The 72,089-nt window shown below is 40.3% G+C and overlaps 1 long non-coding RNA gene across 1 annotated transcript; it reads right to left on the bottom strand.

The window, feature by feature from the left end:
- Positions 1-20,873: 20,873 nt before the first annotated feature.
- LOC144577411 (uncharacterized) lies at positions 20,874-43,001 on the bottom strand. The gene is made up of 4 exons (XR_013521218.1): positions 42,784-43,001; positions 32,213-32,288; positions 30,727-30,779; positions 20,874-29,432 (listed from the first exon to the last, which is right to left on the bottom strand). It is a non-coding gene; the product is annotated as an uncharacterized LOC144577411 (long non-coding RNA).
- Positions 43,002-72,089: the final 29,088 nt, after the last annotated feature.

The following is a 72,089-nucleotide window of genomic DNA, read 5'->3' as shown; positions in this document are numbered from 1 at the left end:
AACCCACGGAATCACGAGAAATAATAAATTACTGTTTTAAGTCACTAAGTGTTGGAATCATTTGTTACTTTGCAATGAATAACAAAAACAAAAACTGGTGAGTGGAGTGCCACCATTAAGCAAAAATTAAAATACGTGCTTTGGGACCAGATGGTGGGCGGAGGCTGTAAGAGCAGAGAGGAAATTATTTTATTTTTGGAGTTTGGAAAAAGAGCAACCCATCTTTTTGAAACAATCACCAAAACCATCTCCTGTGGTAACTTGTAAGGCAAAAACCGTACCTGATAAATTTATGGGTTTTGCTAACACAATTTCTAGACAAAACGCTAAAATTTTTTTTAGCACCACCGGATAAGGTGTAGAAAAAACAGGGATGAGTTAATGAAGGAATCATTAGTTTGCAAGCAAAACCCAGAGTGGAAATGAGGAGGTCCCAGGACTTGCTGAATTGGAATGTAAGACTGTTCTTCATTTCAGTTTCTTCCGCTGGCAAAGGATTCTTAAAGTAAGAAACGGTTTTAGAGTAAAGATTAATCTAGAGTATGGCTATGAAATCCCATATTAAGGCTCTAAAGGACTTTAGGAAGTTCTGAGTAGACCCTGTTAACTGGATGAAAGAGCTTCCAAGATTCGTAGAAGCTTCATCCCAGAAAAATCTCTGGGTAACATAGAGCTGGGCTGCTCGGTAGGTTGTAACCACTAGTGATGTGTAGCTACTGGGCACCTGAAATATGGCTAGTCCAAATTGAGATGTACTGTAAGTATAAAATACATGCTGGGTTTCAAAAATGTAGTATGAAGAAGTTAAAAATATCTTAATAATTTTTATACTGATCACATGTTGAAATGATAATATTTTGGATACACTCGATCAAATAAAATATTACAATTTCATCTGTTTCTTCTTACTCTTTTAAAATATGTGGCTATTAAAATTTCAAAAGCAAACCACATATGTGACTCACACCTGTGGCTTGCATTATATTTCTACTATAACCTCAGTGTAGAGAGAGCATTAGTAGAGAGAGGCCTGTCCCAGAAAGAATTATGGGTATAAATTTTGTCTAATAGAGAGAATAATAATATGATAATTTAAAGGAGTTGTATCAGATTGAAGAACAGTTTTATATAAATAACATTTTAAACGATAAGAGACCTCTGGGATCCCAGATTTCTACAAGTAAGAAGCAGGCTGAGAAAGCGACTTGGCTGTAAACATAGGTCATTTCTTAAATAAAAAAAAAGCTATTGCAGAAGATGGAATCAAGAACCCAGAGGATTGAGTCAAGAGTAGAGCCGGATTCTAATCAAGGAATTCTACCTGGAGTGGAGGAATCTGAAAATGCATGCCCAGATACATATGTCAGAATTACCAATACTACTATTGCCTCTTATTACCCTCCTCTTTGAAAGAGGATATCTATTGGGATTACCCTGTCCCTGTTTCAACATTGTAGGGTGGGTGTATGGTTTAATTTGGAATTATGGTTTAGAGGAAACAAACAGGCCAGGAGGTGCTATGTTGTAAGGCAAATCTCACCTCTGGATGAGGAGAAACTATGTGTGAGAAATTTTATGTCTGGACCAGATGGAAGATCATAAAATCATGGACTTCGAACCTGACATAATCATTAGATGAGACTTTTAAGTGTCTTGGAGGGATGAATGTATTTTGCATATGGGAAGAATGCAAATAATTATTGCCAGAGGGTAGACTTGTGGATTAAAAGTGACCAAAAATTATTTGCAAATCTTCTCATTAAGAGGTAGAGATTATTAAGCCTAGATTATTCCCCCATCTCTTAATCTAGGCTAACTTTTTTTTACTTGTTTTGCCTAACAGAATGTGGCAGAAGTAATGCTGTGTAACTTTCAAGCCCAGATTTGAAAAGGCTTCTCAGCTTTTACTGTTACCCTCTTGGCACTCTGAGAACATTACACTGTGCTAACGCCTATAAGAAAACCATAGGCGTTAGAGTCCCAGCTATTCCAACCATCCCTATCTGAGGCCCCAGACATGGGAGTGACACCCTCTTAAATCTGTAGCTGACTGCAGTCACACGAGTAAATCTAGGAAGAAAACACCATAAGAACTACTTAATTAACTCAAAGAAGTGTGAGAAACAATAAATCATTGTTTTCAGCCACTATGTTTTGGGGTGCTTTGTTCCACAGCAATAGATGTAATCTATTATAATCTGATATAATATAGATATAATAGATATAATCTATTATAATCTGATATAATCTATTCATCTTAACAAGGAACTAGTTGAGCAGATGGTACAGGTTTTCTGTGAAGATGTGGTTTGGGATTCTGCTGCAGTTGGAGCACTGTCACCACCATGCTCTTCATGTGGGCCTCTTCACAGTGCTGCTTTCGACCTGCAGCTGGCTTCCCCCAGAGTGAGTGATCCAAGAGTGTGAGAGAGGAATGAGTGATGAAGATGGAAGCTGCTATATCTTCCATATTCTAATCCAGAAGTAACATATCATCACGTCTCTTGTATTGCAGTCACACAGAGCAACCCTTATAGAATGTGGGCAGGGACAACACAGGGTACTAATATCAGGAGGCAGTCATCATTAGGGGCCATCTTGGAGTCTGGCGACCACCTAAACCCATAAATAAATATAGTTTACATCTTGGTCTTTATTTCGAGAACCCCAAGGGGTTAATTTTACCATATCTTCCATCACGCCTCTATTTATCACGGCTTCTTCACTTATTTTTCTTTCCTTCTCAATTCATCCCATGCATTTCCTCCACCTCTCCAATTCCTTTAGGCCATGGAATACGGCATTTAACGTCTTCCTTACTCACTGGAGGAATTGCTGCTGTTAGCTGGCTTAGTGTCAGTCCTTAGTTAGAAGGCTCAGTGATGGGGAGAAAGACACTCTAAGATCAGTGCCCCCAAACTTTTTGGTGAGGAGAATTAGAAACGAGTTCAGCTTAATAAAGAATAGGGCAGCCTAAGACTGCAGGGAAACAATACTTGTGTTTGTTGCGGGCTTCTGAGGAAATCTGGCAATTTGCCAGAAGAAGCAATAAAATTTGTTGATCTATTTGACTCTATGATTTCTTCTTTGGAGGCCATTCTCCCCTGCTGTGGCCTGAGCTTTTGTGTCCTCCTAAAATAGACCTTTAAAGGTGATTCTGCTGACAACTCAGAAAGAAAAGAGAAGAGCTGTAGAGAATGCCTTCATATTCTTAGATAATATATAAGTGTTTGTTGTAACAGAATATTGGTGAAAATATGGATATGAAAGGCCATTCTGACAAGATCTCAGAGGGAAACAAGAAACATGGCATTAAGCAATGGAGGAAAGGTGATCCTTGTTACAAATAACTTAGTTAAACTGTGTTTTGTCTTAGTGTTTTGTGAGCAGTGAAATTGGATATTTGGCTGAGGAAATTTCTAAGTCAAGTGTTGAAGGCATGGTTTGCTTCTCTTGGCTGACTATACTAAAATGTGAGAAGAGAGAAATGATGTAAAGATGAAATTGCTAATCCAGATGGAAGCAGAGCTGAAAGATTTAGCAAATTATCAGCTATCCATATTGTAAAGAATGAGAAAGTATATTTGGAAGAAAACATCAAGAGTGTGCCCAAATGACAATGATAGTTGACAAGGAAATTAGTCAACTGTCTAAACAGAAATCAGGACCTATTTTCCAAGACAATGGAAAAATGCCTCTGAAGGAAATTTGGAAAATGCTAGGGCTGCCACCTTCATCATGGGCCCAGAGTACAAAAGTCCCAGCAAGCACAGACAACCATTAGGACACCAAGAGCAATGCAGAGTAGAGCCATGGGGGTGAGGCTGCCCCCATAACCCTAGATGGATGTTGCCACAGGTGTGCATCTCAGCCCTAAAGAGCCATAGGCACACAACTCCTGACTATGACAGCTGTGGTGGGCTTTGCCCAAAAAAATCTGTGCAGGTAGAACCACCACTCCAGTGGATCCAGAAGGCAGAGTCTCTGCCCCAGTGCGAGGGCACAGCATCACGCCAAAGACTGTTTTTGAGTTTTAAGGTTGTAGACTTCCTCAGAACCAGTTACTTCTTTCTTCTTCCCTATTTCTTCTTTTTAGAATAGGAGTGTCCATTCTATGACTATCCTACCACTGTATCTTAGAAGCACATAACATGTTTGGTTTCACAAGTTCACAGCTGGAAAGTAATTTGCCTCAGAACGAATCATATCTTGAATCTCATCCATATCTAATTTAGATGCTATTTAGAGGAGATCTTGGACCCTAGACTTTTGAGTTGATGCAGAAATAAGTTAAGACTCTTGGCACTATTGGGGTACAATCAATGTATTTTGCATGAAAGAAGAACACAGATTTTGGGGAGCTGGGACAGAATGATATTGTCTGCATGTTTGTGTACCCCAAGAATTCATATGTTGGAATCCTTAGGAATCCACATGATCGGGATTAGTGCCCTTATTTAAAAAGGATGCTCACCAGCTAGCACCTTCCACCAGTTAGAGTGAGAAGATGGTTATCTATGAGGAAGCAGACCCTCACCAAACACCACATCTGCTGGCACCTTGTTCTTGGACTTCCCAGCCTCTAGAACTATGAGAAATAAATTTCTATTGTTTATAAGCCACCGAAATCTATGGTATTTTGTTATAGCAGCCTGAATAGACTGACATATCCGAAAGAAAAACCCAAAGGAAAAAATTAAAAAGTTGCAGTCCTTGAACCATCTCAAATGCTCAATAATAAGGAATTGGCCTGAGTAGTAGGATAGAAAAGTATATTTATATAGTAAATGACAAGTATATTATTTCATTGATATTTGCCTGTGTATTAGTCAGTTCTCACACTGCTAATAGAGACATACCCAAGACTGGGTAATTTATAAAGAAAACAGGCTTAATTAACTCACAGATACATGGCTGGGGATGCCTCACAATCATGGCAGAAGGCAAAGGAGAAGCAAAATCACATCTTGCATGGAAGCAGGGAAGAGAGAGAGAATGCGCAGGGGAACTCCTGTTTATAAAAACATCAGATCTCATGAGACTTAATCACTATCATGAGAAGAGCAGAGGAAAGACCCACCCTCATGATTTAATTACCTCCCACTAAGTCCCTCCTACAACATGTAATATGGGAATTATGGGAGCTACAATTCAAGATTTGGGTGGGGACATAGCCAAACCATATCAGCCTGTGTCCATGAAATAAAATTATGATAGAAATAAAGTAGAACAAAGTAAAACATATTCAATAAATACATATTGCTAAGATCAAGGTTTTTAAAAATCTGAAGCAATACAAATATATTATTGTTGATTAGGATCTGAGAGATTAAATTTTTCATGTAAACATCATTTTCCCAGGAAGTCAGCTGTCTCTGAGATGAGTAGGAAACTTTGAAAGCCGTAATAGGAAGTGGTTTTAAATAGACCCAGGAGCACCCTCTGAGTCTGAGTTTTCCCATCTGCTGAATCAGTGTCATGTGCCTATTTCCCAGGATGATGAAGATTAAATGAGAGGAGCCATCTAAGCACACCCTGTCCACTGGGAAGGAGTTTATAATCAAGGCACCAAGGTGGAGGTAGCATGGAATAAGGGAAAAAACTTGAACTTCAAATTACAACCCTCATTTACATGCCGCCTCCATCACACCTAGTACTGAACTTTTACTAAACCTTAGCGTCTTCAAACATAAAATGTCAGGCTCTGTCATGATTAAATGTTGTACCACATGTAAAGAGGCTAGTACAATACTTGGTACACAGTACGTGTTCAATTAGTATCAGTCTTCTCCCTTTTCGTTGTTTCAAATCTCCTATTTTTTTCACTTTTTTAAAATTCAAAATGAGAGAAACCCTTTGAAACTTAAAATAAGCAAGTTAAGACCAATTATCAAATAAGATGCTACTTCACTATTCATTACCAAGACATACAATAAAAATAGTTTCTAAGATGTTTAAGGGGTTGGGTCTCAGCATGCTGCTCAAGTTAACCAGAGTCATCCAATGATCTTGGTACTAAGGAGGCTGACCTTGGCCCTATTCTGGCGTCCCTAGTCTTGTGAGATAAGATGCGCATTACAGAAGATTTGCCTATAGATTACACACAGGAACAGGTTCAAGTTGTAACAGTACCTCGGGAATGAGCTATCACATGACTAGTTGATTGTGGGGCCACAGGCAAACAAGCTAGAGAGTTCCCAAACTCTACCTGAGAGTAGTTTCAAACAGGTCCTAGGACCCATCCATAAAGGAGAACACTTGGTTCTAGGTAGGTTCTGGGGAATATATTAGCTGACAGTCAAGGAAAGAAGAAGAACAAGTGTGGACACTTCCTGACTCCTCTTAAGGCTAGAGTCTGTCTCCAGAAGCAGCATCACAGTGGAAGTTGAACATAGGCTCCTGCAGAGTTAAAGTCAGCCTTGAACAGCGAGGAAAGAACAGAATGCATAGCCCTTGTTTGTAAACAAAGACCAAAATAAATGTCAGCTGCCAGACCTTAAAGGGTGGCACCGCAGGCAGCTTGGAGGGAGAAGTTGCAGGAGGCAGAGGAAGTCCTTTGGTCCCCTGGTGGTCTCCAGCAGACCTTTCCAGAGGCTCCGGGGAAGAGCAGGGGAGCTAAGAGGGCCAAAAGGGAATCTGCCTAAGTGACCGCCTCACAGGGTTGCACTGTCTTCTCCCGGCCAACTTTCAAGATCAATTTGATTTTCACTCTCAACACAAGCTGTGGTCGAATGCTTCAATTTCAGGCACTTAGATTTGACTCCCCCAACAGCAGAGAAAGGCTAAGTGTAGTTTTTTTCTTTTTTGTTTTCCTGTAAAATGGGGGTACTAGTAGTCCTTACCTCATAGGGTTGTTGTAAAGAATAAATTAGATCAGGTGTATAAAGCCTGCAGCACAGTACCTGGCACACAGCCGGCGCTCAGCAAATGCTGGGTGCTGTTATTGCCATTGCTGCTGATTTCTTCCTCTGCTTTGTCATTTCCCCCATGGTAGCATTTCTCACCAGAGCTAGGAGACGTGAGGAGCTAAGGGACCATCCATGACAAACTCAGACATGTTCCAGAGTGGGGAATGATGTTATTTATAGCAACCAAGAGAAGCAGCAGCTGTAGGGAAGCAGTGAAAAGGAAGAGCATGTGCTGGTAAGGAAGTGACCTTTACATCTAACAACTTTGCCTCTAGGCCTACCTCAGTCCAGCTAAGGATCCAGCCTCTCAGGGCAGGTGAGGGCCCCATGCTAGCATGCAAGGAGGTTCAAGAATGTTTGCTGAGGGCCCAGGGCATTCAGATTGATATAAAAGAAAAAAGAAGGTCCCCTTGGAGATACCCAGAGAAGAGTCTTCCAAAGGGGAAGGAGTTCTACCCACCTACCCCCAATTCAACTTTCTTCCAGTGTTTTGTGGAGAGGGCAGGGCAGAGGAGGCATTTGGTCCCTGCCTTACAAGAGCCTGCCCTTAATCAAGAACCAGGTACCTTGCCCAGGGAACTCAGGGATCACAAACAGGGTCCAAATCTAATAGCAGTGCTCTCACTATTCTTGGCCTTGGAGAACTGGATTTTAAGGAAGCCTGAGCCCAATATCGAGAGGAATATGGTATTTATTTTCAACAGGGTGTCATTCCCAAGTATATATAGACAATATATGTATTTTTCTAGCAGGTCAGTACACAAGCAGTTTAGGTAACTGGACCACTTTCGGAGTTTTGCTCCAATAACTGCACTAAAACTCTGTGGTTGTCTTTGTTGGCAACACTAGTAAGAGGTAGGTAAATGTTACTAAAGAGGAAATTTCACATTTTCTACACACACACACACACACACACACACACACACACTATACATGCATATACAGTCCACTGCCTAGCACTGAGGCCAAAACACACAAGGTAGTGATTAATGTTCAGAACAAGTGGTTACAAAGATGCATTTTAAATGACCCAGCATTTATCTGTAAGCCAGTATCTGAGAGTCTCTCCTCTCCCTCCCTCATACTCTTTCTCTCTCTGTCATACACACACATGCAGAAACCCATGTACATTCACAACGGCAAACAACAGACAGCCTCAATATTTGGTCTCTTAAAAGTAATGTAATGACACAGTTCATAAGTAACTTCTCTGAGAATTGATGGCCTAGTTGCGGACTCACAAACTTAGTTTGCTTTTAAAAAACAGACCTAGAAATTCTCATAAAACTCCACTTTGTTCTTTTCCATATTCCCTTTATCACTTCCTTCTATCACACATGCATCATATTTTACTTTTACAACACTTGGGATCTGGTTATGACAAACTCTGTAACAGCACATTGTATTCATTTTACAGTTTCTTGTCAGTTTTGCTAAGTTATACCCCCTCATAAAAGAAGTGCAGGAACCCAAAATATGTAAATGTCTCTTTTTCCAACCCAGAGGGTAAGCATGTAACTGATACTAATGTAACTGACACCTACTTAATGTTTCCCAGACTCTTAATAACTTCCTTTTTAAAAACTTATGATGGTGTCTTACAAGAAGTCATTGTTGGGCTCTTGAAACGTTTAGAATAAAATGGTGCATCAAAGGGGCCTGTCTTCTGGTCAGGTTATCATCTGTGTTTTTGAGAGTGTTCTTAACAAAGGTAAGCGTGTGTCTGGAGTATGGGACACATGTACATAAACACACACACTATAAGCAAAAGTACAGAAAGCACAGGTACTGTTAAGTCACGAAACCGTGAGTGTCTTCCTAGCCCTGACAGTGGTGGCTGTTACACTGGACAACCCAAGATACCCCTCTCCCTAAAGAATAAATCCTGAGACAGATCAGCTTCAACTGCAGAACCAACTCTCTCAGCAGTTTGGGCTAGTTTGCAGACAAATCAAATTATTTAAAACCTTCGATGATTCTACTGTGCCCATTGTACTGGAATTTAACATGAAATTTGTCTTCGGGTTATACTTCATTAAAAAAAGGTAAGAACAAACATTTTTTTCCTACCTGCTGCTGGAGCCTCCAGAAGCCAGGCTGCTGCTCTCAGAATGGGGCAGACTCCAGGTTTTAATCTTCAGCTTCTGCTCCTGGAATCAGAATCGTTGAAAGAAAATTTTCAGTTGCTGTGAGTAAGCAGGCTGTTTACTTCCAGCCACTTCTTTCCCATCCCCATGGCTTCCTGAGTGCCACAGTGGGGTGCTCAAGGAAGAATGCTTGGAGAGAAAGGGACTGAGATTGGGGGAAGAGGCAGGATGAAAACAGTGTTAGTTCACCCAACACCCTTCCTTCAAGGAGGAAAGCCTTCTTTCTCTAGTTAATTTCTCATAGAAGATCTGCCACTGCATTACTCACATAATTGCTACATTGCCCCTTCACAAACAGCAGACATACTTTTTGGGCGAGCCTCCAGATTTCTGATGCATGCCCATACCTGTTTGCAGAGATATTGCTGTGCCTGGGAAAATTAAGGGGGCAACATACTCACCCAAAGGGAGGACCCAATCTAGATTATTAATAAAGTTTTTGGGATAAATTGGGCCATAAAAAAGGAGCAGAGGCTGTTGTGAGCTTCTCCATCCATGGAGAATCCACCCCACTCATGGGTTCACCAGTTAGGGATCAAACTTCATTCAACTAGAAGAGCAGCTATACTTTGTCAAGCTTTGACTTGTTTCCCCGAAGAGGAAAGGAGGAGCAAAGAATTACTATCACAGAAAGAATGTGGTTTTCTTACTCCAGGCAGTCAATGAAGGAGAGTCAAAGATGATTGCAATTAGAGTTCCTTTCAATTCAATACCATGAAATACAGAAGTTAAGAAGACATAATAGAAGCCTCATGTTTGATTCATTCCTGGTTTCCAAGAAGGCAGCAGTACTACAGTAGAGAGGATATAGAAATAGGGCAGAAGTTGGTAAGTCTTGCTCTGCTGTTGATTACCCATTTCCAAATAAGCAAAATGAAAGGATTGGGCTGGAAGACTGGCACAGTAGCAGAACACCATCTCTCACTTTTACATCTATTCTATTTTGTTCTTGTATCAAAACTTTGATTCTCTTTTGGAGAATTACCCCTTCCTCTCAGCTGTCATGGGTGTGGTTGATACCACCCCAGACTTCTTCAGAAGTGGGCCTGTGGCCAAGTCTAACCAATCAAAGTACTGTGAAAGTTTCAGAGATGGGCTCCTGCCAATGGGAATCATCCCTGGAATTTTTGCTGGGAAGTTCTTATCCTGCTGTGGTTTTGAATCACAGAAGCAGAGCCTCTGGCTGCTGGTGGCCACCTTGGGGAAAGAGGAACTGCCTGAAGATAAAGCCATTGCACAAGAAAGCAGATCTTCTTACTGTATCATTTGAATACTTCATTCAGCCATGACTAAAGCAAGCATTTCCCTTGGATTTCTTAAAAATGTCCTTTTTCTCCTTAAACCTATTTCAATTAGATTTCTAATACCTGCACTAAAGAAATTCTAGCTAATATGAATTTCTTCCTACTGTCCTCTATATCTAACACCACTGCTTTTTAACATTCATATCTACAACATGAGTCGGTGCAGGGATTTCTAGGGCCAATAAATGAGTCTCCTTTTAATTCATGCTTGGAAATGTGTTTCAAGGCTAAGCCTGCATGTCAAAGTAAGGCAAATTCTGGTGAAAGACTTTAAAGCTCTTTCATCCTTTCTCTTAATATTGCTCTTTGTAAAAAATATATTTTTAAAATAATGCACAAAGGTGAAATGTACAAAGTATAAACCACCCGCCATTTGACCTTCCAACAATAATCATGGAAAACATTTTAGTGGCTTGCTATTCAAAATGTAATCCATTGAACAGCAGCATTGACCTGGAACTGGTTAGAAATGCAGGACCTCAGACCTTAATCCAGTCTTGCATTTTCACAAGATCCCCCTTGTGATCTGTATATAAATCAGAGTCTGAAAACCACTGGCTTAATATATAGCCATCTAGAGATTTTTTGCATATAGTCGCCAGAATTCTTTTTAGTACCTATAATTTGTTGACTTTGTATTTTACTGATTTTGTATAGGGAATGTACAATACAAATTCAATAAACCACAAATAATGTAATGAAAACCCTTTATAAACATAAGTAATTCATTTACAGGAACTACAACTAAAAGCCAGTTATAAAGCTGTGACAAACCCACACTAGACCCTAGGATGCGATATGCGGTAACATACAATACTGGGACACTGGCACACTAGAGCTGCAGGTCTCCAGCTGAAGCATTCATCAGGACTGCCTGAAGGTCATGTTCATGATTTCCAAACCCACACTCAGAGTTTCTGATGCAGTAGGTCTGGAGTGAGGCCTAAGCATTTGCATTTCCAACAAGTTTCCGGGTAATGCTGATGCTGCTGGTCCCAGAACAACATTTCTACAGTATTTCAAAAACAAAAAATATGGTTTTCTACTATATCTACTATCCTGAAACTTGCTTTTGTCACTGAATATTGTATCTAAGGCATCTTTCCACGTCTAGCATATATAGTATGGCATCATTCTTTTTAAGGGCTGCAAGGTCAGAGGTCGTTAGGAATATGGTAACATATGTTCAATGCAAAAAGGAGAATGATTGGCATCTTCCACATAAGGACAAGCATCTCCACAACCAGAATCAACCACTTTCAACTTTAAATAGGCAACCTGTGATTGAGTCTATAGATCAGCAAATCTCCGGACTGACCAGGAAAGAGATTAGCATTGTATCAGTGTCCATGAAGATACAAGTATGAAATTTGATTCCTTTGGGAACTATTCTGGTCTTTTATTGTTTCGATATTTTCAATGCCAGTTATGATAACAGGTATGCAGTAAAAACTTCGCAAATGCCTGCAAAGTCAGTGAATGAAAGCACCAACGCATTGAATGCACATAGCACTTCTACACAGGAATTCTTGAAACAGAGCTGATGTAGCATATTGCAAACTGCTAGTGCTTAATAGTTAGATACACCTCCTCAGTCCATTAGATTCCCAGAAAGAAAGTGATCCAACTTGCAAATAGGGTTGGAACTTCAAAGGGCAGTCTGGCAAGAATCAGCTCTGGGATTTTGAGGCATATTTCCTGACCATCCCTCAGCTTGACTGCAATGTGCTTGCTAGATGTCACCTGTTGTTAAAATGCTCTGGGTTCAGACTTCCTCATCTCAGGAAAGTTAACCTGTTGGAAAGGGTTTTTCCTTAGGTAGAAACATACAGCCATATACATAAAATACTAAGACATATTTACAGCATATATAATCTTCAAAATCATGCCCATGATTCTGTAACCACACATGTGATCACCATGAAACAAACAATGACTTGACTACAGTATGCCCTAGAGAATCACATATTGAACATTCAGATGCAGAAGTTAAAAATCTTCAAGAATTACATTTTGTGTAAGGAGCCACACACTGGCCCTGATTTAGCCAAATACGGGTTTTAAACTCCGTCAGGAAGACCTCATTTCACTCACTACACAAGCATTTAATAAACTTCTTTTTGCCTGGTATTGTTTGACATCTGTGATACAGCTATATGAAATGTGGAGAAGACAGGTACATACTGTGAAGGAATCTAATATGAGAGATAAATGAGAAACCACCTGTGTGCATAGATGAGGTGAATAAGATGTGCACTGATGAAACGCTTACCTAGCCCAGCCTGGGGATCATCAGAGATGGCTTCAAAAATAAAAATGAGGCTTGTGATAAGTCTGAAAAAATGAAAAGATGTGAGCCAGGCAGGCTCCATGAAGCTCATTGTGCCAGAAAGTGTAAGCGATATATTCAATGGTGTAGAGGTGAGTAGGGTCATGGCAAGCTCAGGAAATTGCAAGGTGTTTATGTGGCAGGAGTGAAGCATATATGTGGAAGTCTGCTGAGAGACTGGATTTAGTCACTGACCAGGTTTTTGTTTATAAAGGCAACATGGAGACTAGGAGCAGGAAAACAAGACCAGAGCCAGGGAGCCTAAGTCTGAGGCTCTCACAGTGTCTAAGGGAGCAGTGCTGGTGGCTGACACTGGTTGTGGGGCTCAAGAGATGGGGATAGATTCAACTTAGATTTAGGAGACAGCAGGATGCATGGGCACTGATGAATGGTTGCATTAGGAAACTGGGGGAGATCCTGCCTCACCGTTAGTCAAACAGGTATGGTGTACTGTCTTATCAAGAAAACATAAATCTTCCTGCACAGTGCAGTTAAAAGGGTCACTGTACTGGGTTGAATAGTGTCTCCTCAAAAGTCATGTCCACCTGGGGGAACCTCAGAATGTGATCCTATTTATAAATAGGGTCTTGCAGATGTAATTTGTTAAAATGAGGTCCTATTGGATTAGGGTAGGCCCTAAATCCAATGACTGATGTTCTTCTAAGAAGAAAAACAAAACACAGATTTAGCAGAAAGGATGCATGGGCATTGATGGCTGGTTTTGCATTAGAAAATTGGGGAGGTCAAGGGTGAGGACTGGGGATGAATCCAAGGGCATATCAGAATTTATGTTTAGGTGGTTGATGAATAAGAGAGCCAATATAGGGACAAATAATCTTGAACAGGACTGAGTTCAAGAGTGAGATGGGATGAAGAGAAGGTCACAGGCACTATCCCTCAAACAGGAATGGTGTCCTGGATCTAGGGTTTGTCTTACCAAGAAAACACAAATCTTCCCGCACGGTGCACAGTTGAAAGGGTCACTATAGTGGGTTGAATAGTGTTCCCTCAAAAGTCATGTCCACTTGGAACCTCAGAATGTGGTCAAATTTGCAAATAGGGTCTTGCAGATGTAATTAGTTAAAATGAGGTCCTATTGGATTAGGGTAGGCCCTACATCCAATGATCGATGTTCTTCTAAGAAGAGAAAAAACACAGAGACAGGGAAGAAGCCCACATGACCAGCAGACTTGACTTGACATGAGACTTGTGTAGGTGAGCTTCAAAGCATAGGAAAGGCCCAGGAGACATCCACCATCCCACATGGGCTTCTCTAGAAGCTGCTGGTTAGTAAGAGGCCGTCTGTAACCCGTGTTCTCAGACACCTTAAAAGCCAACTGTCCACAGACACTTTTGAGCTTGGTCAAATGCTTGTGAAGAAAGCACATTAATTTCAATCATGCTGTGTTCTTCGGAGAACCTCACAAGGTATAAACTAATCCTCAGCTCATTTATCTTTGAGGGCAGAAGCAACATAGGCCAAGTGCGGGCCCAGGAAGCTCCTCACCCAAGAAGCTACTAGTGCAGCCCTTCGATGCTCAAAGGGTAGATGTGTTCAGCTAATGTCAACCAAAACCTTGATCCCATTGACTGCCTTTCAAAGTTTCAAAGTTGCTTTGCCAAGCAGTGGACATGGTAGCTGGGTAGGAAGGGGGAGATGTGAATATGAGAAACTGGCACTCATTCACTTCACTTTCCCTCCATGGTCCAGAAGCTGAAAAGCTAAAAACTGCATTTCCAAGGCTCCCTTTCAGCCAGAGTTTGGTTTACAAATCCATCCTCCAAATTAGATGCACATGGGAGATTTGGACGATGGAAGTGAGGGAGGGACTATCTTTCCTGCTGCTTCTCCTGTTGCTATTTGCAAACAGGTTTGCGGAGGCAGGAGCTTCTCTATAGCAGGGTTCCAGGGCCCTGTCTCCACTGGGTGACTGCTGAGCAGCTATTCCAGTGGTGGTAGTGGAGTTTTCTTGATGGTTATGTTGCAGCTAAGGTGATTTGTTCTTGGAGTTAACAGTGTCATCAGTGTTCTGATTCACAACCTGTTCCTGGCCATGGCAGAAGGAAACAGAGGTTGTTTCCCTGGGAAGTTAGATCAGCAATTCATTCTGAAGTCATCTGGAATCCCAGCCTTACATCCCCTGACCCAAGCCTTTCCAACAATTTTGAACATGTGCAATTTTCTGTACAGATGTTCTTTGACTTATGACTTAGGATCGATTTTCTAATGGGAATGCGTATTTATTTATTTGAGACAGAGTCTCACTGTGATGCCGGGCCGGAGTGCATTGGTGCAATCTCAGCTCATTGCAGGCTCTGCCTCCTGGGTTTAAGTGATTCTCCTGACTCAGCCTCCAGAATAGCTGGGACTACAGGCACACGCCACCATGCCCAGCTCATTTTTTGTATTTTTTAGTAGAGATGGGGTTTCACTATGTTGGCCTGGATGGTTCTGAACTCCTGACCTCATGATCTGCCCGCCTCGGCCTCCCAAAGTGCTGGGATTACAGGCATGAGCCAGAGTGCCAGACCGGGAAAGCTTATTTTTTATACATTTAACAGATTTATTGAACATCTATGATCAAGGTGCCTTTCTGGACCTCAAATGCTGAGAAAACATGGTGTAATAATAGAAATAGCACACAATTTTCATAAAGAGGTGAACTCTTACTCTGCCCCAGCTATGTGGCCTCTCCTGAGTTACTTAAATCTCTGTAAGCCTCAGTTTTATCATCTGGATAAATACAGATATGAAGAACCTTTAGGTTGTTCTAAAAGTTCCATGAAACACACAATACATTCCACATAAAAGATGCTCTGTAAGTGTTCATTATCTTTCATTTTCCTTAAAACATGTAAAAATGAAATAATATTAATTTTAAAGAAATAGTTTTAGTAATATTCAATAGTATTGAGTATTGGCTTATTGTTTCCGAATGAAACTTTATGACTTCCCTGATTAAAACCCTGTGATGTCTTTCTGTGGCACCTAGACTAAAATTCAAACTCCTTACTTTAGACTATATAAGGCCTTCACTAGCCTCTACTATAATCTCCAAATTCTCCTGAAAAACATTTTAGACATGGGTACCATTTTTGTTCCTGCACTTGCCAAGCTCATGCCAACCTTAGAGCCTTTGCCCTGACTGTTCCTCATACCTGAAATGCCCTTTCTCCAGATCTTCTCATGCCTGCTTCTGCTCATGCAGGGCTCCTTTCAAATGCCCCATCACCATCCCCCATTCATTCTCGAACACATGCCCCCTGCTTTAATCTACTATGACACTTGTTACTACCTGGTGTTTTCTTGTTTATGTGTGTATTCCTGTCTCCCCAGTTAGAATGTAAGTACTTGCATCATTTGAGCAGAGCCCTCAACTCTCTTGTTCATTATTGCATCTCCAGTTTTCAGACAGGTGCCCATTAGATAAAAGATACGCAGTATGTATTTAGTGAATGAATGAATTCTTCAATCAAAAATCCCTGAAGATAGTGGTTTAAAGAAAAACATAAAATTGAACTGTTACTGGTAGCAATAGAGGTATTCCAGTGTACAATTAAGCAAAAAATATATCTAGCTTTAAAAATATTTAAAGAACTAGAAGAGGACAAAACATCACTGATGCATTAAAAACCAACCAAGGCTGGGTGCGGTGGTTCATGCCTGTAATCCCAGCACTTTGGGAGGCCGAGGTGGGCAGATCACAAGGTCAGGAGTTCGAGACCAGCTTGGCCAACATGGTGAAAGCCTGTCTCTACTAAAAACACAAAAAATTTGCTGGGTGTGGCGGTATGTACCTGTAAACCCTGGTACTGGGGAGGCTGAGACAAGAGAATTGAATGAACCTGGAAGGTGGAGGTTGCAGTGAGCCAAGTTTGGGCAATTGCACTCCAGCCCAGGTGACAGTATAAGACTTCATGTCAAAAAAAAAAAAAAAAAAAAAAAAAAACCCAACCAAACACATGTGTGGGCGCATACCTACACACACACACACAGTTCCTGCAAAGTTCCTTCTCCATTGCATCTCTCTCATTCTTAGATATATTTGTATTATACCTACCTCTATTCCTTGGACAGATTCGCCCACTTTGTAAGGATTTTTGTAGCATCCCAAATGTCACCATTCCCAGTGATTCTCTCCGAGCAGAGATAGAGGCAGGTAAAAGGCACAATGCTGACTCCCTGGTAAAGACAGATCATGGAAACACCCATGGAGCCCTTCTTCCAGACTCCTCCACTGCAGGTGGAGCTTTGTTCTAGAAACATGAATTGAGAAACCTCTTCATTGGCCCTGGAGACTGCGTGTGGCCTTCAGCCAAAGTGGGTGTGGGGTTCTGCAGTCTCTGTGACACCTTGTGCGAGGGCTGGCTCCAGACAGAGGCCCTGCACTCTGTCTGTGTGCCGTGATATAAGCCCCAGTCTTAACATTTCAGGTGGTCAGCAAATAGCTTTAGAGAACATCTGAAGTCAAGCCCAAAGTCAGGTAACACTAGATAACTCTATAGAAGGTAGCACCTCTTTTATGTTATGGAAAACACTAATCAAGTTGAGACAGTTACCCTTTGCTAGACATTTTTTTCTTTTCTGTATTGAAATGATCCCCATTCTTCATCCCTGAAACTTCCAACATTTTTGAAAAACAATAAGGGCTGAGGTTTCCATAACCATACTGCTTGCCTTCTGCTATACCCAGGGGGAAATGTAATTATAAATTATAAAATGCAATTCGAACAAACAAAATAAAACATAATACAAATTAGGGCTAGTTCCTGGAAAAACAACAGGGCCTGCTCTGCATATGCCCTAATCTCTGTTACTCATCTACTGGCAGAATAGCCGCTCTAGTAAACATTTGGAGGAGCCCATGTGCCAGAAAGCACACTTATGCTTTCCAATTTTCAGTCAAGTGACAGAGTATTCCTGTGACAGTCCACACTTGATGTTCCAACTAAGCTGGCCCCTTTTCAGGGCCTGGGATATAAGTTGCTTGCAGTGTAAGAATGATAATAGCCAACTTGAATGACTGAAAGAAACCTGGAACCAAAGTGATAGTAACTTATGTGAGATGTCTGTGTCCTTTACACCTCATACTTTTGCAACTAGTAGGCACCTTGATATGGTTTGGCCATGTCCCCACCTAACTTTTGTCTTAAATTATAGCTCCCATAATTCCCATGTGTTGTAGTAGGGACTGGGTGGGAGATAATTGAATCATGGGGCGGTTCCCCCATACTGTTCTCGTGGTGGTGAATAAGTCTCACGAGACTTGACGATTTTATAAGGAGTTTCCCCTTTCACTTGGCTCTCATTCTCTTTTGTCTGACCCCATGTAAAATGTGCTTTTCACCTTCTGCCATGATTCTGAGGCCTCCCCAGCCGTGTGGAACTGTGAGTCCATTAAACCTCTTTTTAAAAAAATAAATTATCCAGTTTTGGATATATCTTTATCAGCAGTGTGAAAACGGACTAATGCATACCTCATATTTTCACTCTTACCTTTAAGTGTGGTATCTATAAGTGTGAAACCTGTGTAGCATCGCTTTCAGGAAATGATCTTTGCATGAATGATGGGTAAGGGTGATATTCCCTGAAACCTTTTGGTCTTAATAGATACCCTCCAAATATTTGCTCTTTACTTTTAGTGTTTTACATGTGGTTTCACAGGAATTACCTTTGGCAATTATGCTTTCAGCATATCTTTTGGAGCAGCATTTATTGAACAATGGGTTACAATGTTTACATTCACTGAGGTAAAGTGAGCTATTATTACCCTCACCACACACCCGGCATGCTACCACGGCCACAGCTACTATTATGGATTCTCCCAAGTAATAGCTAACATTCACCAGGCACTGCTCCAAGCACCTAGCATGTAGTAGTAAGCCTCATAATATCATTGTGAGGTAGATACTATTATTATTTCATTTTACCCATGAGGAAAGTAAAGTATAGAGAGGCTCAGGAACTCACTCAGAGACATCAGCTAGATGTGCAGCGTCAGGATATGAACCTAGATAGGACATAATCATAAGATAAGCTCTCCTAATCAATGTAGTCACTGTATAAAAACACGATGCCTTCTTACCCTCAAGAACCACAGAGCCAAATGGAGAATATATTTAAGCAAATAGATGATTCCAGTCCTGGAATTTTAAAACCAATGTTTTAAAATAATGTTTTAGGTCTTAATTTTCTACACACCAGGCATACAGATTCATTAAAGAAATAAGCTAAAAGAATATTGCAGGGGACACTCTTCCTCTTCTTCTCTTCATATACCTTCCCAGTTCATTTGTTCTCTGCCAGGCCATATACTGTGATCCCCATAAATCTCAGATTTTCAGTGACTTCATCAATTTATTCAGCCTGAATTATTCCATCAATACACATGTATGGGTATCCTGTGTTATGCTCAGAAAATGTGGCTCCAGATCCCAAAATGTAACTGTGCTGTCTTTAGTTGCTCTATTTTTCCCAGGGACTGTCAGTTCTTCCTTCTTAGCACCTTGGCTCCATCTCTTACTCTTCACTCTGCAAGCCAAGCCCTGATTACAGCTCAACTGAGATGTTGCAACTGCCTTCTCTTGGGCCTCCCCGACTTCAGTGATTCACTCCTTCCAAACATCCTGCATCCTGCTACCAGACTTTTTTCACTAAAGTGTAGATAATCCATTGCTTGTAATATCAAAATCCAAACTCCTTTACCTGACTTGTGATGCCTTCATGATCATACCCTATCCTATCTATTCAATTTTCTTTCCCACAAAGTCCAATACACAGTCACTGAGTCACTGTGATCTTAATTGAAGAGGCAGCAACCCACATGCCTCTGTAACTGCTATTTTTCCCACCTTGGATGACTTCCCCATCACTCAGGTATCCAGCTCTCTAAATTTTACCTATTGTTCAGAATCCCCCAGCTGAAGTCTTAGTTCTATATTTAAACATTCCTTACTGTTGTAGCACCCATCCTTCACTTCTTTCTCTTACCTCCTACTAAGAGTTAATAATTGTTTACATGACAGTAATGATGAGCTAACTTCTATTGAGCACTTACTATATGCCATATCCTGTTGGGATAAATAATTTTATTATTTCTGTTTTGCAGATGAAGAAACACAGGCACAAAAAAAGAAGACACTTCTGGTTAACACTTAACCAGAATTGGAAACTGAAATGAGAAGTCATTTTCAAACTAAAATCACTGAGTTACAGAAAACATTATTTCATGTTGTTTGCTAATCATTTCATGTGTATTACCCTGATCTGTCTAACTAGCTTTCCACTTCCTTGAGAGCAGAGACTAAGCTCATATGTACCCTGTGTCTCCTACACAGCTAGCAGAGTGCTGGGTGCAATCTAAGTGATAAGTTAGTATTGTTGGGTGGTCATTTATACATGTCTACATTATGAATCTCTACCCTACCAGAGTGACCATGTTTGTACAATGTGCACATAAATGCTAAACCAACAATTTAGAGCACAATGATGAATGGCTTGGGGAGTTTATGGTCTAAAAATGGCGCTAAGTGATTTTTTTTTCTAAGTTACTCTCACTATTTCATCTTCTCATTCACTTAGAACATTAAAGATTAGAAATCACAGATTAGCTGTCGGTAATTACTGACATAATTAACTGGCATTTTTGGAGGTCAACAAGGTAAGGGAAGTTGTTAATTCTGCCTTGGCCAATATCTGGGTCTTCTCTTTTGTTAAAAATCAGGTGGCAGCAAAATTTTCACAAGGAACCAAATATTTGTACCACATTATTATGGGTTTTCTCCAAATTTCTTCTGACACATTATTTTTCTTTTGACAAATATCATGAGTAAAGACATAAATTCATCAAAGATAAGTATTACAGTATAAATATCAATGTAAAGGAAGCAAAAGACTCTGATTTAGACTGAAGATTGCATCCAATCTCTTTTCTCCTCATGGCCCCTGGCTCCCATCTCATAGGGGCTATGCCTTCTTAGTTTTCTTAAGGATACCAAAATATGTCTACTAAAATATTCTCTTTCCTGGGACAGTATTTTTTAAATCAGAATTACTTCTTCTATTCCTCATAGGCATAATTTCCAGTTTCTCATTCCACACCCATTCTTTGAGAAACACCACATGTAAGAACTCATGAGATTCCTCCTCCCTCCCACTTCAGAGCAACGCTTCGACAAAGGCCAATACCATAGAGAACAATTTATTTCAAAATTCTTATATTGGCTCAACTGGAATTCATGAAGTCCTGAGTGAATACACAATAAAATAGATACTTTTTAACCAAATATCAGATAAGAAAACTTATCTGACTAAAGTCATTCTACTTTACGTTTCCACTATTATTCGCTCTTACTAATGCCAGCTCTCTTCTTCACTTGGAAAAAAAATCCAATGAGAAGGGAAAAAAAATTTATATATCTTGTCTCTTTCTGCAGTTTCTTACAGCCTCAGCTTATCAGAATTTCTTCATTGCCAATGGAAGCCAGATACACAACCCTTGTGATCCTATGATAATTTTGATTTTACAAACATGCTGGCTTGAAAATCATGCGGTCGGAGAAGTCATTTTCAAACTGAAATCACTTAGTTACTGAAATCACTCAGTTATTTCATGTTTTTTTTTTTTAATTAGGGGAAAAGATATAACATGTTATAGAAAAAAACAGGCCAGGCGTGGTGGCTCACACCTGCAATCCTAGTATTTTGGGAGGCTGAGGCAGGTGGATCACTTGAAGTCAGGAGTTCAATACCAGCCTGGCCAACATGGCAAAACGTTGTCTCTACTGAAAATACAAAAATTAGCCAGGCATTGTGGTGTGCACCTATAATCCCAGCCACTTAGGAGACTGAGGCACAAGAATCACTTAAACCCCGGTGATGGAGGCTGCAGTGAGCTGAGATCTGAGATCATGCCACTGCACTCCTGCACTCCAGCCTGGATGACAGAGTGAGACTCTGTCTCCAAAAAAAAGAAAAGAAAAAGAAAAAAACACCAGCTTATTATGGCGAACATGAAATATACAGCTGTTTTCCCATTTATCAATTTTTGTTTTCCCAATTTAAAGTTTACAATACTTAAATATCTTTCAACAGCACCTGTCAGCTTTTGCATATAGTTTTATAATCATATTCAAGACAATTATTTATTTTATATTTTTAATAGTCTCCAAAGCTCACTGCAAGTCACCTTCTACTTTTATCCTCCCTTGTATCTTCAGCCAATTCACCTATTAATAAAATGGGCTGCAAATTAAAATTATTTTTTTCCAGGAGGGACTGTGTGGGGAGTATTTTCTGACTTCTTATAAATGTGAAAATGAATTCTTGCAGCCTTTGCACATAAACATCATGTTGAGTAAATATGGAATTCTTGAGATACCACCTTGTCTCCTAAAATGGTGTTTTAGCCTTAAGGGTTGAGAAGTCTGATCCCATCCTAATGTTCACTTTCCTGTTAGCAACCTGTTTATTTCTATATAAATGCCTGAAAGATTCTTTCTTTAACATGGAAAATCAAAACATTTTACAAGCTATGTCTCTATATGAGTCTGGTCATTTTAATGCATCTCAGATTCTTCTGCAGGTAGGCAAGTTTTCTTCTGCCATGTTTGAACATTGTTTCTAGTATTTTGTTCACTTTCTTCATTGGGAATAAAAGTAACCGCTAGGTTAGATCTGTGTTTTCTGTCTTCTCACTGAACATTTTCATCTTAATCCTTTTGCTCCTAAATTTGTCTTCCACTTTACTGGTTTGATTTCTGCAGGCTTCCCTATAGTTACTCTCTTCAGTAGAAGTTTTAATTCTGCTATGATCATTTTGGTGTATTTGCCCTCATTTCTTATTTCAACCTTTGCAAATCTGCCTGCATCCCAATCTGTTTTCTCCTGATGCCCCTGACTCCCATCTCATAGGGGTTATGCCTTTTTAGTTTTCTTAAGGATGCCAAAAATATGTCTGCTAAAATATTCTCTTTTCTGGAGAAATTTATTTTCAGATACACAGTCTTGCTTCAAGTTTTAATGGAAAAGCTTCTTTTCCCTTGTCTTGCAGCATTCTTTTTATAGGTACCCTTTGGGTATTTCTCCACCTACTCAAACTGAAAAAGAGAGTATGTTCAAGACTGGCACTTGCCAGCAGAGTATTGATGAAGAGTCGTCATTCTCTCTCACTCTCCTCTTGAGCACAAGCAAAGCAGGTGTAAAGGGTAAACTGGTGAACATAGTTCCTTCCTGTTTTCCATGTCCACACAGATTTAGCTTGTTCAGGTGCCTGAGCATTAGGTTGGGGTCTCTCCTGCTCCAATTGCTGCAATTTTTGACTGGTAAAAGAAAGACTGGGAGGCAGTCTACAGACCTGTTTTAAACAGTAATATATAAAAGACCACATGTCCTCCCAGCATGCATTGCCCCCTGCCTTCTTCTCTTTCTCCCTGTTACAGTCCTTTTTATTACACAGCATCCATTCTAGGATGCAACACACCTCTGCTTGTCTCTATGCTCAGCTGTAGTCTGCAAGCCATAGTCTCTGAATGGATGTGGAAAGAGAGAAACTGATAGGTTGAGTAGAAGGCATGACTCTGGATTTGACTTTTGTTGGTACAGAAGATAGTTCCTTCCTAGTTGAACCATTTACTTTTCTGGCCAGGGTAGCCCTAGGGTCTTGAAATAGTGGGGGGCAAATGTTGAAGGCAACATACATTTGTTTTCTATTAGCTTTCAGCTCCAGCTCTGCTTCTCTGGTTTAGTATGCAGGCATGTGGTATACAATTATAAAAATATGCTTCTCAATCCATTCCATTGACAATTACATTAGTAGACATTCTCTGTGGACCTCAGCATATGGCTTTTCTGTATCTTAAATTTAGAGCTTATTGTCCTTCCCCTTTTCACACTTTTTATGTAATTTCATGAGCATTTTGGCAAAAAGTTTGAGAAAAGTCATCTCAGTTATTACCTGTTTCCTCCTTTGATGATCTAGAAAGTTTCTAAGTGAGAATTTTAAATGTTGCTAACTAGAATGACATAGGTAAACCATAACGGCATATCTACGTTAGGCTTTGAATCCAACACAAGGCGGAAAGCTGAGATTTCCTCATGGTGCTCATAAATTCAAAGAACACAGCAACCACGAAATCCACTGATAGTACCACAGTGGCTCATGCTCTATGTAGTGAGGAAAAGAAAGCTACAAGATCTGGCTGTGCATGGGGGCTCAGGCATGTAATCTCACCACTTTGGGAGGCTGAGGCAGACAGATCACGAGGTCAGAAGATCAAGACCAACCTGGCTAACATGGTGAAACCCTGTCTCTACTAAAAATACACACACACACACACACACATTAGCTGGGCGTGGTGGCATGTCCCTGTAGTCCCAGCTACTCAGGAGGCTAAGGCAGAAGAATCACTTGAACCCAGAAGGCGAAGATTGCAGTGAGCCGAGATTGCGCCACTGCACTCCAATCTGGGTGACAGAGACAGACTCTGTCTAAAAGAAAAAAACCAACTAAGGTAGCTACACCCCTCCTAGAACCTGGGGCTAAGAACAGTCTCTGAAATTGAATGTATTATCAATCTGGAAGGGGTGAAATCAGCTCCTAGCAAAAGTTACTCCTGACATTGTAGTGCTTCCTAACTACAGCAACGAGGACAGTTTGTTTATTCCACTGAACCAAGAAAAACAAGGCATTTCTTATATCTGATCACGAGCTATGGTGACCCACATATGTCCTCAGTTCAAATATTATTAATATAAATCGATTTAGACCCAAATAAATGGCATAGTCTCCTGGATGAGTACATAATGAAGATTCGTGTGTGGGTCTCCGACACCATCTAAGAGAGAGAGCATGTCTTGACTAGCTGAAATAAGCATTGTCACTGTCTTGGCAAGTACAGCTCTACATTGGAAGTGGGGATTGTCATAATGGATGACTTTATTATTCAGACCACCTAGCTCCCTTTTCTCTGAGCCAGTGAGCAACCTCTCACTTTTCACATAAGCCTTCTTCTCAGTTTAGAAAAATATCTCTGCAGAAAGAACGTGGCTCTACTGCTAAGCAGATAATAGAACCTAATTCTTTAGTTTAGTGTTAATTGCTTGACTCCAGTTACAGCCGTTTGATAGGGCAAAATTGATCAAGCTGTGAGCAAAACATTCTGTATCACTTTTGTTCATCCATCTCTCCCATGTCCAAAGGCCTTCTGTGGTTCCCCATTGCATTCCCATTCAACTTCAAGCTTTTGAATCTATTTCTCAAGATTCTTCTCCAACTTATCCTGCATCACTCTCCACTGTGGGCTTGCCCACTCCGATGCCATCCCGAATACCCACACTCATTCTCTCCCCTCAGCCTTGGCTCCAGCTGTCTTCTACCTGGAAGAATTCTCCCTTTCTTTCTGCAAACTAAAATCTCACCAGTTCAAAGGCAAGTTCAAGGCCACCCTGCCCTCTGAAAACTCCTCTGGCCCCACTAGCCCCACTGATTTCTGCATTTCAGATTCACTGCCTAGGATTCTGAGGCCTAAATTTGTTCTGCCCATCCCAAACTGCCATTGTAAGCTCCTGTTGACTTTGCCACCACTCCATCCTCTTCTCTGTTATCTAAACATAATGAAATTTGGTTATGTGGCATTTAACTGCTTTGTGTATATGTCTGGTCTCTCAGAGTTCTAAGGGCAGATAAATTTCTAACTCCTGTCTCTATTCTCACTTTGCTAATCACAGCGATGATGACAAATAAGCACCCTACCTTTTTCCTAACTTGAAATGAAATTGAAATCTCTCCACCCTGTTAAAATCCAGACCTAGAAGTGGTGCTGTGATTAAAAGCATGGGTTCTGGATACAGAGGGATCTGGATTCAAACCTCTGCTTAGCTATTTTTAATCTATAAATTTAGGGCAAGTTACATAGATTCTCCAAGCCATGTTTTCTCATCTGCAACACACAGAATTCATGGAGGTTTTGTGATGATAAATGAGATAATGTGGTAAGTGCTCAATAAGTGTTAACTATGATTGGTAAGAAGAGCTCTAGGGGATGTCTTCCTTTGAGTTATGCACCTTTGAGAATGCTGGGATAGCTCTAGATCAGGAGAAATTGCATAGGATTTGAAGACATCTTGGGATTTAAAAAAAGAAAAAAAGGTAAAGAAAGAATCAAAATTAGCTCCAAGACCAGGACTACAAGTCCTTAGTAATACGTGGGAGATAAAGATACTCCTGCCTCAAGGGTGTGGCTGGGAATAAGAGAAAGGGGTAGGCGGGGAAAGTATTGCTCTCAAAAGGCAGAAAACTCCCTGAGATAGAGCAGGAAGCTTGTGTCCTAACCTGGGGCACAGACCCAGAATCAGCAAGAGAGGTTTTTGGTGACATTCCAGGTAATACCTTCCTATGAAAGGTGTACTCGTTTCAACCTGTTCAAATTTCCTCAACGGAGGGCGTGTAGAACAGGAAGAACAGGACTTCTGGAAGCATAAAGAGTCGTGCTTACCTAATGGCCAGGCCATTTTAGGTTGGTCAGAGGCTGCGACCTCTGGACAAACACTCTGCTGGGTTCAGAGTCAGCTAAGGCAGCAGAGGAGCAGTCGTGACGGTGGCCACATGGGGTGAGTTAGAAATTGCAACAGAAACTGACAAGAGGCTGGGTCAAGCTCAGCCTTTACCAGCCTTTTAAAATGAGATAGGCCATGAATTACAAACAAGGCAAAACTGGGAGGTAGCTGAGATCATATACATGTTTAATTTAAAGCCAAATCCTGATTGTCTTCAAGGCTAGCACAGCCCTAGAAAACTCTGGCTGTAAATCATTACCCTGACTTGGGAAGCACAAGCAGCAGGACTGGCAGGGGCACAAGCTCAGCTCTCACTTTGTTCCCAGGGCTTTTTCTCTTGGCCTGGGCACTCTCATTTGGATGACTTCCAAAAGACTTGAGCTCATTATACCTCATTTGAAAATTATTTCCCAAACTGCTCAAGGGTATCAACTAATAAGTGTTCAAGGGGTAACCGTTAGTCTTATCACATGTAGGGACGAATATTCTCCTAAGGAAGCATACACTACATTATCCTCAATTAAATCTGGTAACAGACTTAAAGCAGAGCCTTGGGGATTAACTTGGTAACGTGGCTAAACAAAGATTCTTGGCGCCTAAGTGCTTCAGTACTAGGAGCATTTCAAAGATTCACATGAACCAGAGATCTGGGTGAGGGGAATAGGGCTCCTTGGAACTTTTGACAGGATGCTTCAGCTGTGAGGCTAAGTTCAGGTAAGCTGAGGCTAAGACTCAGGAACTGAAAAGGAGGGTCCCTGTTTCTTCTCCTTGAATAAGTCTTTCTCTCATGGTTAAAATCATTCCTTCAGCAACTGAGCCAAAGAAAGAAGTCCCTAGAACACCCAGCATTCTGAAATGTCACAATGATGAGTCTTTGAGTCTTGGTACATCTCTTTAACCTTCACTGTGCTGGGTCCTATTTAGGTCTTTTGAATCTTGTAAACTCTGTCCTTCACTTAGGGGAAATATATGCATACTTTTAATTTATAAGGAAGATAAATTTATTTCTATCAGTTCTAGAGGCTGGAAGGTTCAAGATCAGGCACCACCAGGTTCAGCTGCCTCGTAGGGTCTGGTGTCTGCCTCTAAGATGGCACCTTGAACGCTGCATCTTCTGGAGAGAAGGACAGTGTGTCCTCACATGGCAGAGGCAGAAGGGCAAAAGGAACAAATTCCCTCATCCAGCCCTTCATAAGAGCATAAAATGGGAAACATTCTTATATCATTTCTTGGGAAATGTTCTCTTTTTATTTTCCTTTTCCTTTCTTTCTTCTTTCCTTAAACCGTCTTATTACTTGAATGCTGGACTTCCTAGAGCAATCCTCTTGCGCTCTTGTCCTTTATCCACCCTTCCCTACCACTGTTGCTTTCTTTGTTCTTATTGTTCCATTTGCTGAGAAATTTCTTCAACTTTATTCTCGGAACGTTTCTAAATGTATGTATTTTAAAATTTTAGTTTCCATGTTTTCATTTTCCAAGGGTGCCAAACGTTTCCTTAAAAATAGCACTAGGAATTTTTATAATGATAAAAAGAATAATTCATCAGGAAGACATAAATATTATAAATGTATATGCATCTAATAACAGTTCCCAGAAATACATGAAGCAAAAATTCACAGAATTAAGGGGAGAAATAGATTCCACAATTATATCAGGTGATTTTAGAACCCCATTAGTAAGCAATTTACAGAGAAATCAGATAAAACATCTACATAAATATTGAAGGTATACACAACACTATCAGTCACTATCTAATTGACATTTATGGAACAAACATCCAACAACTGCAGAATATGTATTCTATTCAATTCCACATAATACATTTTTTTAAATTGCATTTTAGGTTTTGGGGTACATGTGCAGAACGTGCAAGATAGTTGCATAGGTACACACATGGCAGTGTGTTTTGCTGCCTTCCGCCCCTTCACCCACATTTGGCATTTCTCCCCAGGCTGTCCCTCCCCAGCTCCCGTCCCCCACTGTCCCTCCCCTATTCCCCCCAATAGACCCCAGTGTGTAGTACCCCCTTCCCTGTGTTCATGTGTTCTCATTTTTCCTCACCCGCCTATGAGTGAGAATATGTGGTATTTCATTTTCTGTTCTTGTGTCAGTTTGCTGAGAATGATGGTTTCCAGATTCATCCATGTCCCTACAAAGGACACGAACTCATCGTTTTTGATGGCTGCATAGTATTCCATGGTATGTATGTGCCACATTTTCCTTGTCCAGTCTATCATCCATGGGCATTTGGGTTGGCTCCAGGTCTTTGCTATTGTAAACAGTGCTGCAATGAATATATGTGTACATGTGTCTTTATAATAGAATGATTTATAATCCTTTGGGTATATACCCAGTAATGGGGTTGCTGGGTCAAATGGAATTTCTATTTCTAGGTCCTTGAGAAATTGCCACACTGTCTTCCACAATGGTTGAACTAATTTACACTCCTACCAACAGTGTAAAAGCGTTCCTATTTCTCCACATCCTCTCCAGCATCTGTTGTCTCCAGATTTTTTAATGATTGCCATTCTAACGGGCATGAGGTGGTATCTCATTGTGGTTTTGATTCGCGTTTCTCTAATAACCAGTGATGATGAGCATTTTTTCATGTTTGTTGGCCTCATATATTGTTGACTCCTTTTGAAAAGTGTCTGTTCACATCCTTCACCTACTATTGAATGGGTTTGTTTTTTTCTTGTAAATCTGTTTTAGTTCTTTGCGGATTTTAGATATTAGCTCTTTGTCAGATGTGTAGATTGCAAAAATGTTTTCCCATTCTGTTGGTTGCTGGTTCACTCTGATGATTGTTTCTTTTGCTGTACAGAAACTCTGGAGTTTAATTAGGTCCCATTTGTCTATTTCGGCTTTTGTTGCCAATGCTTTGGTGTTTTAGTCATGAAGTCCTTGCCTATGCCTATGTCCTGAATGGTTTTGCCTAGGTTTTCTTCTAGGGTTTTTATGGTGTTAGGTCTTATGTTTAAGTCTTTAATCCATCTGGAGTTAATTTTAGTGTAAGTTGTCAGGAAGGGGTCCAGTTTTTGCTTTCTGCACATGGATAGCCAGTTTTCCCAACACGATTTGTTAAATAGGGAATCCTTTCCCCATCGCTTGTTTTTACCAGGTTTGTCAAAGATCAGATGGTTGTAGATGTGTGGCATCTTATAAAATTTACATGAAATTTCAAAGAATCTGGAATAAGGCAATTTTAGAAGAGAAGAGCAAAGTTGGAGTACTTGGCTTACTTAATTTAAGATTTTACTTTAAAGCTACAGTAATAATAACAACAGTTTTGTACTGGCAAAAGGATATATACATCAATAAATAGAATAGAGAATTCAGAAATAAACCTATACATATATAATCAATTAATTTATGACAAAGTACCAAAATGATTCAGTGGGGAAACAAAGGACTTTTCAACAAATGGTACTGGATCAACTAGGTATTCATATAGAATATCATATTGATATTCATATAGAAATGAATATCAAATTTCATCTCATATCATACATAAATGCTAACTTAAAATACTGTATCATAAACTTAAATATAAAACCTAAACTATTAAACTTCCAAAAAATATATTGGAGGAAACCTTTGTGATTTTGGAGGAGGCAAAGGATTGTCAGGACTCAAAAGGCATAAATTACAAAAGAAACAAATGGATGAACTCAACTTTTCCAAATTAAGTGTTTGCACTTTAAAAGACACAATTAACAAATGCAAATGCAAGAAAATATTCACAACCCATTTAAAAGATTTGTATCCAGAATATGTCAATCATTCTTATAGAACAATAAAGTGACCCATTTTTAATGGGTAAAATATTTGAACAAACGCTTCATGAAATATACAAGTACCCAATAAACATGTAGAAAGATGCTCAAGATTGTTATTCATCAGGATAATGAATATTAAAACTACAATGAAATTTTGTACAGCCATGAGAACGACTAAAATTTAAAGACTGATTATATTAATTCTGGTGAGGATATGGAGCTATTGGAGCTCTCATACACTGCTGGTGGAGGATTAAATGTTACAAACACTTTGGAGAACAGTTTGATTATTGCTTGAAAAGTTAAATATACACCTACTGACCAATCAGCCATTCTATTCTTAGATATAGGATTTGCCACCACAAAAAAAAAGGAAAAAAAGTTTGCACAAAGACTTGCACATGTTCATTGCAACTATATTTTGTATTTCCCCCAAATTAGAAACCACCTACATGTCCATCATCATGTGACTGCACAAATAGTGGTACATCCATGCAATAGAATACTACCTAGCGACAAAAAGGAACAAACTGTTGATACATGCAATACCATGGATGACGCTGAGTAGAATTATATAATAAGTACTCCTCTTGTGTCTGGCTTCTTTTACTGAACATGATGAGCATGCTTATTTAAATTCCACTTATTTAGAATTCTATAAAGTACAAATCAATTTGTGGTTGCAGAAAACAAAGTATGGTTACCTGGAGGTGGAGGGAGAGGGAGAGTTGGAAGGGCTGTGAAGAATCTTCTGAGACTGAAAGAAATGTACATTTCTTTTATTGTTATGATGGTTGTTTGCATGCATACACATGTCAAAACTCATCTAATTATACATTTTAAATATATGCAGTTTATTGTTGATGAGTTATGGCTCAATAAAATTTTTTTCAGTAAACTTTTAGTAAAACTAGACACAAACAGAAACAACCATTCTAGTAGACCTAAAAATAGCATTATCATTTTTTGTCTCATGACATAATATCTATGTCAATTTTCTAAGAATGTTAATTACATTTTCCTTTCTATTTTCCACCTGTCCCTGCATTATCTGTTTTTCCTTTTTGTTGTTATTTTTGTTTTGTTTTTGATATTAAGAGCCATTCTTTTAATTTCTGGTGGCTCTTCCCTGCCTGTGTATGTGGCAGGGAATGAGCTTCATAATTCCCTTGAATGATTTCATACATTGTTGATCTAGCAGAAATCCAGCTTTTATGCTGGAGGGCTCCTAAATTTCAGTTTCTGCTTTCGATTTTTCTTGGGCTTGTCCATTTCCCTAGAGAGAAATCCTCCAACCCTCTGCATTAGGTATGTATGCCTGGCAGGTTTCTAGGGGCCAAGATGGGTAAGAGACCTCACCATTCAGTATGCAGCTCTTCCTTCCTGTTTTTATGCCCCCTTACCTCACTTCTTCTGTACATTCTGTCTGGAGGCCCTCAGACAACACCTTCCGTGGTGGATATCTGTCTTTCACTATCATGGAGAAGGCCAGTTTTCTTGTTGCTCAGGGCAAGAGTGGGGTTAGTTTTTGCTAACCCAGTTCTCCTGTTCTCAGCTCTACCCCACCGCTGCCTTCAGAAATACCCGGAGAAATAACTGGAGAGCTCCTGCACGATGTAATTGGTTTTAGCATACCTTCTACTCTCTCTGTTCTAAATTAGGGAGCACTTCATCTGTTTTCTGTCTTCCAGAAATTTGTTATTATCTCTCGTCTGCTGTTTTTTTTTCCCCTTCAACTTTTAAGTTCAAGGGTACATGTGCAGGTTTGTTACACAGGTAAACATGATGGTGGTTTGCTGCACAGATCATCCTGTCACCTAGCTCTTCTGGCACCCATTAGCTCTTCTTCCTGATGCTCTCTCTCCCCCTACCACCTCCTCTGCTGTTTCTTTTGCTGTTCTCATTGTGCTGGAATATTTTATTCCTTCACTGTCTTTAGAGTTGAGTTTTGGATTGGAGCAGAGATAAATATGAGTATAACTGGGGTCTTCAAAACCTCAGACCAGTGCAGTGGCTCACACCTGTAATACTAGCAGTTTGGGTGGCCAAGGTGAGAGGATCGCTTGAGCCTAGGAGTTTAAAACCAGCCTGGGCAACATAGCGAAATCTCGTCTCTATAAAAAATTAGCCATACTTGGTAGTGCACGCCTGTAGTCCTACCTACCAGAGAGACTGAGATGGGAAGATTACCTGAGCCTGGGAAGCTGAGGCTGCAATGAGTCGTGATCATGCCACTACATTCCAGCATGGGCAATGGAGTGAGATCCTGTCTCAAAAAAAAAAAAAAAAAAATGAAAGAAAAGAAAAAAAAGAAAAGAAAAACTCACAAAAACATTTATAACTGTATTTTAATACTGACATGCAAAAAACTGTTGTTGGTAAGGACTCAATATATCTTCCATGAAGGCCTACAATGTATCTGATAGACAGCCAGTGTAGGAGGAACTGGAGCCTGTGTGCATGCAGCGTGCTCACTGGAATACTTCACTGATACCTGTTTTAAGACAATTCCTAAGAAGTTCTGGCCTTGCCAATACTACTTCCTGTTCTGTGCTCTCTAGAGCCTCTCAGGGCCTTTCCTGTGGATATGTTCTGTGCATTTACAATTGACCCTCCATATTCATAGGTTCTGAATCCATGGATTTAACCAAATGCAGATTAAAAATATTCCAGTGGAATAATTCCACAAAGTTCTAAAAAGAAAAACTTGAATTTTCTATGCACCAAGTACTACACTGAATCCATACAAATTAAGGGATGTGTAGGTATTAATCTACGGAAGATTTAAAGCATATGGGAGGATGTGCATAGGTTATATACAAATACTATGCCACTTTATATCAGAGACTTGAGCAATTCTTGATTTGAAAATAGCACGTTCTTTAGGGCCAGAAAGAGCAAATAGTTTCATTCAGTAGATTAACGCTACTTAGGGAACAGCTACCTGAATGCAATTGAGAAAATTCATGACAAGAAGAGCAAAATAATCTTTTCTAGTGAACTTGGTTGAATGCCATAGGGAAAGTTGTCCTTTTCATATTTTCAACCTCCTCAAACCACAGAGTCAAGGAAGCAGTGTATAGCTGAAATACCTATCCATGGCAAATGTTTATCTTATTTTTAAAACAATCTAGTAAGGGTGGTTAGTACTGTCATACCACATTGTATGGACAAGGAAATGAAGCCACCAAGTGATTCAGTTACTTGCTCAATGTCACATAACAAGTTGTGGCACAGAGAGGATTAGAACTCTCAGCCTCTGGGTTTTTAGTTCATTTCTTCATCTGTGAGTCACCCTTCTCCCTTTCTCTCTCCCTTTATCTCTCTTTCTCTCTCTCTTCCTCCTTTCTCTTTCTTTTCTTTTGACACCTGATCTTATGGGTCTTCAAAATTCCATTTCCAAAGAAGCTTAATCTTATGAACAAATGCAGAATGGCCAAGACCAAGCCTTTCCTTATCTACAGGTACAGGGTTCTGATGGAGCAATTCTGGAGACAGGTACACTAATACCCAGCAGAACCCTCACCTCTTGATTACCAGGAACCAGAAAGGTGAGGTCTACTCATTTGGCCTCAATGAACAATCGCTGCACAAAAGCCCAGAAGAAGGGGAAAGCCCCAGCCTAAAGCCCAAAACTCAGGAAGGGCCTGCCTACACCAGGGGCCAGTTCGAGCAGGCACAAGCAAGAAGCACCGCCTCACCAAAGGAAGATTTAGGAGCAGGAGAGCCACACCCATGTAATTTCTTACCACTTACACAGCATCTCCCCATACATCAACCCCCCAAGGCAGGTATTATTGACATCATCCCATTTACAAGAGAGAAGAGGATCTTAGGCTCAGCAATGTCGCACGACTGGATCACACACTTAGTAAATGGCACAGCCAGGACCAGAGCCCGAGTCCACTGGATCCAATCCCATGCTCTTCTCTAACATCTCACAGGAAGAATTAGTCCCACTGCTTTTTAAAAGATGTTTCTTCTCTTTCCTTCCTTCTTTCTTTCCTTCCTTCCCTTCTTTCCTCCTTTCTTCCTTCCTCTCTTCCTCCTTCCCTCCCTACCTTTCTCCCTTCCTAAGGAATTTCTTCTGATGAGTTTTATTACAAGAATAAGAACAGGTAACATTTACTGAGTGTCTGTTGTGTGCTAAACACCTTACAGAGATTTTCTCTTTACTGTTATCCCCAATATGGGAGTAAGAAAACTGAGATACTGAGAGAGAAGTAACACCCAGCAGTTGGCCGGTAACATGTACAGTCTAGGATTTAAATTCCCAGGCAGTCTGACCTTAGAATCTACTCTCTCCATCTGTACCTTCCATCTCTATTCAAAATGAGCAAAATTGCTTGATTCTTACATTGACCAGCAAATTGGTGGTAGGCAGAGTTTTTAGGAAAACATCGTTCTCACTTGCTGGGGCCGTCACCAATATTATGCATGAGACATTTCTCTGAGCTAAGTTTTTTATTTTTTTAAGGGCATCAAAAGACCAGTAACTCCTTTTTATTTTCTATTCAGTATAGTGCTAACTGACATTCAGATATTATTCATATTGGTTTCAGCACTTGACTGGTGAGATTTCTTTATCATAGCAAATGTCTGAACAGTTCTGATCTCTGTTATTGGGAATATGAATACAAAGGAAGTAGCCTTTCACTTATAGCTTAACTCTATGGACACAATGGGTGGAATGTTTCAGAGGCAGAAATTTTTTGGCACCTTTTATTATGTCCTCTGGAAGAATTCACTGGCAGTGGTAGCATCTAATCATCATTCTACTGTTTCATCATAGGCACATTCAGTGATCAAGTACCTTGCTGTAGTCTAAGAGCAAAAATAAAACCACAAGCAACTGTAATTCCTGGACTGGGAAATTTCTCAGAGAAATTCTTTAAATCATACATGTTTCATTTGTTGTAATAGGTATGCTTTATCTTTCTGGGAAAGGTATACACAGCTCTTGTGTGGCTTAACACAAGTACACATGTCTGTAAAATCTGCTAATCCCATTGGTTTCCCCTGTGAAAGGGAGAAAAGTCATTTTATAGCATTGAGGGTCTTTGGATATATAAAAGGGAATTTAACCAAGGGGTTTCCACTACCTTTTATACAAACTATATGTGGGAAAGGACTTGTTTTTTCCTCTCACTGCATTGTAAGCCAATACTTCTATTGTTTACAAAAATAAATTACTAAAAGAAAAATGAAAAAGCAACATACAATATACATATCCAGATTTTTTAAAACATAAAATCACTTTATCTTATTATCATAGTTTTAAGATGTTTAGTTCTCAATCTTTGTACTTTTCACAACCACTAATCAACACCTCCAGGATTTGTATCAGACGACTACACTTTGAGTAGATCCAGTTGAGACGTGTATAGGAAACATATCACTTGCTCTTATTAATAATTTAATTGATTTCTGATGTTTCTATGAAGGTGGTTTGAGATGTGGTCGGCCAAGACCCTTCACCAGCTTTGAAATTCTGCTGTTTTTTTAGAAGGCTTTTAAACAATATGTATCCACAGTCACATCTTTGACCCTGTGATTACACTTTTAGGAAACAACCTTAAGGAACTATTACTTATACACAGAGGGACTCAGCAATTAAACTTTTAGGAATCTATTTTATAGAAATAAAAGTGCACATGCACAGAAGAGTTAATTGTAGGTTTGTTGAAAATATCCAAAGACTAGAAACAATGCAAAGTCCCTGAATGGGAAGAACGTAGAGCAAATTAGGTTTCATGCTGCTCAGGGAAGCTCCTCTTTCTTACATACCATGCTAGGTCAAGTTTCCCCAAGAGTTCCTTCTCATGGTTCATGTGTATTGCCTTGACTAAATAAACATCTGTGTAATTACTTAATGTATTTCTAATACAAGGCCCTGTTTCTAATTGTTTTCTCCAACATATTCCCAACACTTGTTATAATTTCTGGCATACAGCAGCTGTTCAATAAATGTTTGTTGAATGAATAAACACATTATATATGAATAAATTCTAATGGTTTGGAAATATTTAATGATATGATATCAAGTGACAAAATTAGGATGCCAGCCTGTATTAATGGAAAGAGTAATTAAATTAGGAGTACCATTTTATTTCGTTTAGCAAGACCTTGTCAGGAAGGCTAAACGATTAGCCATAGCTGAAGCTTGTAAAAAAAAAAGAAATGAGAGTCAGTAATTTTAAGTCAGCTGTAAGCATCAGCTTTTTAAAGGTATAATTGAAACAAGGAGAAAAGCAAAGAATATTGCTTGGGAAAGGGAAGAGAGAAAGTAGAAATGCCCAATGACTGTTTTACCTCTGTGCTATTCAGCAGAAAGTCTGGTGTTTAACCTAGAGAGGGTTTTGAACAAACCGTGTAAAGAGGAAATTTCAGTGCCAGATAAGCAAGAAGTTAGTGAGAGAGGGCCTAGTCATTTCAAGTGGCCTCAAGCATCCAGATTCATGTGAATTGGATTCCAGGGCTTACAGGAATATCAGAGACACCCATGATCATCTTTGAGAGATGAGAGAAATTAGAAAAAATAGCAAATGATGGAAGAGCATGAGGCCTTATCAGAGAAAGTGATTTTTGCTCTTTGTTGCTACAGAGAACAGAAGTAAAACCAATGGATGTCAGTTGTAGGTAAATAGAGCTAAGGATTAACATAAGGGGGAAACTATTTAACTAGCTGCTAGCACCGTTGCAGCCATGTGCACCTCCGGTGCTCCGTACCCTTCTGACAGATACGATGGAGAAGGGATGCGGTTGTTAGTCCAGGCAACCTCTGTCATGCCTGCTAATTCGAGGAAGTTCTCTCATTCTTTCTGGCAGCCCAAGCCACAAAGTCACAGCTTTGCTTCCAGGACCAGTGAGCCTGAGTGTTTTAGTAAGCACCCTCCTTCATTTCCATCACCAGCATAAGCAGCTGCAGACATCTCATCAGTAAAACCAAGAGTACATCATGGCTTGTGAAGCAAAATCCACAGATGGTCATACTGGAAATGACTATGATTCAGCCTTTGCTCACCCCAACACCAGTCCAACCAAAATAAGCAGGATTCAGACTGAAACACAGTCCAGGTGCCCTTTCCATTCTTCATTATCACTTGCTTATCTTCTAGTTTTCCTAGTTACAAATAATTAAACAGCCAATTGGTTCTGGAACTGCATCACTAATGGTCTGTAGAGATAGTATTGAGGGATTCACTGAATTTAGAAAGACCCAGAAAGGACTGTCTATCAAACTTCAAAGGACTTACCCCATTTAAAACACACCTAAAACCTTTGGAGATAAAATGCAGCATAGACTAAAGACACTGAACAGCTTGAAGATAAGATACATAATCTCAAAACCTTCCAGGGAAGCTGTGAACATACTATCAGGATCATCTCCCAAAAATGCAATTTACTGTGAAATCTAATCAGTCATTGAGCAAACATTTCCCTGGACTGATAAGAGATCGGGGTAGGGGTGAGAGGAGATGGAAAAGGGGACATGCAAGAAAAAGGGACAGTTAATAACTAGCACTGATCTCTCATATCATATCAACACAGCTCTCTTATGCTCTTCAAAAATCATTAAAAATGACAACATACAAAGCCAGATAGGCCAAAGAGTGAACCACTGAATTTTGGAAACAAAGGAATCAAGTTATTCATATGGAATGCAAGCCTGCTTTTTAACCTCCTTTATCTGGTCCACATTCCAAGGCACCTTAAAAAGGTTAATAAACAAACAATCGTGTCAGAAACCAAGCTGACTGCACAGCAGGCACAGGTAGAACTCTCAAGATCCTCTTCTACTACCGGGATTGACTATTAACAATTTTGTCCACGTGTTCCCCATTGGTAAACATCCATTCCATGTTAAGACATTCATGCAGTAGGTGCTAGGAATGCAAAGATGAAAACACACCATCTCAGCCTCCTAACACATATTCTCTCAAGGTGCTCCATGCAATGTGCTTTTTTATAAGCCAATCATTTTGCTCTACTGAAAGTTTCCATAAAGAATATTCTCTCACCTATTGATTAGACCCTTCTCCCAATTATAGCAAAGTGCTATGATGTGACCTGCTCAGTTTCTAATACCTGGAACCAACACCTAACACCTGTATAACTGGGGCATCTTAGAAAGCACAGTTCAGGTATAATATTTAGGAATGGTGGATGTTCAGGAGGACCATTTGCAGGATAGAAAGTGGGGGACATTTCTCTGACTCTCTGCCGTATCATTAGCTTCAAATGGAAAACAAGGTTACAAAGCAAGGACCTGAAATCACAGGGACTTGTAGCTTCCCAGATCTGCTTTTTATTAAAAATGCTTCAGCAACCACAGCACCGGCCCTTCTGTCATTGGTTTCTTTCTGTTTTTGTTTTTATATTCTCGTCATCATATACTTGATGACTTCCAGCTTTTATTTGTTATTGCCTCTCTACATTTTCAATTCTCTTTTTAATTTTGTTTTTAATTGACACAGTAATTGTACATGTAGATGGGGTACATTGTGATGCTTTGATACACGTTTACATTGTGTAATAATCAAATTCGGGGATTTAGCATATCCATCATCTCATTTATTTATTCTTTCTTTGTGGTGAGAACATTCTGAATTCTCTCTTCTGGCTATGTGGAAATATACAATACAAAATTGTTCATCACAGTCACCCTACTGTCCACTAGATTATACTCCTCCCACCTAACTGTAACCTTTTGCCCGTGGGCCAATCTTTCCTCACTTCCCTCTCTCTTCCTCTCCCTAGCCTCTAGCAACCACCAGTCTACTCTAGACTTCCATGAGATCAACTTTTTAAGATTCCATCTATCACTGTGAACATGCAATATCTACCTTTTGATGCCTGGCTTATTTTACACAATGTCCTCCAGGGTCATCCATGTTTCTGCAATAGACAGAATTTCATCCTTTCTCTGGCTCAATAGTACTCCATTGTGTATACATGCCACATTTTCTTTGTCCATTTTCCATTGATGGACACTTAAGTTGATTCCATATCTTGGCTATTGTGAGTAGTGCTGCATAAATATGGGAGTGCAAATGTCTCTTCGATATACTGATTTCATTTTTGGAAACACACATATATATATGTCTCCTATATATATATAATATACATTGCTATATGTTACATATATATTATATAGATAGATAGATACATATATATATATCCAACATTGCTGAGATTGCCAAACCATATGGCAGTTCTATTGATAAGTTTTACTATTATTGTAAAAATTCAAATACTGGCATGATTACTTTTCTATTTGTGTTGATTCTAAAGGAGCTTACTCAGTTCACTTTTGCAGTTCTTGCAGGCAACTGCTATTATAAAGTGGAGGAACATGATAAATTATTGGAATAGATCTTTTCCTTTTAGGGAGACATACTAGAGAATGTCAGCCTAGAGAGGTGAAGTGATTGCCTCAGGTCACACAGCTTGTCAGAGACAGAGCCAAGCCTAGAAAGCCAGCTCTCTGGACCCTTGATCCAGACTTTTTTTCTATTTCTACTACATTTTTAGTATTTTATACTCTCATAACTTGGAATTACATATATATAAAGTTTATTTACAGATGTTTTATAATTGAGACATTTTGACCCCTTGGTTATTTTTCTCATAACTTGGAATTAGCAAAGCTAATTTGTACCTCAATTCATGGATATCTGGAAATTGACTTCCTCTGATAAAGCCAGCCCCTTGATCATTGTGCCACTCTTTGGAGTGGAACAGAAAGCCTGATGAACATCCCCTTCAACAGGCTGTTCCCCACTGCTAGGAATGAGGCCCAGTCATAGGCCCTCATGCAGCAAGACAGTGGGATGAGCAGAGGCGCAGCTAGACCAGAGAGAGCAGGATGTGGCTGAAACTACAGAACAGAGGCAGCCTGCAGAGATGGTGAGGTCAGCGAAAGCAGGCAGGAGGCGGAGGGAGGAGGGAACCAGGTGAGGAAGGGCAGAAAAAGCAGGTACCTTAAGGTAGAAGATCTGGAGCAGAGTCAGGAGTGAAATAAAGAAGGAAGGATGAGGCAAACTGAATCAAGGCAGGCAGGCAAGAGGGCTGGAGTTCAAGGGCATCTGTCTTCCCAGGGCACAGGCCATGCAGGACTTCGGGACTCTGAGTTATCAAGAGTTAGGGAGTCTGGCACTGAAGTCAGAGATTGTGTCTGCCTGCTTATCTGGTGCCTCAGTACCCTACACACGAGGGGTCTTCAGATATCAGAGGAAGGAAAAAAGAGAAGGAGGTGGCTTCAGGAGTCCAAATCAGAGAGTTTGGTTATTTTAGCGGGTAAGATCAATTTAAAAGCCTGGACAACAACAAAAATGAGACAAAACTGCATCAAGATTCCTGGTAAACAGCACATACTTCTTTCTGGAATTAGTAAAGTAGGAGGTGGCTGGGCACAGTGTCTCACACCTGTAATTCCAACTCTTTAGGAGGCCAACGTGGGTGGATCACTTGAGGTCAGGAGTTCAAGACCAGGTTGTCCAAGAAGGGGAAACCCTGTCTCTACTAAAATACAAAAATGAGCTGGGCATGTTGGTGCATGCCTGTAATCCCAGCTACTCAGGAGGCTGAGACATGAGAATCGCTTGAACCCAGGAAGCAGAGGTTGCAGTGAGCCGAGATCATACCATTGCCCTCCCAGCCTGGGAGAGAGAGCAAGACTCTGTCTCAAAAAAAAAAAAGAAAGAAAGAAAAGTGGGAGGGGATATCATAGCCAAAGGCAGGAAGGAGACAACAAGACAGGAAGACAGGCTGGGGTGAGAAAGAGTGATTTTATTTTCACTGGTTATGCATGGAACCCTCATTTTCTACCACCTGGGACACATGTCAAGACTTGATAAAGATGCTTTCAATAACAATTTTTGTTGTTGTTAAGCATATCACGTTAATAGTAGATTATTCCATGTTAGCTGGACTTAGGCCTTATTAATCTATAAAGAAAGATTCCCACAGGATGATGATTCAGCCAGAGAGAAACACCCACCCAGAGCCCACTTCAAGCCCAGTGCTTCCTAAGACTTTATCCACGTTGGGATACAAGGAACTGCTCCTCTCCTTGGATCCTGCAGGCCAAGCCCACTCACTGCCTGAAAATAACAGGGAGAACAGACACAGGACCAGGACCTTCTCCTGAATTTTAATCCTTAATATTCCTCCTGAAGACTAGGCCTCTGCTGACCTTGAAATTCACCTTCCCATATTTTTCATCTATCTGGCTCTTAGAGGGAGGCCTGCCCTCAGCAATGGTGAGCTCCAATTCTCCCTTTACAGCCTCCTCTCCACACGAGGATTCTATTCTGTCTCCTCTCATTCCCAGACCTTTTCCCCCAAATCTCCTAAATCCTACAACTATTAACCCTGAGCTTGTAGCTGTTCTCTGCCCAGTGTTCCCCTGCTCCTGGACCCCAGCCCAAGTCACCTGACTCTCCCGAAAGAAGTTAAATGACTCATCCAAGATCACACAGATTGATAATGGCAAAACTCAGAGCTAAAAATGCTGCTACAGTGTCAGGAACAGGTTAACACTGATAAATATATATTTGAGGAAATAAAAATGGCCCAAGAAATGCAAGAATTTACAAAACTCATAAAATATAATATCCAAGGTCAAGAAGGTTATAGACTTTAAAGACTCAGTTCAAGATACCACCACAACAATAAGGGCAGTCAGGGATGGTTACTGAAAGATCCATACTGGTGACTTAAGAAAGCCACTTCCCTGGGAACTGCTAGAAGGAGCTAGAACAGTGTTGCTCAAATTGTGTTCTACGGAGCAATGAATTCTTGGGATGTGAATTAGCACGCCTTGACAAAATAGTTCCATAACCTTAGCTTAGGAGGCATACTCTATATCTTCCTTGATATTCCCAGTACATTTAAGTATATTTAATGTCCTAAGAAGTCGTATAGTAAAGACACTTGTTATACTTGATTTAACCTAATCTTTTCTACATTTCCTTGACAACTGCTCACTGCCTCTCTCTCTCTCTCTCAACAGACTACCTATTTGTCCTGAGAATGCAGTTTGGGAAATTCTGAGCCAGGTTTATTTAACAGGGTTTTAAATCCTCCTGATTCTTTAAACTTAATTATTAGCTAGAATGAACCGAACTGCTGGCTTTACTCAGTTCATGGGATGATCATAAATCCTATGCCATTAGATTCTCTGACACATGCTCTGCATTGAAATGCATCCTCATTCAGTGCATTCATTTAAAAAAAAAAAAAACATCTCTAGGGTCTAACGAAAGGAATGGATAGTAATCACATCATTCTAAAATCCTTCCTTTGCAGTCCTGCAGTCACAGCTCCAAAGACTCTGGGTTTTGGAGTGAGAGCTACAACTGCTCTGGAAGAATTTGTGATCAAAAGCACATCTTTCTGGGGAGGCAGAATAACACAGGGCCGTGATACCCGAGTGCTGTAACAGGCACTAGAGGTTGGCAATACATTCCAACATCTCATAACCCAGAAAGCAGCCTCCAGGAAATTTTTCCTGTCCTAGAATTATCTGCTCTTCTCAGAAAGAAAGAGCTCAGTCCTCTTCACCCTGAAATCCACCATAGGAAAGGCAAGAAGGAAATGCACCAAAGTGTTAACCGTGGTTGACACTGAAGTGGTAATTTGTCTTTGTTTTATTTTTTCTGCATTAACCAAAATGTCTACAAAAGACATATATTGTTTTTATGCCAGAACAAAGTTATGTTAAAAACATTTAAAAAGCCAGAAGGTAAAGTACATACCCTGGAAAGCATCGTGTACGTGGCTCCGCTCCTAGTTGTTGACCAAAATAAGCAGAGCTAATGAAATGCCATGGCATTTCCCTGTGCCAAGGGAGGCATTAGGCTGTGATCAATGGATGACTCATGGAGGCAGCGTGTGGAGGCCTCCCTGCTGGCTGCTGGCAGGGCATCGGCTCTCTCTGGTAGGCATCATGCTGCTGTGGTTTCACCCGCCGACTGGTGCAGAGCAGAGCCCTGCTTCATTGCGTTTGGTAATTTCCTCTTAAAGCATGTGTATCGAGTGGGCTTTGAATAGCTCCTCTGTGATTTCTAAACTCAACCTAACTGAATATACAACTTTAATTGGAAAAAAATTGCTTGATGTTGCCTTTCTGTATTTATACCACCCTCCCACCTAGCAAAAACTTCTCTTCAGCCTAACTGTGTCTAGAAACAATACTTTTAGTATTTTAATGCCTATTTTGGAGTCTGAGCAGGTTGTGCCTTGTTTACATATAAGGAATGAGTGTGTCCATGTGTGCACACTTGTGTGTATGTATGTGTGCATGCGTGTGTGAGACAAAGCTAATAACTTAGCTCCTTCAATCCTGAAGAGAATAATTTGATAATCCCTTCAATCAAACAGCATGTATTCAGTCACTTCTACAATATGTATGTACTAAAGTTTTCCGAATGCTGTATATGCACTGTACCTTAAAGTACTCCGAATCTTGGACTATTATTCTTCTTCTTAAAAGGAGCAGCTGAGGTTGTCTTTATGCCCATTGTTTCCATCAATGCCTCCTCATTTCTCACTCTTCTCTGCCTGACAATTACCACAGCTCTGTGCTTCACAGCTTCCTGTTTGAGAACAAAGTTACTGTTCCTTCCATTATGTTACCCTAACCTGTCCTCCCTCCCATAGTCCCAGAGTATGTTGGGTCTTCCCTGCCAGCCCCTGACCGAAAGCCAAGATCCTCCTCTCTGGTTTTGAATCCATCTCATGTCATTTTATCTCCCCAGGGTCCCTGATGCATTAATCACCTCTCTTGGACACTGGATCTTTAATTCTCTTTCTTTTACCAGCTTTTCCTGTCAGTTTATAAGCTTGTTCAGTTCTCACCCATCTTAAATTACTGCCCCTTAACCTTACATGGTCATCTGGTTATTGCTTTCTCTCTCCTGTTCCCTTTTCCTCAAGCTTTTCTGATGATTAGACTGAACTCACTGTCTCCATTTTCTCAAGTCACATTCTGTTCTCCCTGGAAGCAACCTGGCTTCCACAGTCAAACCACTGAGGGTTTCTGCAAAGATTACCGATGATGAGACATTGTCTTCACTCCTCAAGGTGCTGGACATCTTCCTTGCCTTTGACCCTAATGACTGTGCATGTCTTGAGACACTCTACTCATATGCCTTCTAAGACCCTGCCTTCAGCCTCACCTTCTTACACTCTGACTGTTCTGTCTCAGCCTCTTCCAGTGGCCCTTCTTTTCAGATATGCTCCTTAAACATGGAAGTTTCCAATATTTCATTCTCCAGCTTTTTATTCTAGATTTACTTCCCTTTTTATGCTATACCTTGGGTGATTTAACCCACTTCTGTTTATGCTGATGGTTCCCAAATATACTCTCTCCAAGTCAAAGTCCTCCTGTTCTTGAGCTATAGACTCATTCCAAGTGCCTGCTTGATATCCTAACTTAGATACCCGCTGGCACCTCAAAGTCAATATGCTCCAAATCAAACTTTTTATCTCCCCAACATCCCAAACTTACAGCTTCTTCTACTATGCCTCATGATAGTTGGAAAACCATCACAAGAGTGACCAACCACCTTATTTTCCCAGGACAGAAGGGCTTCTGAGGATGTGGCACTTTCAGTCTTGAAACTGTCACAATTCAGGCATATAGAGATGGTCTCCCTAACCACCACCCACCCATCATTGGGTCTAGAACCTTAGAGTCACCTTTGACTCAGCCCCCTTCATCTTCATCTTCCATCTGCCTGTCCTGCTAATTTAATTTCCTAAATAATTATTAAATTCCCACTTTTCTTTCCAACCCTAGCTCATGCCCTGACCATCTCTTGCCAGTTTTACTGCCTGAGCTTGCTGAGTATTCTCTTCACTGTCGGCTTTCTTCCCTTTTTGATGTATGCTGTATTCAATTGCAGAAAGGATAGTTTTAAACACCAGTCTTAGCCCATCTCTGTCCTGCTTAAAGCATTCCATGGGCTTCCCATTGCTTGAGATAAAGCCCAAACAAGTTGATATGTCAAAGTTCTCCATGGTTGTCTTAATCTGTTTTGCATTACTATAAAGGAATACCTGAGGCTGGGTAGTTTATAAAGAAAAGAGACTTACTTAACTCACAGTTCTGCAGGTTGCACAGGAAGCATGGCACAAACATCTGCTTCTAGTAAACACCTCAGGAAGATTCCAGTCATAGGAAAAGGGAAGCTGGCATCACATGGAGAGAAAGTGGGGGAGATGCCAAGTTCTTTTAAACAAGTAGGACTAGCAAGAACTAAATAGAGTGAGAAACTAGGTGTGATGGCTCATGCCTGCAACCCCAGCACTTTGGGAGGCTGAGGCAGGCAGATCACTTGAGGTGAGGAATTTAAGACCGGCCTGGCCAACATGATGAAACCCCATCTCTACTAAAAAATATACAAAAAATTAGCTGGGCATGGTGGTACATGCCTGTAGTCTCAGCTACTCAGGAGGCTGAGGCAGGAGAATCAGCTGAACCCAGGAGGTGTAGGTTTCAGTGAACTGAGATCATACTACTGCACTCCAGTCTGGGTGACACAGCAAGACTTCATCATACATATATACATATACACATAGACTGAGAATTCAGTCATTACTGCTAGGATGGCACAAAGCCCTTCATAAGATACCTGTCCCCACAACCCATATACCTCCCACCAGGTCTCACCTCCAACATTGGGGATCAAATTTTAACATGATATTTGGAGGAACAAATACCAAACCATATCAGTGGTCCACCCATCCCTGGCCTCACATGTGTTACACATTGAGCTTTATGTAGGTATCTACACAGGCCAGACTGCATATCCTCAGCTCTTGCTGTGACCTTTTCCTGGCATATTCTATCTCTGCCTCATCTCCCTTTGTCAACTGGTTAACTCCTCAAGATTCATCTGAGGTTCAAGACTCAACTCCTCCTGTGTCATTACCTGCAAAAGGCCTTTCATGACAATCTCACTCTGCAGGTGGGTAGCTGTCACTCAGATCACTCTCCACAGTCCATTCAAATAATCTTCTTACAGGTCAGTCTTTTCCTCTGGGCTGCCAAGTTCATTAGGAGTACACACAGCATTCTCTTTGCCTCTGTGTCCATTGCATCTAGCACTATGCCTGGCATAAGATAGGCCTCAACAAACATTTGTGGAGCTTGTCTATCTGAGGTACAGGCTGATGGCCAGCAGGTCAAATCCAGCTCATAGTCATGGTTGGTTTGGCCTACATGATGGATTTGTATTTTTATATACCAACATTAAAAATCATGAGATCTCATACAAAAATCCCAAATTCTGGAATCTTAATATCTGGAAACATTAGGTTCCTATTTTGTGTAGTAGCTGACCTCATGAGAGAGCACCTGTTGCCATCTTAGCCCACATCTCACTCTGAGCCTGTATCTCTTCTGGATGCTGGTGGGGAGCTGCTGCAGAATCTTTTGGTTGAGCTTCATTTGGAGGAGCTTCTCGATATTTGCTCTTCCTTAAATAGTGAACTGATGGTTTGGAGACCAATTTGGTTGTCCTGGAATGTTTAGGGTGAACAAGAAACCCACACCGACCAAAAAATTCTGGTCTGGTGTTTTGTCTAGATTTCTATCTGATATCTAAATTTTTAAGCTGTAACTCCTACCCTCAGTTTTTGAAACTCAAAGAATATTATCTTAAATACTCCTTCATACATTTTCCCTGAAGAGCTCTAAGAGAAGATGGTAGTGATAGTATCATCTTGAAACTAGCACTTTCCTCACTGCTATCTCATTTTATTCTTACCTCTGTGGCAGTAAGTCATGAGAGATTCAATTTTATAAGCATATTGAATTTTCGCCACGGGTATGATTGTTTTCAGAGTAAACAGACAACAATCACATGCACACAGATATCTCAAGAGCTTTTTACATCTTAACTGTTAACAGCTTTATGAATTTTAATAGTTCAGAAAAAGTTTATTTTTTCACCACAGGCTCAGATGGAAATCGCTATCATCAGGAATAGCTGAAATCCCCAGCTGAGATAAAGGAGCAGATTTCTAGGCAGAGGAAATCAGAGTATGACCTACTGATGCTGCCATCTGTTTCCCTATGTGAACCCGAGAGCTGGGGGACTCCTGTGGGACACAGGGAACCATCCAGCTGTGGGTTTGTGTTTTATTGGATTTAAATCAGTCAAGGTTTCTGAATTCCAGGCTTCCAGAATCACTCGACAATGTTTAGCTCTATGAGATACTGCTACTATGTGCTTTTTGATTTTTTTTATTAATAATAAATTAAAATTAATTTAACTGAGATAATTTGGTGACACTCTTTGGGATCACTACAGATACCACCCAACATACTCAATCCAAGATTTCTGAAAAGGGACTTCAGGGCCTCCTTCTATTTCAGATGGCCTTCTCTGGAACAGTGGGCCACTCCTCCTTTGTGATTTTGCAACTGTTCTGCAGCAGAACTGACAGACAAGAGAAGGTGCGAGTAGCCTGACAATCCCATAAGCTGTGATGGGAAAAATCCACTGTGAGCCGAGATTCCTTCCTCATTGGGTGGAATCTCCAAATCACCACATGCTTTTTTGTTGCACCACCCTGAAGACTGATTTTCATGTTTCTCCCCAAGAACCTCCCACTGAAGAATGGCTAAATGCCAGACACTGTCTACCACAGGGAGAGCTTGGCCTTCCCACTATCCCTTTCCCTCTTGCCCAAAACACTCTGGAAACTCCCTCTGAAGTCATGCATATCTCTTCTGGACTGTGACCCTGCCTGTGCATGACTGTGGCCACCAGCAGCTGGGCACAGCAACTGAGGGGCAGACATCTGCTCTGCAATGACAGTGGAGATGAATCTTTATTTTAATGAGACATAAGAGATGGGCCTCATGAGTAAGAGCAGCCTCAAGTTTTTCTAAGGGCAGACTGCAGACATTGTTTGCCTACCCTTGTCCCATTTACCTGGTGCCTGGGATGAGACACCATGACTAGTCTGAGCAAGCTTTTTGAGGCTTACTAAACTCCTTTTCCTTGGCGGTAACCTTCCTTCATGTATTTCTAAGTAAGAGAGAATGTCAAGATCATACCCACATCAAGCTAGGGGAGGTAACCAATTCAAAGTCATTTCCTGCCCCAAGTTTTATTGAATAAGTGGGATGATATTTAGGAGTCTGATTTGAAGAAGAGAGAGCCTGGCTTGGCCATGGTTTTCGAACACACCCACTACATGCTTCTGCCTGGCCTAACCTACCCTTGAACTATAGACAGAGCAGTACAAGCCAACCAGGCCCATATGCCATTACTGTAAGCACTAAATGACCATGGCCCCTCTTTCCTTGCCAATGGGAAACTAACATATTTCAGCTTGTATTTCTACCTTGGATTACACAGGAAGATCAGCTTAACAATTGCTTCTCAGACATGCCAATAAATTCATTTCAGCAAACACTTATTTATCACTGGCTGTGTACTAGACATGAAACCAAGATGAAATAGATGCAGTCCCTCACCATAAGGAGCTTATGACTTTAATGTATGGAATTAGACACATGTACACCCAAAATTAGTGGACTGGAATCCGAATGCAAACAGATTATCTAGAACACAACCCAGAGATATAAAGCAATGAAAACATTTGCTATAATGGTTAAAGACATGTGGAGAACAAAGCAAGAATGTCTACTATCTATATAATTAGAAATCTAGAAGGAGATGATAGAGGGAATGATTAAGAAATAATACTCAAAGAGAGAATAACTGAGGATTTCTCAAACATTAGGAATTCCAAAAAATCCCAAATAGATTAAATAAAAGGAAATTTGCAAACAATCCATCATGGTAAAACTGTGAACATCAAAGACAAAGAGCAATCTTAAAACTATCGAAAGAGAAAAGGCACATTTCCTACAAAGGAAAAGCAATTATGAAAATACTAGTTCCTCCATGACAGCAGTAAGCCAGAAAAGACAGGGGAGTAGTATCTTCAAGATAGTACATAACCGCCAAGTTAGAATCACATGACCCCAAAGCAATCATAAAATAATTTTGGCCATGATAGGGATTTAAAGTTATAAGTAAGGCGCTCTGAGAACACTAAAGGAGGAGCAGTAATCATGCATGGATGGTGGTGTTGAGGGGTGGTGAGAGCTGGGGAGTGAGGAGATGGGACCTCAGCCAGTGATAGGATCCCTTTGTTTAAACGAGGAGAAGGCTCTACCTCCAATCCAACACAGTTCTGCTCAAGGTGCCCAGAGTTAGGCTGTAGGCATGATCCCAATTCTTCTGGACTCTTCAGCTTGGTGGCCTTACATAACGCACAGTCTGCACATCTGTATCTTCTGCCCTGGGAGAAGGTGCTTCAGAGAGTGCAGTCTGAGCAAAGGCATAACCTAGAGGTCCACATGGAAATACTATGGTATGTTCAAGCAATACAATGCTTCTAATAGCTGCATCCCATAAGTGCGAGTTCTTCCTGGTGTTCAGGCTCTGGACTGTATAGAAGAACATTCATTCCCATAAGTGGAACAGGCAGCACACAGGTAAGCTCAATGGGAGCTTCAAGGCTGATAAAGCCCTTCCAAAATACAATCAATGTGGTTTCCAAGGACATCAGGGACTAGTCGAACTCTAAGCCTGAGACGGTCAGGCACTGTTATACAAGTACTGCCACATCTCCAGCAAGGCCCCAGTGTAGCTGATGCTCCCCACATCCCTGCAGACCCTCTGCTCATTTACACTTCTCTACTCCATGCCATGGAAATACAAGGAGTTAGGAGCTATAAAGGATTTCTTGTGAGTCCTACACCTCAGCCTGCATTTTCCCACTCCTATGGCGACAGAGTATTATAAAGTACTGAAGTCCCCAAGGACCTTTGAGGTCATTCAGTACTTCCTCACAGCCAGTGTGGAATTTCCTGTACAACATCTGTGACCAAAGCCCATCCCTCTCCTGCCCAAGCTTTCCCAGGATGAAAGGCTCACAGCCTATGTCATCATGACGAATCTTCTCTTCAAGATGTCAACTCTCATTTCTTCCTATGTCTGTCTTCTCCAAGGAAAAGAGCTTCAGTCTTTCCCTTGGGGGACTACATCCTAACCATTTGAATATTTGGCAAAGTAGCTATACTTACCCCAATCACAGGTTTTATCTCACTACACCGTAAACCCCTTCACTGCTGCCTCACAAGAGTACCTTCAGGGTAAAGATAATTTCTTGTTATCATTGCCAACAAGTTCTGGAGTACTAGTGGCTACATAATGGACATTCAAGAAATTACTTCTGAAAGAACAGGCTCTCAAATCATCCAACTCATCTTTTTCTTTCTTTTCTTTTTTGAGACAAAGTCTCACTCTGTCGCCCAGGCTGGAGTGCAGTGGCACGATCTCGGCTCACTGCAATATCTGCCTCCCAGGTTAAAGCAATTCTTCTGCCTCAGCCTCCCAAGTAGCTAGGATTATAGGCATGAACCACCACACCCAGCTAATTTTTTTATTTTTAGTAGAGATGGAGTTTCTCCATGGTGGCCAGGATGGTCTCTCTCTCCTGACCTCATGATCTGCCCAGCTCAGCCTTCCAAAGTGCTGGGATTATAGGAGTAAGCCACCGCACCCGGCCCCAATTAAACTTTCTTTGGATGTGCTAGAAAGATGTGTTTTCTTTTCTGACCTAGAAAAATATGAAATCCAGAACTCAATCCAGGCAAACTCAACGTGTGTGCATGTGTGTGTGTTACACAAGAGAGAAGGACTACCCTCCTCTGCAGCCATAGTATTTTCCTTCTCTTCTCTCTCATATTCTTCTGGGCAGCAGCAGTCTCTTACGAATCTTCAAACTTATCTCTACTTTCTCATCATTCATAGGGTCAGTTTTCCCAAAGATAAGGAGAAGCCAGGACACAAGGAAAACGATTGCAGTCCCTCCTCTGGTTCCTTCTACCACTGCCCCAACTCAAAGCTCTGCTGCAATGTAGATTACATTTTTCCCAGAAAATGTAAACTTCTTAAGAAAACTGACTACCTTCCACAACTCGTAGTACAGTGCTAAGCATACAATTAATTTCTGCAAGACAGTGTAGAAGCTAAGAATGGGCTCTGCAGCCAGTCACCCTGAGCTTGAATCTGAACTCAGCTCTGTGACAGTGATAAGTACCAAACCTCTCGATGCTTCTGCTTCCTTATTCGTGAAATGGAGACAGTGATGTTACCTACCACATAGGGCTTCTGAGAGGATTGAGAAAATGCATGCGAAATACCTGGTATGTAACATGCTATGTAGTACCTGCAAAAGCATTAGCCGTCATAATAATTTAGTAAACATTTATTGAGCTAATTGTGGGTAAATGCAGAATTACAATATGAGACAATCTTGGGCTAGGTATGTACTTTTTCATATTCATTGAAAGCATTTACAGAGCCTTCTCTGTGCAAACTGCTGAGGGCACAAAGATGAAGAGCACTTGAGGAGATGGTGTCACTTGGGAAGGTATTCTTTTCTCACTTTTTCCCTATTACATTTGATACCAGAAGGTGTCTCTGATGAGGCGTTAGCAGGTATCAAATCTTTAAGCCTGTCCCCTAATCCTTTTGGACCTCAGTTTCCTCAACTGCAAAGCTGGTGGTTTGGCTACTTGATCATCTTGTTTTAACACTGTATAACTTTGTGATCATGGAGATTTGATTTTCTGTAAAAAATTGCATTTCTGTTTCAGGGGTTTTCCTTCCACTCTTCTTTTCATGGACTAGGAAACATGGGAACTTAATTTTGAGGCCACAAAAGAGGAAAAACCCAGATTCCTCAACACAGACTGGCTTTGATGACATCAGAAAAGAGGGAGGAGTGTTCTCTTCAGACCTGGGAAGCTGACAGGGTGACTCTCCTAGAGGCTGGTGTGCTTGCGGTCTCTGAAGTGGGGTCCAGTCATAGCTCCCACAGACCAGAACAGAATAAGATGTTTTCATGGCAGGACCTGCAGAAGAAACCAACCATCTCTTGCTGCTTCAGATAATAGACCAGTTTCTTTGGCAGGGAGAAAATCTATGCCAAAATTCACTGAGGTTTTGCTTGTCAACTGGATGGCAGCAGACCCCCTATTTCTTCCTGGGTCCATTGAACAAATAAAAAAAAAAACAGTTGATCAAAGTTGAGCCATGTCAAGCTCCTAGGACTTTCAATGATCATTAAATTGTTATATCATTGAATAAGTTTTTAAGTACAGTGCATTGAGTAGGAGGTTGGGGAAGCACTTAAAAGTAACAGCTCTGAGAAGCTGCTTCGTGTCAGGCTAGATGGGAATGGACAAGGATGTGGGTTCTCTAGACACCAACATGGATAACCAGGAGCTCTCAAGCACACAGATGCCTCTGCCCTCTATCAGGTGCACAGGGTTCCTTGCTAAAGCAATTTAGAAGAACAATTTAGACATCTGAAGAATAAAACTCTAAGGATATAGGGCTCCATGACTCCTTGCCAGAGCTAAGAAGGAGCTGGCTCTTGACCTCACCTGCCATCACCATTCAAGGCAGACAGAGCCTTCAATGTACTTAACAGTGATGAGTCAGGAGTCCAAATTCCCTTGCTCTCTCTCATTTTTCATCAGCATCACATGTGCGGACTGGAATTTTACTAAATGACCAACCTTACATATTGCTAACAATTGATTCATTACGGATTGTCCAGGGAAAACAAGAGAGGAAAAACTGAACTGCAGCGTAACCCCCATTTCATATGGTGGCAACCCCGTACAAACAACTCCTGGTGCAACCACGTGCCAGCGCCCATCTTCACCTCCCAGCCCCAGGGAGTCCTCAAGAGACAAAGCTCAGGAACTAATCTCAGCATCTGATGGCAACGGAATTACCATTACATCTCTTACCAGTGGGGCCAGCCCTCACCAGGAAAAACTTACTCTGTTAGATAAAAACTCACAGCCTGGCACCATGGCTCATGCCTGTAATCCCAGCATTTTGGGAGGCTGGGGAAGGTGGATCACCTGAGGTTAGGAGTGTGAGACCAGCCTGACCAACATGGTGAAACCCCATCTCTACTAAAAATACAAAAATTAGCTGGGCATGGTGGTGGATGCTTGTAATCCCAACCATCTCCTGCCTACTCAGGAGGCTGAGGCAGGAGAATTGATTGAACGCAGGAGATGGAGGTTGCAGTGAGCCGAGATTGTCCCATTGTGCACTCCAGCCTGGGCGATAAGAGTAAAAGCTTCGTCTAAAAAAAAAAAACCTCACAACTTGAAGGGGACAATTCATTCCCCCTACCTTCACCCCAAATATACACACAATGTTTTCTGAAAAGAAATCAAGAGCAAAAGCTCCATCTCAAAAACACAGAAAAAACAACAACCACAAAAAACAAACCTCACCTCACAACTTGAAGAGGATAATTTATTCTCTCTACTTTCACCCCAAATATACTGTAATGTTTTCTGAAAAGGAATCATCTTTGTTACTTCTCTGTTGGTGGAGCTAAGCCTTGTTCTGGCATTCCTGGCAAATGCTCAGGAAACAATGTTCTGGTTGTTCTTTAAAGGAGAGCCTGCTTCAGAAGGACTTAGGGAGAGAAATCTTTTGAATGGTTTCTCTTGGAAGATGGGGATGGAGGCTGCAGCGAGGCAGGCTTTCAGACAGAAGATTGTGGCACACAGCCTGCATGGGAAAGACCACCTCCTCGTCCTGTGCGTCGTTTGCACCTTCAGCCTGGTCAGGCCAGAAAGACTGCATATCCAGTGTAAGCTGGTGGAAATGCAGCCTTTGTTTCATAACGCATGAGGCTTTTTTTGTTCATTCATATTTGGAGGCAAGAGCGTGTGCAATTTTGGCAGCCATAACCTTGCCATATGCTGAGAGAGAGAGCGAGGGTTGCATTACATGCTGCCTAATCTTTTGGTGTATCACAGCTGAGTCATATCCATTTTGACACTCGGAGAATATAAATAGAAAGATTTGGGGAGCAGAAATAAGAAATCTATACCTCTTGGACTTTTTCAAGTTCTTCTGGCTAGTATGTGCTGTTTTCCTTAACAAACTTGCCCGTGATGAAACAAAGAGAAAGAACAGCCTTTGCTCCAACTTTTGAATGTCTTAGATAGGTTAGATTGGGAAAGACTGTTTGAAAGATAGGGAACAAGCATGTTTTACTTATTATAACTATGTGTGTGTTCCAGGTCAGGGGTGGCAAGAAGGGGGAGAAGCCTATGGGTGATGCACATAAGACTGAAATCCTACAGGGCTTTTCCCATCCTGGTGCCTTCACAACTTCAAGTATGGGGAAGCCAGAATCATGCAGTGATTTCTGTACCAGGAATCCAAGCTCAGAAAGCATCCAGGCATAAGGCCAGGCACTGGTGATTTCTGCTATTTTGCACCCCATGGTTTCTTGAGAAAATGATGCATTACACTGTTGGCTTTCTTGCTATTCTTCTGAGGTGGAATGGAACATAAAGCTTCAACATGTTTTTTTTTTTTTTCTTTTTTTTGCGACGGAGTTTCGCTCTTGTTACCCAGGCTGGAGTGCAATGGTGCGATCTCAGCTCACCGCAACTTCCGCCTCCTGGGTTCAAGCAATTCTCTTGCCTCAGCCTCCCGACTAGCTGGGACTACAGGCGCACGCCACCATGCCCAGCTAATTTTTGTATTTTTAGTAGAGACGGGGTTTCACCTTGTTGACCAGGATGGTCTCAATCCCTTGACCTCGTGATCCACCCGCCTCGGCCTCCCAAAGTGCTGGGATTACAGGCGTGAGCCACCGTGCCCAGCCAGCTTTAACATGTTTTATACCAAAATGGTTATACTAAAGACACCTGGCACATAGTTACCCTAAAGGGGGCTGCCCAAGAGGAGAAGGAAGTGACCAGCAATGTCTCATTACCAGCCATAGACCTTGGAGAGCCAACATGTCAAATAATGTCAACAAACATTTCCTGAGTAGTCACTAGAATAGCATACTTTTAAAGCCATAGTTTCTGCCCTGAGGAGCTTATAATATTTGGAGAGGAGGATAAGAGATAAATATTTAATACGCAAAAGATAGTAAAACTAAAGGCAAGCAAAGCAGTGGCTTTCTAGAAGTTTGCCAGAGTAAAATCAGAGATAGTGAAACTCACAAGGCCATTTAGACTCGAGTAGCCTTCCCTCTGGAGGTCTAATTTAATTAGCATGATCACTGGGCAATTACTGAAATTATTTACCTAGGGATGCAATTTTAAACCCTTGATAGAGCTTTGAAAAAAGGATAGGAATACATGGGTGTATGTGACAGAGAGAGAGAAAGAGAGAATGAGAAAAGAGAAAGGAAAGTAGAAAAGAGAAAGAGAAAGGAGGAGGGAAGATTAGGAAAGAGAAGAAAGGACATAGAGAGTAGAGGAGGGGAGAAGGGACCCCTAACCTAGGTGGAATCCCACAACACTCAAAACCACAGAGCACTTTCTACTCTCAGAATTGTTAAAGTCACCTCATCCACAAACGCTTTTAAGATTTCTAAATATATGAGAAACATTTAATGTGCTTCACAGAGAAAGCTAAATAAAAACGGTCCTTACACTGCAACTGCTGGCATTCCCCTGGGCTGCCTGATGGTATGAAGTTGTGAGCACACACAGATGATAAGCCTGCCAGGCTTGTAGAGAACCTTGATTTTTCAGGTGCTTGGATAAAGAAGAGAGCACGTTTATGTATTCATCTCAGTAGACAGAGACATAAAAGATTAATTATGTCATTAAGTAGTATATAATCATTAAGCCTACTTAATGTCACTGCATATTTATAGTAATTTTCAAAGTCATTTTGCATCATTATATTATTCCTACACGAGACGTTTTCAATGTTTTTCTGAAATTCTACAGTTCTAAGAAGAGCTCTGTGTACCTTCTTGGAGCTTCATCCCAAATCAATTTAGGAAGAAGGGTGGTTAATGTCAAAACTAGTCTACATGCATGGGTTTACATTCTCTCTGTCCATCTGTCTCTCCCTCTCTCCTCACACACACAGATTTGAGACACAGGAGCTAACACCGGACCAAGGCTCCTAGTAAGGATCACAGAATAGAGGTATTTTGGTTCCATTTCCTTCCCAAAAGACAAATAAAAGTTTAAAATAATGAAAACTTTTTAAATGGACAATCCCACCTTCTTCAGTGAAAGTAAGGATACAGCCGCAACTCCCAACCTCAGTTTCTAAGGACTGGATGCTAAGCAGAGTGAAACTGGGACCCACCCGTAAGAATAGCCACAAGTCTGTATAGATTTCTGGCAGGATATGGAGTTCTCCAAAGGGGGTGGCCTAGCAATTGCTTGATGGAAGTGTCAGAGTCTGGAAATGTGGGCAGAGCCTGAAAGCCTCCTGTGTCTTGTTCCAGGTTGTGGAGCATCTGGCAAGGCTGCCTGAGACTTAGTGTACAAATGGGTCCACACGAGGCATAGCACAGCAGGCCCAGCCAGCTGGCTGCAGTAGAAGCATCAGAGGAGGCTGGGTTTGTAGCAGCGACTCCACACTGTTAAACATGGTACTCAACCAAAGATGATTTCGCATCCCGAGGAGGCATTTGGTAATATCTAAAGATATTTTTGGTTGCCACAAAAGGTATCAAGTGGGAAAAGATGTAAAGGCCAAAGATGTTCTAAACATCTAAGAGCTGCAGGACTTTCCCCTGGATTATACAGCCCCAAATCTTAATAGTGCCAGGGTTGAGAAGCCCTCTGATCTTGGACAAATTTCTTAACTTTTCTGAGCTTTAATGTCTTCATCTGAAGAATGGGAACAAATTTCTTAACTTTTCAGAGCCTTAATGTCCTCATCTGAAGACTGAGATTAATAAATAGCTCCTTAATTGAGTCATTATGCTGATTAATTTGGACACATGTATTATATGAAGCACTATTTTGCACAGTGCTCATCAAATTGTAAGTATTCAATCAGTTTTGGCAACTGTTGCTTCTCTCTTTCTCTCTTTCTCTCTCCCTCTCTCTCTTTAAGCAAGTTAAGTACATTTGCTTGGCTCTATGGCCTATAGCCCATCCTTGACACTATTTTGCCTTCATAAAGCATCTTTAGGAAAATTCTTAGTTCTCCAGCACTTTCTAAGAGTGGCCTACCTCACTGGTGATGATTCTTTGAGAAATGTGCTAAATGTGTGTAGTTGTAGCTAAATGTGCTAAATGTGGGAGACTGAGGCAGAGAATTGCTTGAACCAGGGAGGTAGAGGTCGTAGTGAGCCAAGATCATGCCACTATACGCCAGCCTGGGCAACAGAGTGAGACTCCATCTCAAAAAACAAAACAAAACAAAAATCCTAAGGTTAATTATATATTTATTTGTATTTTTAACAGTATACTCAACAGCTTAAGCTTTCCTTCATGACTCAAGATCATTACTACTAACATCAATTATCACACATGCTTTACCATAGTGAAGTCAGATTCAACTGATTGGTCCAGCACACTACTCTGTTTTTTGGAATAAGGATCATAACCCACATTCCAGCTTTAAGAACCAAACCAGAGTAAAACCCAGGCCAGGTAAACCCTTGGATAATTAATTGTTCTTGGGTATGTGTCTGGATCATTGAAAATCTGAATGTGTAAGCACTAACATTTCTATTTTAAGCATTTTAAAAAATATTCCTAAGGTTAGGCTGGGCACAGTGGCTCACACCTGTAATCCTAGCCCTTTGGGAGGCCAAGGCAGGCGGATCACGAGGTTAGGAGATCAAGACCATCTTGGCTAATGCGGTGAAACCCCGTCTCTACTAAAAATAAAAAAATTAGCTGGGCATGGTGGCGCACACCTGTAGTCCCAGCTACTTGGGAGACTGAGGCAGAGAATTGCTTGAACCAGGGAGGCAGAAGTTGTAGTGAGCCAAGATCATGCCACTGTACACCAGCCTGGGCAACAGAGTGAGACTCCATCTCAAAAAACAAAACAAAACAAAAATCCTAAGGTTAATTATATATTTATTCGTATTTTTAACAGTATACTCAACAGCTTAAGCTTTCCTTCATGACTCAAGATCATTACTACTAACATCAGTTATCACAAGTGCTTTACCATAGTGATGGCCTCAGGATCTTCAGAAGTTGGTTAACTCTTTATCTACATGCTAAATAGATCAAGGACACTGAGCTTTCTTATCTTTTGTATACACTAATTAACAAGGGTTTGTTTTCCTTCTTAATTCCTTATTTAACATTTCTAACCAGCTGTTCCTTCAAACATTAGCATAATGCCAAGGGTGGATGTGAAATTTTAGGGACCTGAAGCTCATATAATCCTTGATTGTTGTGGGGAGGGACTCTTTAAAAAAAAAATGACACAGGGCAGCATGGTGGCTCATGCCTGTAATCCCAGCACTTTGAGAGGCTGAGGTGGGTGGATCACAAGGTCAGAAGTTCAAGACCAGCCTGACCAATATGGTGAAATCCCATCTCTACTAAAAATACAAAAATTAGCCGGGCATGGTAGCACATGCCTGTAGTCCCAGCTACTCAACACGCTGAGCCAGGAGAATTGCTTGAACCTGGGAGGCAGAGGCTGCAGTGAACCAAGATTGTGCACTGCACTCCAGCCTTGGTGACAGAGTGAGACTGTCTAAAAAGAAAAAAAAAAGGATACAAAAATACAAAATTAGATACCAAACTGGACAGTGGGCATATTCCTAGATTCCTAGAAGACATTCCTACTCTGGTTAAGCTAGCAATAATTTAATAATATACACAGAAGTAAATGTAAAATATACATATATATCCCAACAAACTCTAATTGACTTCTACTTAGCTAGAGCTCAAAAAATGCCTACGGCCTCTTCAATGCCATCTCACGAGGTGATGTGTGCTGGAGGGCAAGTCAGAGTAGCAGCAGACAGTCTGAACCAACTGTGGTTAAGATATCTTATCTTTGCAAATTTTACAAAACCATATGACCTGGTAAACACATTATTGGGTCGCTTACTGTGGACCTGGTTTCATAGTGGTCTGATGCAGTATGACTCTCTTCTGAACTAAAAACCCAAAGCCAACATTGACAAAGCTTTGTATGAATTAAGAAAGAAAAGGCTCTGAATAAAGACTGACATATCTCTTGGAATAAAGCAGAGCCTTGTGTGTATAAAATTTGAGACATATGCAAAAAATGTCTCTTTGGTTTATCTCTTATTTCTAGCTGTGCTTCATGAGGTGAGGAAAAATAAGCCAATTTCTTAGAGTCATTTTTCCCCCCAAAAAATGTTTACATTCCTTTATTGGAGCAAGATTCCTGATCGGTATACAGTGATGTATTTACTAAACAGAGACCTGCACAGAAATTACATACTATCCATCTAGATAGGTTGTTACACTTTTGCCTATTGATGGAATAGTTCCATTTATGAAGTTTTATACATCAAAAAGCTTTGAGTTTCACCAGATTGTCCATTAATTCACCTCTGAAAACGTGGCATTTAACTGTAATCCCAGCACCCCCACCCTGGGGTGGGGGGGGGTAGATCGCGATTTCAGGAGTTCAAGACCAGCCTGGCCAATATGGTGAAACCGTCTCTACCTAAAATACAAAAATTAGCTGGGTGTGGTGGCTTATGCCTGTACTCAGGAGAATGAGGCAGAAGAATCACTTGAACCTGGGAGACAGAGGTTGCAGTGAGCCGAGATTGCGCCACTGCACTCCAGGCTGGGAGACAGAGCTGTCTCAAAAAAAAAAAAAAAAAAATGCATTTAATTTCAGCTATTATATTTTAACAGCATTAAAAAGCTTATGCATTAGGGTGCTTCTCTGCACAATGGCACTGAGCAGACAGAGCTGAGTCTATTATCCCACCCAGATTCATATAGTCATATTTGAGAGCTTTATACCAGAGAGCTGGCAGTTACTTCTAATCAACACAGACTTCTTACTCTGAGATCCTATTTTCTTGGCCACATTTTACATAGCCAATGAAGACATGCCAGCAACTGTTCCATAAGTAACGTGGCATTAAAGCAGCAGGTCTATTTGATGGTGGTGGCAGGCACTATTATTTTATATCCGGTAAAAGGCAAATTCTAAAAGCTGCCACTTGGAGATTAAAAATCAAGGACACAACATACTCAGAACTGAGTATTGAGCATTCTGGTATCCCAAAAGATGTGAATACTTTCCGAAACCAATGGCGAATTGTACCCACGTTTCCCAGCTCTGGAGATACTAATTGATTCAAATCCCATTACTCAATCCACATAGCCCTGAGGTCCTCCTGCAAAGCGTGTATTAAAAGATACGAAGTTAGGGTGACAAAGTTTGACAGTGATGTTGTGCAAGTCAGACTTGGAAGGTCACAGTAAGCCTATCTATGCTGAGAGAAAAGCATCAAAGCCTTTGCGTACACATTTAGTTTTATTGTAACAAAGCAACTTGTACACTTTTAACCTTTAAAACTGAGCATCATTTTTCCTTTCCAGTGAAACAGAAAGAAAATTTAAAAATGAACAGGACAAAATTACAATAGAGAATGTCTCTTCCAAATAAGATTTTGCAGGTTCCGGTGATTCTCCCATGGAGTGGCAGGGTTCAAGTCATCATTAGGAGAGAATTTATTTTAAAAGTGTCATATTAAACTGTAAGGATTCTGTTAAATATTACAATTAAACATGCCAAGGAGAAGCCATGTTGTCAGAATGTCCACTTAATGTCAAACCCACCCTTTGCTGACCTTCTATAACCCCATTTTTTTTGTTTTTTAATTATATTTTAAGTTCTGGGGTACATGTATCGGTCGTGCAGGATTGTTACACAGGCATACACATGCCATGGTGGTTTGCTGCATCCACGACCCTGTCATCTACATTAGGTATTTTTCCTAATGTTATTCCTTCCCAATCCTCCCACCCTCTGCTATCCCTCCCCTACCACACCCACCTCCCAAAAGGCCCGAGTGTGTGATGCTCCCCTCCCTGTGTCCATGTGTTCTCATTGTTCAACACCCACTTATGAGGGAGAACATGTGGTGTTTGGTTTTCTGTTCTTGTGTCAGTTTTCTGAGAATGATGGTTTCCAGCTTCATCCATGTCCCTTTAAAGGACATGAACTCATCCTTTTTTGGCTACATAGTATTCCATGGTGTATATGTGCCACATTTTCTTTATCCAGTCTATCATTGATGAGCATTTGGATTGTGAATAGTGATGCAATGAACATAAGTATGCATGTGTCTTTATAATAGAATGATTTATAATCCTTTGGGTGTATACCCAGTAATGGAATTTCTGGGTCAAATTGTATTTATATTTCTTGATACTTGAGTAATCATCACACTATCTTCCACAATGGTTGAACTAATTTACACCCCCACCAACAGTGTAAAAGTGTTCCTATTTCTCCACATCCTCTCTAGCATCTGTTGTCTCTAGATTTTTTAATAATCGCCATTCTAACTGGCATGTGGTGGTATCTCAATGTGGTTTTGATTTGCATTTCTCTAATGACCAGTGATGATGAGCTTTTTTTCATATGTTTGTTGGCTGCATAAATGCTTCTTTTGAAATGTGTCTGTTCATATCCTTCACCCACTTTTTAATGGGTTTCTTTGTTTATTTCTTGTAAATTTGTTTAAGTTCTTTGTAGATTCTGGATATTAGCCCTTTGTCAGATGGGTAGGCTACACAAATGTTTTCCCATTCTGTTGGTTGCCAGTTCACTCTAATGATAGTTTCTTTTGCTGTGCAGAAGCTCTTAAGTTTAATTAGATCCCATTTGTCTATTTTGGCTTTTGTTGCCAATGCTTTTGGTGTTTTAGGCATGAAGTTCTTGCCCATGCCTATGTCCTGAATGGTGTTGCCTAGGTTTTCTTCTAGGGTTTTGATGGTGTTATGTCTTATGTTTAAATCTTTAATCCATCTGGAGTTAATTTTTGCATAAGGTGTAAGGAAGGGGTCCAGTTTCAGCTTTCTGCATATAGCTAGCCAGTTTTTCCAACACCATTTATTAAATAGGGAATCCTTTCGCCATTGCTTGCTTTTGTCGGGTTTGTAAAAGATCAGATGGTTGTAAATGTGTGGCATTACTTTTGAGGCCTCTGTTCTGTTCCATTGTTCTATATCTCTGTTTTGGTACCAGTACCATGCTGTTTTGCTTACTGTGGCCTTGCAGTAAGGTTGTGTGATGCCTCCAGCTTTCTTTGTTGTTGTTGTTGTTGTTGTTGTTTTGTTTTTTTGCTTAGGATTGTCTCAGCTATGCGGGTTCTTCTTTGGTTCCATATGAAGTTTAAGGTGGTTTTTTCCAGTTCTATGAAGAAGGTCAATGGTAGCTTGATGGGGATAGAATTTAATCTATAAATTACTTTGGGCAGTATGGCCATTTTTACAATATTGCTTTTTCCTAACCATGAGCATGGAATGTTTCTCCATCTGTTTGTGTCCTCTTTTATTTCCTTGAGCAGTGGTTTGTAGTTCCCCTTGAACAGGTCCTTCACAGCCCTTGTTAGCTGTATTCCTAGGTATTTTATTCCCTTTGTAGCAATTGTGAATAGGAGTTTGCCCATGATTTGGCTCTCTGTTTTTGATGTGTAGGAATGCTTGTGATTTTGCACAATGATTTCGTATCCTGAGACTGGAGTTTCTTATCAGCTTAAGGAGATTTTGGGCTGAGACGATGAGGTCTTCTAAATATACAATCATGTCATCTAAAAACAGAGATGATTTGACTTCCTCTTTTCCTAACTGAATACTCTTTATTTCTTTTTCTTGCCTGATTGCCCTGGCCAGAACTTCCAATACTATGTTGAATAGGAGTGGTGAGAGAGGGCACCTTTGTCTTGTGCCAGTTTTCAAAGGGAATGCTTCAAGTTTTTGCCCATTCAGTATGATATTGGTTGTGGGTTTGTCAAAAACAAAACCCATATAATTATCTCAATAGATGCAGAGAAGGCCTTTGACAAAATTCAACAGCCCTTTATGCTAAAAACTCTCAATAAACTAGGTATTGATGGAACGTATCTCAAAATATAACCCCATTTTTTTTTTGTCTTTTTTTAAACAAGAGAAAGTTGACAGTTATATGTTGGTAAGTGCTAACTGTGCATATTTACATAGAGACATGGTGTACTCTGAGCCTAATATACAGAGAAAGGAAAGAAGCTAGAATTCTGTGCACTGCTACACAGGGGTCTTGTACCTTCCAGCTTCCAGTGGAGCAAAGGGAGCAGGTTTTTCTTTTTTCCCACAGAGCTCAGTGGTGTTGATTCCATACAGTTTTTGTTCAGACAGGAAGGGCTAAAAATGTATTTCAAACAGAAAGCAATAGAGACTCTTTTCCCATTCTATTCTGTTCAACGTATTTCTCCCAAAATAAGTTGAGAACCATGGTGTAGAGAAGAGACCTCAAGAACAGGGCGACTGAGCACAAGAGGAAGAAAAAAAAAAAAAAAGGAAAAAATAAGACTGCAACTTGCTCCCAGGGACTGGAGAAAATTTTTTTTTAAAGACAGTCAGAATCCATTAGTGTTCTATTGGTCATCTTCTCTTTCATCCTTCTCTCCCTCCCCTTCATCATCATCATCATCTTCTTCAACTTCATCCTTATCCCCTTCAGTATCTTCTAATCCTTCCTCCTCTTCCTCTTCACCATCATTTTCTCCTTCTCCTTCATCATCCATATTGGGAAACAAGTAGTATTGTAATGGGTTTGGCCAAATATCATCTTTGATGACCTCTGCTAACTCATCAGCCCCTGCATCAGAGTGGTCAGTAAACCAGGCAAAGAAGCTCTCTGGTTCCATGTGCTCCTTCTTCCTGCTGGCTTTAGTCTGTGTTTGACTTGAATGTTTTCTCAAATCCTTTCCAGATTTTCACTTGATTTCAGTGGACTTGAAGATGGATCGCCACTCTCATTTAGATGTTCTCTTTGGAGAGAACTTTATTTTCAAAGTGAGGATTCTCATCGAAATAAAAATCTATTCAGCAATTTGATTTAATGTCTTCAAATTCCATCACTTCAACTCTGGTCAAATAATGCAGTGCCTCTTCATCTCATCCTCCTCCCCAAGCACTTTCGTTAGGTTGACACATGTTGTTACTCAAAAATCTGGGATTTTGGGGATCAATTGTGACCTCTTCTGAGAAAGTTATTTACGGAGTTTGTTATATTTCTGTTCTACTTTCAAAATCTCCTCACTGACTTGTTCATTAAGCCTATTTCATTTTGTACTTCATCAATGTGTTTGACTGCTTCTTGCTGTTATTTTTCTCCCTTCTTTGGCAAGCCTGCAGAGGTTGATGTCTCCTCTGTTCTCAGGGCAGGAGGTGGTCTTGGTTTCTTCATTTGAGGCAGGAGTGGAGACAAATGTTTGGGGGCCATGCTGCTAAAGAAGTCCAAGAACCAGAGCATGCTCATCAGGAAGCAGGCAAAAACTCAGGGTCATTTTTTAAGAGCATTTTCTTAGTATGACTAGATTTTTTTTTAGTTGACACTTAATAATTGTACATATTTATGGAGTACAATGTGATATTTCAATACCTATATACAATGCATAATGATCAAATCAAGGAAATTAGTGTCACCTCAAACATTTATCATTTGTATTGAGAACATTCAAAGTTCTCTCTTGTAACCATTTGAAAACATCAAATAGGCCAGGTGCAGTGGATCACACCTGTAATCCCGGCACTTTCAGAGGCCAGGGAGGGTGGATCATGAGGTCAAGAGATTGAGACCACTCTGGCCAACATGGTAAAACCCTGTCTCTACTAAAAATTCAAAAATTATCTGGGTGTGTACTTGGAAGCCTGAAACAGTAGAATTGCTTGAACCCAGGAAGTGGAGGTTGCAGTGAGCCGAGATCGCGTCACTGCACTCCAGCCTGGTGACAGAGCAAGACTCAAAAAAAGAAAAGAAAAGAAAAGAAAATATCAAATAAATTATTAACTATAGTCACCCCTCAGAGACATAGAACACTAGAACTTACTCCTCTTATCTATCTGTAATTTTGTATTAGTTAAAAAACGTTTCCTTATCTCCCCTTCCCTCTACCCTTCCCAGGTTCTAGTTAGCACTATTTAGTAATAGTTTTGAATATGATTTAAGTAAACATGATCGTGTGTAGTTGGTACTGTTTTCAGTTGTAAAAAATCGAGACTTGGACTCTTAAGGTTTCTAATAAAAAGCAAATGTTTGCTTGTACCTTCCCTTTGTACCTCTTTAACAGTTATTTCTTTTTAATGTTTACAATTTGTTTTTTGTTTGTTTGTTTGTTTTTTTAATAGATACAGGGTTTCCCCGTGTTGCCCAGGATGGTGTCAAACTCTTGGGCTCAAGCGATACTCCCACCTCAGCCTCCCAAAGTGCTAGGATTGTAGGTATGAGCCACTATGCCCAGCCTAATTTTTAAAGTTTCAAATAATTTTGGACTTAGAGAAAAGATGCAAAGTTCAGAGATCCCTGATATCTTTTACCCAGTTTTCCTAACCACACCTTAGTAAGATGATCAAAACCAGGAAATTAACATTGATACAATACCACTAACTAATCCATAGACCCTATTGAAATAATTGTGCCAGTTTTTCCACTAATGTCTTTGTTACTGGTTCAATCCAGGATTCCACATTACATTCAGTTGTCATAGGTCCTAAGTGTTCTCTAATTTGTGACAGCACCTTAGTCTTTTTTGTCTTCCATGACGGTGACATTTTTGAAGCCTACTAGCCAGTTATTTTGAAAAATCTCCCTCGATTTTGATCTGATAATTTATCATAATTATACTTTTTTTTGCAATAAGCACATAGAGGAGATGTTGTGCCCTTCTCAGTGTCCCGTATCAAGACATAAGCAATATTAGGTGATGTTAATTTTGATGACTTGGTTAAGGTGATGCATGCCAGGTTTGTCTACCAAAAAGACATTTTTTCCCCTTTGTAATCTTTAGGAGGGAATATTTGAGACTATGCAAATAGTCTTCTATCTTATACTTTTGCTCATAAATTTTAGTGTCCAGTGATGGTTCTTGTCTGAATAGTTATTGCTATTTGTCTAAGAATAATTTTTATTTAAATCATTTCTTCTACATTTATTAATCAAAATTTTACTGTAAGAAAGAATCATTCTTTCTCATCCTCTTAATTATTCATTCAATTATTTATAGCAATCTAGATCCATAGAAACTTATTTTGTTTTTTTAATATAATCCATTGTTACAATTTTTTAATTGCTGTTGCTCAGATTGTCCCAATTTTTACTACAAAATAAACCCCTTCAAATTTCTTTCATACTTTCAGCATATCCCATGAGTTTTTTAGTATTTCCTTACTATCTGGCACCACAAGATGTTCCAGACTAATCTTATCGTTTCACTGGCTCAATCCTGGAGTCAACCAATTCTACAAGGAACTTTGGTTTCTTTTATTGGAGAATGGCATTTAACAACCGAGATACAGGTGCTAGATGTGTTCATTGATACTGGGATGTCATGTATAGGAAACATGTGCTTGTATATTACATATGTATATATACATCTATGTTTACTTCTTTATGCCATCTGTGTACATAATAAAAACCACGAGTTTATGCTGATACCTCCTATCCTAACACTGTAGGGTTTATTCTAGCATCCTCCTCCTTCCTTATTTTTAACATTCATTCTGCTTGAGAAATGTGGCTCTCATTATTCACAGTGTTTTTATTTGTTCAATCCTAGTAGACACATAGTTTCAGAATTGCTAAAGCATATCTCCATGAGTAGGACATTTACCAAATAGATTAAGATATTTGCATACTGTTCTTTTTATAATATTTGTGTACAGTAGTGTTTAGTGCTATAGTATATAGTCAAAATACTATTTCCAATGCTACTTTTCTTACTGTTGTGTTCTATTTGGGGTTCTCCCAGCATCTGGGTTGAATTTAATTAATTATAATGAGAGAGGGGGAGGATTATGTGAAACATTCCCATAGCTCTAAAAGTCAGAGCTTTGTAGTAAAGATATATTCAGAAAAGTGCTGCTCATACCTTGTTCATACTACTCCTCACTTCCCATTCTTCCCCCCCATTTTCATCTACCCTCTACAGGTAACCAATCTCATTCCCCCTGGTTTATTTTTTCTGTATATTATTGCCTGTTGGGTTAGCAAAAATTAATAAATTTTACAACACATTCTGTTTGTGAAGCTGTATGTAAACAGGCAAAGCATACTTAGGCACAAATAAGCAGATACATGTATATGCTTTTAATATTCCATTTTTCTTACATAAAGCACAGCATACCATACATATTCTTTGCATTTTGCTTTTTTCACTTAAAAATATATCCTGGAAAATCACTACCTATTATTTAAAAAAAAAGGATGAGACTTTTCTCATCCTTTTTTTTTTTTTTTTTACAGATACATAGTACTCCATATATCAACGAACCGTGGTTTATTCAATCATTCTTCTATCTGTAGGCATTTAGATTGACTCCAGTATTTTACTATTACAAATGATGCTTCAATACAATCTAGTATATATGTGCTGTCATATCATTGGAAGTAAATTTTGGGCTAGACTTCTAAAATGAGATTTCTGGGTTAAACAGTAAATGCACATGTAGCTTTGTAAAGTAATGCCAAATTTCACTTTTAAAATGTAGCAATTTAACATCCTACCAGCAATGCATGTGAATGTCGATGCCCAGACAGCTTCACTAACAGAATGTATTGTAAAATTTACTAATTTTTGCTAACCTGACAGGCAAGAAATAGTATCTGAGTGTTGTTTTAATTGTATTCCTCTAATTATGAGTAAGTATGAACAACTTTCATATTCAAGGGCCATTTATGTTTCATTTGTTGTGAGTTGTCTGCTCATGAAAGCAAAGCCAGCAACAGAAATGGGCAGGAAACTTTCACATCTGGCTCCCAGGATAGGCCCTGCCCCCTGGATTGAACTCCATGGAGACCTTAGACTTGCCTGCTTTCTCAGCCCTATTCATACGCCTAGCACCCAGGACAGACAGAATCCAGTTTTTCCCAGAGGCTGTCCGTGACCTCCATCCTGCAGTTTCGCTGGTGTCTTAACCAAGCTCAATGATCTGAGTATTCAAGGCTGTGGTTATTTTTAGGTTTTCTGTGTCAATAAAAAAACATTTTCTGCAGATGCTTAAAAGTAAGCTCTGTGTTTGGTGTAGAAATCACAAAGTTAACAATTAACATGGGCCCTGGGTATCTTCACATTTGAGTTTCAGGCTTTGGACCTCATGTTTCATACTGGGAAAAGTCTATCAACTCACCATTTGGCAAAGGTCAAAGCAGGGGACTGACCTTATGACTGATGATTTTGTGTTCCAGATCATTGTGAATTTCTCTACCTCTGTTTGCAAAAGAAAGAGGGAATTTTCCTGAGTTTCGGTTGAATTAATCACACTTAAAAGCTCTTCAGAGGAAAAAAATCAATCTTGTAAATTGCAAATACTGCCAGGGGAGCCTTACTTTAGACCTCATTTCCATGTATATGGTCAGGCTGGAAATGAAGCTGGATTTGATCCATTGAGGCTGAACTTCGCCAAAGGCAGCATTTCCGCTACTCTCTGTCGTTTCAACACTATAAATAAAGAACTGGATCAATTTGAACAACAGAGTCATTCCTGTATCTTAATTCATTGTTTTCTGCTAATACATCTTGTCTTTTGATTTTGTAACTCAAAAGAGCTCGTCATTATTTGTTTATTTAATTTAGCACCATTATCAAATTAAAAAAAAAAGTATCTTCCTTTTTTTATAGTCTCCGGGGCTGGAAGGGAAGTAATACAGTAACTGTACAAGCCTTATTTAGCTCACACAGCTCAATGGTATCCTTGCAAAGTAGGTGCCTTTATAAGGGATACTTTCTCTCCACATGAGCAATCTCATAAAGAACTCTTTTAGCTTGACACTTAAAAGCTATTTTACTTGCACATGACCTCTCTTTGTTAGTTACATGGGATTAAGGAAAATTGATCTATCCTTAGGGTCCCCTTTACCCTAAACTGCTTGTAAATTCATCTATAATTTGGAAAAATAAATCAATACGGGGAAAATAGCTAAAGGGAGTCTATCATTGACTTCAGGTAAAATTCAAGGTCTTGTTTGTATTACCAGCTATATTTCTGTACACCTAAATCTATGATGTTTCAGTTATGGTTCATGAACTATAAACTCAAGTTCACTTTCACTGCAACCTTGGTTAAGAAAGAGGCACTATCAATGCAGGCATTAATCATCTCAAGAACATTCACAGTATGAAATGGTTTCCCTGACTTCGATGTAAACAAAAATGTTTCAAACGTTTCCCTTTCTGTACCAGGTAGTATTATGGGTGACTTTTCTGCAGTCTTTTTAGGAGGGATAGAATGGGTTGGAAACACATCAGTTTGCATGTTCTATGGAAAACAATTTCTGTTAGAGCCACTGGCATACTGAAATTGCTCAATACTGAGAGAAATAGGGAGTCTATTTTGGAAGGACTTCCAGTTTGGGTGACCAGTTTCCTATCTGCAAACTTTGAAAGTCTCTTATCGGGGCAATGGCTTAACCATTAAAAAGAAAAACACGGGCCCTTCTCTAATTCTACAATTCCCTTGCTGAACTTGGCCAACCATAGGTATGATGGCTCACTGCCCATTAAACCATTCTGATACTCTTCTGGTTTATATATTGAAAACAATAACCTCAATTGTCTAAAAAAGGAGAAAAACATTTAAAAGTCAGCATATACATATCCTCATAAACACACACACGCACGTAGTCTTTGGCATACACACATACTCCATGCATGAATACCAATGTCCTTACTAACATAATAAACATCCCTTTCAGCTCTTCTCTCTTCAGTGGTTCCTATTTCAGAGCCATACCACAGATTCTTTGTGTCCTAAGTCCACAAAAAGCATCCCAAGCATTCTAGCAAGCCCTGTGGCTTGGCTCATGCAGCTGGGAATAAAAGATCCCTTGAATACAAATGGCAATGCTCATGCTAGCAGCTGCCACCCAAGGGTAGGAAACACCATGCAGTTCATGTTTTGTGCTGCTGCTTTTTGTTCTGAGTGAAAGATGATAGAAATGTTCTCACTGGGGAATTCTTTGGTTCTGATTTATAGGGCTAAAGAACAGGGTTGTTGTTGTTTTTAATGATTCCCTATGACATGTAGAGTTTGACCTTGACTTTTAACTACCAGGACACATGAACTTCTATCCCAGATTATTCCTAAACTTTTAAAATAAAAGAATAGAATAAACAACTCCAATTTGCATGGAACCACTACATTCAGCTTTCACACCCCTTTAATGTGTATTGTTAACAGCAGTGGGTTAGATCTTCTGCTATTAATGGAGGCCAAAAAAGAATACTTCGAGAAAGGTCAGCAGCACTTAACTGGAGCTGCAGGAAGTGAGCAACTATATTTAAAGACCTAGGATGGAGTATAGTTTCACTTTCCACACAAAGAACTCTTTCTTTCTGCTTTTAACATTGAGGTGAATAAATTCTGAAAATTCACAGAGGGATTTGTTGTTGACTTGTAAATTCAAACTTACACGTCATGAATTTCATTACTCTATTTCTTATTTCCCCGGAACAGCCCATGGCATTGAACATCTTTTGCCTGGCATAATCACACAGAACACAAAGCCTCTGCTGAATCTTTTGGAATGAAAGAATGGATGTTGAACTCCATTTTATTTCTTTTTTCTTTCTTCTTGAGTTTCGTGCATTTAAAAGGGCATACATTCTCAGGAAGTTAAGTGCCTGAGGATGTTACTAGTGAGGTAGACACAGCTTTTCACCCTGAGGTGGTGGGTATAAATCTAGACTGAGTCCGGGGTAATCAAGAGGAGATTGATGAATTGTGTGTTCTCTGTGAAAATAATTTCTTTCCGTTGATAGAAAACATCCTTACACTGTCCCAAAGTCCCACAAGTGAAAGGGAACTGTGATACAAGTAATCCAACTTCCTCATTTTATAAATGTTAAAAATAAGATGGGAAAAGATATATGACTTGCCCAAGGTCATAGAGGTAATAATGTCAAAACTGGGGCTTTGTCAAATTTTCCTCATTCCTGTCCAGTGCTTGGTCTCTTTTAAAAGTGCACAACATTTAATTGAATGTTAAATGGTGGAAATGGATCATTCCCTCCAAATGCATGAGATGTCCTTAGCCACATAAAAGTAGTTTCCTTAGAGAGCCATCATACCTGTGGTTGACGAAGTTCAATGAGGGAACTGCAGAATTCGAGAAGAAATGGTTGGGTAATGTGTGGATAAAGGGCTAGAGGGAAACAAAAATCCTTCATGACTACCCAGGTGAAACTATTTTTGAATGGCTGGTCTGCACATTAGAATCACCTGGGGAGAGTTCTCGGTAACTATTACTTCATAACAAGCCACAACAAAATTTAGTAGCTGAAAACAACAGCCATTTTATGAGAGCTCACAATTTTGAGGAAAAGGAATTGGACCAAGTCTTAACCAGGTGATTCTTCTGCTCCTTGTGGTGTCAATTGGGAATACTCCGCAGCATTTAGCTGGCTGCTGAACTGGTTTGGAGAAAGACAGCTTCACTCACATGCTTTATTCACATGCTTGGTGCCTTGATAGGAACAAATGGGAGTCTGGGCTCACCTGGCCTCTCTCTCCCTCCCTCCCTCCCTCCCTCCCTCTCTCTCTCTCTCTCTCCCTCCCTCCCCTTCTCTCTCTTCCTCTGTCCCTCCCTCCCTCTCTCCCTCTCTCCCCCTCTCTCTCTCTCCCTATCTCCCTCTCTCTCTCTGATAGAAATGGCCATTCTTTTAAAACACCAGGTTTACTGTTACTTCTGCCATTCTCTATTGGCAAAAGCAGTCAGGCAGTCCAGACCCACAAGGATTGGAAATAAATCCCACTTACTAGTGGGAGAGGTATCAAAGAATTTGTAGCCATCTTTAATCTGCTGTAGCCCATCCTCTAGCCACTAATTATTTATATTCCTCCCACATTTAAAGTTCACTCACCCTCTCCCACAACCACCAAGATTCTCATCTCATTACAGCAACAAGCTCAGACTGTCGGTCCAGGACCTCATCTTCTAAATCATGTCTTGGTGCATATGTTTCTTTAAATACAGTTCCTCTT

The sequence above is a fragment of the Callithrix jacchus genome, chromosome 8, assembly GCF_049354715.1.
Source record: "Callithrix jacchus isolate 240 chromosome 8, calJac240_pri, whole genome shotgun sequence".
Lineage (NCBI taxonomy): Eukaryota > Metazoa > Chordata > Mammalia > Primates > Cebidae > Callithrix > Callithrix jacchus.
This window is presented reverse-complemented; position numbering and strand designations above follow the sequence as displayed.